This window comes from Pelophylax lessonae, assembly GCF_965119305.1.
Source record: "Pelophylax lessonae genome assembly, chromosome: 2".
NCBI lineage: Eukaryota > Metazoa > Chordata > Amphibia > Anura > Ranidae > Pelophylax > Pelophylax lessonae.
Window position 1 is genome coordinate 567,133,932 of NC_138769.1, and position 72,089 is coordinate 567,206,020.

At 43.5% G+C, this 72,089-nt stretch overlaps 1 protein-coding gene across 50 annotated transcripts; it reads right to left on the reverse strand.

The window, feature by feature from the left end:
• Positions 1–1,970: 1,970 nt before the first annotated feature.
• Positions 1,971–60,535, reverse strand: NACA (nascent polypeptide associated complex subunit alpha). Of its 50 annotated transcripts, none has more exons than XM_082244990.1 (33): positions 60,464–60,535; positions 56,587–56,658; positions 55,412–55,561; positions 54,436–54,495; positions 48,574–48,624; positions 48,219–48,269; positions 45,754–45,804; positions 45,578–45,628; positions 45,411–45,461; positions 45,145–45,195; positions 44,972–45,022; positions 44,806–44,856; positions 44,638–44,688; positions 42,714–42,764; positions 42,445–42,495; positions 42,270–42,320; positions 40,822–40,872; positions 36,366–36,416; positions 36,197–36,247; positions 35,094–35,159; positions 34,942–35,007; positions 33,297–33,353; positions 29,624–29,689; positions 24,552–24,617; positions 23,480–23,533; positions 18,494–18,529; positions 10,927–11,244; positions 8,306–8,388; positions 5,461–5,538; positions 4,893–5,039; positions 4,636–4,764; positions 2,879–3,001; positions 1,971–2,091 (listed from the first exon to the last, which is right to left on the reverse strand). In XM_082244990.1, the coding sequence occupies exons 2-33, from the start codon at positions 56,654–56,656 to the stop codon at positions 2,077–2,079; spliced, it is 2,349 nt and encodes a 782-aa protein (XP_082101116.1). In that variant the 5' UTR covers positions 56,657–56,658; positions 60,464–60,535; the 3' UTR covers positions 1,971–2,076. The 50 variants fall into 50 exon arrangements, with proteins under 50 accessions (XP_082101116.1, XP_082101127.1, XP_082101105.1 ...); XM_082245001.1 differs by lacking the exon at positions 42,714–42,764 and adding an exon at positions 44,307–44,354; XM_082244979.1 differs by lacking the exon at positions 42,714–42,764 and adding an exon at positions 44,307–44,357.
• Between the last annotated feature and the right edge of the window lie 11,554 nt (positions 60,536–72,089).

Consider the following 72,089-nt stretch of genomic DNA (forward strand, 5'->3'; position numbering starts at 1 on the left):
AATAGTAGTTTAAGTGCTGAACCAGCCACAGGGAACATATGGCGGGCCAGAGCCTACGCCCTCCTATCAGCTGGATCTGTAAAGGCCGGAGACTCTTCAACCGGAATGAAGGTAACTTTATTCAACCTGGAAATCGACGAGTCTGCTACAGGTGGGACCGTCCACCTTTTAAGCAGTTAATCCTCATAAGGATCCTGCAAGGCAAACAAGCTTAGGAACCACTGCGATTTGGACAACCCCACTGTTTTGTGACAATGTTGTCAAAGTAAGCGGAAAAGGGAACACCCTCGCCGCTTTGGAGGGCCTGTGGGTGCCGAAAGGGACCAGCGCCTCCGACGCATCAACCGCAACTTCCGTTTTTAAAATGTGATCCACTGACAAACAGTGCATCCACCAGCGCCTTTTCATGCGTAGCTAGAGGAGCAGAGGAATAATTTTTGCTATCTGAGCACTAAGGATGCGTGGATGCAGACCAAGGATGACTCCATAACAATTTCAGGATCTGTATCAATCAGGGGAGGGCCACCGACTGCGATCCCGCAAAAGCGGACGCCGATCAAGGACCACCTACTGGACTCTGCAAAAAGGGGACAAGTGGGGGGGTCGCCCTCTGAGCCCCGCAGAATAGTCAATAGCCCTCTTAAAAGGGGGCCACCCGCCGTGACGTGGAGGCAGGGTACCCTGATGGTCCCGCAGTGCTAAAAAGGGACAGGTGCCCCACACAATAATGGTGTCAAGAATCTCCATGAACCACCCCCACAGTGCCACCCCTTCCAAGGGACGCAGCAAGCTGACTGCATGGCCTAGCAGGCCACAAGCAGCGGCCCAAATTTTCGTGGAGGCCCAGCTGCAAAAATGCACTGATCCCATTCCAGCAGATGCCCAAAGGAAGAGTGGGGGCCTTCAGCCAAACTCACTGGGGCTGCCCTCCAACGGAGGGGCCCGGACTCGGCCGCATGGCCTAGTGGCCCGCAAGCTGCAGCCTAAATTTTTGTGGGGGCGCCCAGCCGCGAGCCCCAGCGAAGCTAACCACCCAGGGGCAAGGGAGGGGAGGGCCGATGCCCTAACAGGAGGCAGTGGCTTCAGCCACCCTCACAGGGGCCACTCCACAGTTTCCGACCAGTAGGCCGTGGCTTTGCAAGGGGGGCTGAAAAACCCACTGTGACCACCGAAAGTTTAGAGGGGCTGGGGGGAAGGAAAGGAAACCGGGGGTCCCGCCGTCCCAGGGAAGGGGCCCATGTCCACCCCAAAACCCTCCAGGAGTAGAAGAGGGACAGCTACTTACCATACCACGAACATAGTGGGCACCGCTCCGGACAGACCACCGCTCCGTCAGAATGTGGGCGGCTGTCGGCCAGGAGGAACGCTGCGACCGATGCCAGGTCGTATGCGCCCTCGCAAGATATTTAACTCGCACCCAGCCCCCGTCCAGTGGGGCTATGTTGTGGCCAAACTAGCGCGGAGCTGACGCCTGCGTGTGCTGGTTGGCCAGACTGGGGGGGACCCTCTGGATCTAGATTATCCAGTCCGTCACCCGGCAATTGATTGTAGATTTTCACAGGAACAAAATAACAAAGATAGAAAAAAATCCCATTTAAAAAAGGAAAAAATAAAATCAGCAGGACCAGAGATCCCAGCAAGGAACTAGGTTCTTACTTCTGACTAGGCGCAAAAAAAAAATAAAAAATAAATACAGTTAAGAGTGGGTGTATACACCCTGGGACTGCCCATAGGCGTAGGCAAGCTTTTTCCTGCCTAGTGTCCTACTCCTGTAGGGGCAGTATAACGCAATGTTTAAGAAGAATCAGGAGCTGTGTCCGTCAATGAATGAATTTAAAAACTATTGACATTTCACCATTTAAAGACAACTTCACACAATCACTGAAAGAAAATAAGTTGCTGTATCAATGGATTCTAGTAATCAAATAAAGGTTAATGCTTAATAATACAAAACACAATATTTCACGAAGTCACCAATAAGCCACAAGTTTATTAAATCAATAGAAATAGTATAAATCTCAATTCTAGCTGCACCGACCCAAGAGCAAGATGAAAGGAGATCAGTCTGAAGGATCCTCACATCGTCAATTCCTACAAAAGACAAGAGAAGCAGAGTTAAAGAATAATCTCTCTCAACAAACATGGTTTTCATAGCTGCAACTTACATTCATTGTCATTTTGGAGTTCAAGAGGTAGCTGTAAGGATTTATTTTGCATTTAAAGAAATAGCATAATTATTTTTGTTTATGTACTTCTGGTCCAGTATACAGATTAGTGGGCTGCTGTTTTTTACACTTTTTTTGGTTTTTAAAATTACATTTGAGCATATGGGTTGCAATAAAACATAGTAATCGTAATAGCTGCTTCATGTCTTAGCTGTGCTCAGAGCACACAAAGTAGCAATTTCAGGAATTACAAAGATACACACCACTGCCCAGCTATAACTACTCTACTACTTCCTGGGTCAACTATCTGGCAATAGAACAGAGGTGAAGATGGTGTAATTCCATAACTAGTGAGCAAGCCGGAGGCCAAGGCTGCAATTTGTACTGCTGAACCTGGATATAAAAAGTACCATCCACTTGACTTTGTTGCAAAGCTTTGTTCAATAGTTTAGATAGCAAAACATTGTTTTTAGGGATATGAATCACACCAAGCCCCCAGGGAAAAATAGTGCACAGCAAGGGTGGGCAATTCAGCAAGGCGTGCTTATGATTGAATGGCACTCTACACACATTATCAAACTGGTAGATTGTAGGAATGATTACACAGTAGGCTGACCAAACAAGCAAATGTTTTGTTAGTTAGGATGAAAGTTCTGAGTTACTGCTCTTGTAACAAGTTGCAATGTCCTGGAGTTTTTGGAATACATACGTACCATGATAGCATTTACTATGTCATTGCTGTTGTTCTTCAGAGCGCGCACAGCCTTCGCCCTAGACACGTTCGCCTGTGACATTACAAGCTCGATGTCCTTCACTTCTACTCCAGTCTCATCAACCTAAGATCAAAAAAGCAAAAGTTACATGTGTAGAAACAAAGCATCTAATCATCTAATCATGGAAAACAGAGGTCTCTTCAAATCAGTGTTCAGAGTGAAAGCATTCTGCTGAAGTAACTAATTCCGGTAATCATACAGACAAGGTTCCAAGCATTGAGCTGCAGTAGGTAAATTGTTTACTTTTCACAATAGTGCTCGTCAATGCATTCAAATCACAGCACTTAGGCTCGGTTCATATATATGTGGGACCGGTTTCTATTCAGTGGTTCAGGTGTAAAATTGACACTTAAAATTGCACCTGAACCTGACTGAAAAACACACAGGACCCTTTTCTAATTCGCACCATTACAGACCTGCATGTAAGTGAACTGGCTCCATTAATAGCCACCCTGTTTCATATTATGCGAATCAGATGCAGTTCAAAACGCATCCGATTCCCATATATGCAAACCGAGACTTACTTGCATTAATCCTATGCATATTAAAGGGGTTAGAGGAGTGTAACCCAGGGCTCAGTAAGGCTGGATTCGCACCTTTGCTATTTTGCCAGATGCAGTTTTAACGGAAATCAAAGAAAATACATTGGGACAAGTCATAAGTGTGTTATTGCACATTATGACAAACATCTACATGTGTTGATGTAGGATATAATGTGTTTTAAATGTGCAATGGGGAGCAACGTGTGCTCTGAAGAATTTCCTTCAATATTGAAGAAAAAACTATTAAGAAACAAAATTAAAAAAATAAAAAAAAAGTAAAATTAGAGGAAATTACAAGTTGCATGTGCACTTCTTGAGCTGCTTGTTATGTTTCCAGGAGCTTGTCCCCAGCTCTCTCAAGAGCAGGCTTCAATTCTGATAGTATAGCTCGAAAATGTTGAATTTGACCACCCCTTGAGCTACTACATTTAAGTTTCATTGTCATTTTTGCTCGAAATACACTACAATCGTTAGACTAGAACAGGACAAAAAAAACTTACAAAATGCCTACTAAATCTAAAAACAGTGTTGGAGGCATTTTAAAGGGAAGAGATGACAAAGTGCTGGGAGAATATGCAGAGATAAGGCAGAGCAGTGACAGGAAGGTAGTTGTCAAATTTTAGGTGAACAGATGTGATCAGCAGCATGTCAGCCATCAATCCCAACTATTTTTTTTATTCAGAGGAGTCTGCTGCAAGTTCATGGCCATGGGGGGAATGCAGCTTACATAAGGATTACTGACCTGGCCAGCTAGCAGTGGTGCTGTTCCCCCATTGTTCTTAACAGGGTGGCGGCAAAAGGGTGAAAAGCTAGTATATTTGAATTAATGCCTAACTCTGTATTACATTTTTCATTATATAGGCGTTACCCTTGACAACTAGACAATGAGAACCCATGAATAGCAACTAGAGTCCTTGTTTGATCTTTTAATTCTCAAACTTAGTTAATAATAAGCCTCACACCTTATTTCACTGTTAATAAATTAGCTTTTTTTTTTTTTTGAGTATTTTATGTATTACAGTCCTGCCATTATTAGGCAGTGTTCCAGAACAAAACTCCAAACGCCACGTATAGTCTTGATCAATGATCATCAACCAGGTTATACAAAAAGTAAAATAAACGGTTCATTGTCAGTAAACTTCAAAAAGATCTCACCTCTTCCTCTTCGCTCTCCTCTTGTACTGTGGGAGTCTGTGTGTTTTCCTGTATGTTTGATACTGCTTCTCCCTGTACTTTGAATTTTTCAGCAGCAGCAAGCTGGGCTTGTTGTGAGAGGTCTTCAATCTAGCAGTGTTGAAAAAAATAAATAATTGTGTGATTTAGCCCAATTAGACACATTGCAACAAAATGACATTCAATATATAGCAATAAATCCTGTTCCGACAACATTATAAAGCGATTGCAGTACACACCTTAGCCTCTCCGAAAACAATGTAAGTGTCAGATGCTGGGCTCTTGTATACATCTGGTTTTGTAATGACAAATAAGATGTTTTTGGATTTTCGGATAGTGACTCTTGTGACCCCAGTAACCTGGCGAAGCCCCAGCTTTGACATAGCCTAAGAAAGAAAGAAAAATAAAAAAATGTAGTACAGCAGGGCTTATTAAGCCAAAGAAAAAATAAATAAATAAAAAGTTAAAAAGTTTAAATTACACCAAATAGCAACAGTTCTCTACAAAATTTCTTAAACTACTTTTGGGAAGTGGCACTAATCGAGATAAACCAATAGAAAAACAAATGCCTGCAAACAAGTCAACCCACCAATGTCATGCAAGCTAAAAAGAAAAACATTACTGAATGGAGGTGAGCTTTTAAACCTAGGGAGGATTTCTAAGCCCTAGAATGCTCTTCTGCAACTAGGACATTTACCATTTTCAAAACTTTGACAATACCATTAACAAAGCTTAATGCTTTGTTTCAAATTAGAAGTAATATGTGGATTTGCAATGATTTAGACACGTATATATGGGACAGTTTACCTTCCTTGCTTTCTTTTCACTCCTGCTTTGTTTTGCTTTGCTGACAGGTTCCTCATCTATTTCCGCTGCTGCAGCAAGCTGCAAAAGATGTGTAAAGGGCGTTAGTATATGGTGAGCCTATATAAGCCTTATAAACATGTTCTGACTAGGACAGATTAACTTTTTTTTTTTTAAATGCGCAGGTTTGAAAATGCGGCATGTTAAAAAAAAAAAAAAAAAAAAAAAGCAGAGACACAAAGATTTGAGAAAAACCCAACTTCTGGTAAATTCTGATATTAAAGCGGAGTTCCACCCTGGTTATACATTTTTTAATAAAAATACCCCCGGGACAGTCAAGGCTAGCACATTCCACAATGGCTAGCCTCTGATCTGTCCTGGGTTGCACTTACCTTTTAGAAGAAATACTTACCTTGAAAATGTCTTGTCCAGCGCTGCCATCTCAGGTGTGGGCAGCTTGAAGCCAGCGCGATCCTCTTCTGTGTCCTCTTCCTCCTTCTTCGGTCCCACGATGCACTGCACCGGCCCCGACGTCACTTCCGGTGCGCGAGCGTCATCCCTCCACAGCTTCTGGGCATGCCCAGAAGCTGTTTAGAAGGGAATGACATGCGCGCCCCGGAACTGATGTCGGGGCCGGTGCAGGCGCAATGATTCCTGGGAGCGATGACGTTCAGCTCCCAGGAATCATTGCAAAGGCCAGGAAGTGACGAATCACCGTGGCCGCCGAGGGGAGGAAGAAGGAAGTAAGGTAAGTTTTTTTTTTTTTTTTACTTGCCTTGTAGAGAAAATATAAATTGCGATTATCCATTTGTTTTTCAGGTGACCCGGAGCGAGAAGATGGAAGCAAGTATAAATTTAGGGTGGAACTCCGCTTTAAGTACTTCAACGTTTTGTATTTTTTTTTTTTAATTATTCTAGGGGCATTAAAGGGTGGGGGTGGCCTATAATAAAATAAAAACATAATTGTAATGACAAACAAAAACGAGTCCATGAGTATAGAATTGCAGAGCTACCCAATCATGTTTTAAGTGAAGTATAGGGTACAAAAAAAAACACATTCAGTAGATGCCTGCAATACATGCATGTTTCCATATTAAAAACAATGCAAATGAAGAAAAAAAAAAAAAAGCTGCTGATCTGTTAGAATTTCATCAAGCTTCAAATTCCTATTTAGGCTGACAACACTGCCTTTACTGCACCAAATTATAAAAAGATAGGTTCTCCTTTTGAATAGGGTGCAACATGTAACATGTTCAAAGAGTCTCCCTCTCTCCCCTTAGTTCCCTGTTAACAGTGGGCAGCGGTTCTTCTCCCCACACCCGCTTTCACATTTCAAAATCTATGTGGTTGTGCAGGATTCATGCACAGTGAATGAAGAAACTACAAATCCCATCTGTCACCATGGCACCTCAAGGGCCCTTTTAAGCACCCTCGTAGTCCATTGACGCTTTTAAACAGAAAGCCTGCACAAAAGTTTAGGCTAAAAATCTGGCAGGTCTGCAGAAGCCTGACACTGTACCTGTGATCCACTGATTGTAGATGTAATGCTCTGCAGGCTCCTGTGAAAAAAATGCACTTCTTCCCTGCAAAAACATGTTCATTTATTATCTATATTTTTTTAAGGTCAACTTATGGTGCTTTTCCACTGCATGGAACTCAACGGTTTTGGTTTGCTTTTGTGCTTTTCCACTGCTGGTACCGCATAGTACGGTATATGAATGGTTCGGTACAGTGGCGCTTTTCCACTACATGGAAACGAACGGTGCGGCTTAAACAGTACCACCTCAGTTGTGGTTCCAACAGGGCCATACCGGTACCATATCCCACAATCCTTTGCATGCAGCCTTGACTGTTTGTCACTACTAGCCACTGATTGGTCAGAGAATCATTGTTATCCCACCCACTTTACTTTAGTGGAAAAGCAAACCATACCGAACCGTTCCAACAACGTACCATGCAGTGGAAAACCAACAGAGCCAAGCAGGGCCGAGCCGGTACTGGCAGTGGAAAAGTGCCATTAGCCTTTAAACAGTGTTTTCAGCACTGCCAGGTTCATAGTGAACTATGTAGCACTAACATAAATTGTGATTTTAGTGCATCAAAGGCAGAGTATACAGGTTACTTTATTTCTGGAAGGGACAGCAGGTATTTTTCTTTACTGCAACTGTAAAGGGATAAAGAACATGGAATTGTGTATGAAGAGTAAAGATTAAATGAAGGCTGCTTTTTTTTTTTTTTTTTTTTTTACACACAGACATGCACTTTAAGGGCTCTTTCACACTAGGAGTCCGTCAAACGGTCTCCGTTTATCTCAGCGGGGGATCGATCCGCCGATCCCCCGCTGAGCAGGACGATGACAGCTGTTCTCCGCGCTGTGTGCGAAAACACAGCTGTCAGGTCCCCATGCATATCTATGGGGGAATCGGATGGAAAAATAGGGTTTCCATCCGTCCAGATTTGATGGATTGGACATGTCTCCGCTGACATCCGATGCCCCATAGACATGCATGAGGTGACCGTTCAGATCAACCAAAAAAATGGACAGGCATATCTGTATGGTCCGCCTTTGTGAAAGGGGCCTAATGCTTGTATTTTGGACATCTAGGGTCTGTGGAGCAACTGCATTTAGAAGATAACATTGTAGAAAAAAATACCACTAGGAATATGCTTTTACACATCTAGCACACAACTGACTCAAGTCAGAAAACAAACCAGATGAGGTTTCTTTTTTTAAAAGATGTGAGTTTTCAGCCAAGACTAAAGCAATTTTGGAAATTAGTCACGTTGTAAAAAAAAAATAAAAATTCTCATCCTAATGAAGCTTTCACTAATTCCTTAAACATTTTACCTGCGCCTGCTGTGTGGATGTTTGTGTGGAGTCCTGTTCCAACTCTGGAGGAGAATCATCGCTGTCTGACTCTGTTCCTGAACCTGCAAAAAGTAAAATAACCAGAATTAGGCTTCTGTTATAACAGATGAGGAATTGGGACTCACATTACTGCAACAAACCTATAAACGAAGTAAAAGCTTAGTTTGAATAAACTGCCAAAACAATCTACAGCCTAAAAAAAAAAAAAAAAAAAAAAAAAAACCCACAAGCACAAAAACTAAAATTTATATATCCTGGATAGATGGCCTTTGTGGCATTTACCTGCACTTTTTAAAATTCCACAAATCCAACTTCACTGTTCAGATGTAAAATGTCCATAATCCATGCAAATAACACAAAACGAACAATAATCTTACACAAAAAAGACAAGACTGCTTCTGGTGCAACACCTGGATTACAATAAGAGAATACTAAAGAACCAAGTGTGTTTTACCAGTTTATCAAACTCCACAATTTAGTCTTTATAAATGTAGCAATAAATGTAGAAATCAAAGTTGATCTTAAAACACATTGGATACTTACTGATGCTAGGTTAGAGAATTTGGATGCTGAATTGAGAATTACAACTGAACTAGGCACAGTAGATTCTAAAATGACTATATTACCAGGAGAGGCCTAGGTTTGTTATAGCATTCCAAATGTAATCAAACATGATATGGCCATTGTGAAGTATGGTTTATTTGCACACCATCCACTAGACTGGACTAGACAAAAGAACAGGGTGACAAAAGAACACCAGGCCAAAGTAGACAAATCTAAACAGACAACATTTCTGGAGACTTCAGGCAAGAAGGCCTAGAACAGAGAACTCAATATAACATACACTTACATCTATTCATGGTAGTTATTTTTGGGCTGCTGTACAAAAAAAAGAGCTAAGAAATCATTGCCTCAGGTCAAATTTCAGTTACTGAGAAAAGAAACCATGAAGCTCACTGGCTGCTTGAGGAAATTAATTAAAATCTGCAGATTTCCTTGCTCTAGTTTTTATGCCGCAGCCCTTCCCTAAGTGTTCCAATAAATGTTAGCAACAGAAAATCATGCTACAACTGGGTGTTTTTCCTTCCAGGGCATACCAAGCCTAAACTAATGGCGAGGTTTCTTAGACTTAACTTGACACAAAATGGACCTCACTGCAATACTCAAGAGGACTTGTCATTAGAGCTACCTTAATAACAATTGTATTTCATAAATGTCTGCCACAATGCTCAATAGTGAATCCTGCATTGCCATAAAAGAGCTTAATACACTTTTGTTCAAACTTCTCTTTTTTAAATTTTAAAAATTACGTAACACTACATACATTTTGTAATTTAAAGAACAAGTAAACTTTAAAAGTACGAAATCACCATGCTGTGTCCTCTTTGTAGTTTGGCATTAAACAACATACCTCAGAAGCATCACTGTCCAGACTAAACAGGTCAAAAAGTCTTTAAAGTGTTACTAAACCCACAACAGTAAAATCAGTCTATATATGCATATAAAGCATGCTTGTTATACTCCCTGTTAACCCTAAGATGGTAATCCTCTGCACTGTGAAAAAAGGCTGTTTGATCCTGTCTTTTGTGATCCTCCCCTTCTTCCAAAGTCCCCACTATATCTCCTGATAGTAGTACAGGGCACTGCACATGCTAAGTTTGGAGTGTATTGCTAATGAGTTTTTTTATTTTGGAAGGGTGCATGTGATGTGCACAGGGCTAATCAGCACTGTCCTGACAGAGGGCCAGGAGTCATGCAGCCTCATAGGACAGTCAGAGGAAAATGAAAAAACTCCTACAAGCTTTAACCAGTGCTCGGCTGGACACTGATAGAAGTCACAAGACTGCTATAACTGCTGAGAAAAAGTATTTAGCAGTTTATATTTACTAAAATAACTGCTTTTTCATGTTCCATGTACTGTGGGAAATCAGCTATAGTGAATGCATGGTCCTGGGTTTATTAAGACTTTAAAGGACACAGCTTTTCCATATTCTGCAGTCCATGCAGTGAAACCAACACATGTCCCAACAGAGCATAGTGGTGATATTTCAAGCAAACTCTTAGAACTGCGACTATGGAAGAGTGTGCACACCGCAAAGAAGGCTGGACAACAATTAAGCATATGAAGTTTTATATCCACATATGAGGACAGAGTGCAGTGTTCCTGGAATTATACTAAAACATGCATTAAAAAAAAAATGTCCCTTTTTTAAAATCAGCAGCCAAATATGATATTATACAACTGCTAAACATTTTGCCACTTAGCCAGGTAGAAAATAACTGGAATTTGAGTATTAGTTTTAACAAAAAAAAGAAGGTGGTGGAACATTGACATGTATGTAACTGAGCTTAGGTTTTCAGTTTAAATAATTGGTATGGCTATTATCAGGAACTTAAAAATACAAGGATTGTAAGGGCCTTGAGAATTGGAAGAAAAACAAATATTTGTTACATCTACTTCATAACATCTTAAAATTTAAATGGAAAGAAAACCACCCATATTTCTAAAAAAAATTCACACTGTGTTAGTAATATTTTAATGGCCTTAAGCCCAACACCATGCACTGCAACAAGGTTCTAGAAAACACCAGGTAGAATACCCTTGTCATTCTTCAGCACGGGCTCCTTCAGAGGAGGGCCTACAGGAAGTTTGGGAGGAGCGATGTTTACCACAACAGGTTGGAAGACCGCCTCCTCAGCAGGAATCTCTGGAGGAATTAGGGGTGGCATTTCCTCATCTTCAGCAGGGGGTGCAGGTGGGACAGTTTTAGAGGCAAGAGGAGAAATAGAAATAGGAATAGGGGACACAGGCTCTAAAGAAGGCAAAGCAGCAGGAAGGGTTAGCTCTTTGGCAGGACTTGCCGTATCTAGCTCTGGAGTGGGCTGCGTAGGAGAGGAAACGCTCTCAGCTTTACTAGCTAGAAGAGGAGAAGACGACACATTAGAAGAAGGAGAAAATGAATGGTCAGTAGATAGGGTCAAATCATTGCTGATAACAGATGCAGCAGAAGCAGGCATTAGTAGAGAGGTGGTGCAAACCATGAGTAGGGAGTCAGACTTAGCTGTGTCATTAAGAGATTTCAGTGAAACATCAGCAGGCAGTGAAATACTGGAGTTGGCATGCTTTGGCTCAAAATGGTAAGTACTTGCATAGGGATCATCATGCGGGATTGAATCAGTGGTACGGAAGTGAATTAGTTCTTGTTCATTAGATATAGGAGCTGATTCTATCGGTAGAACCTTAGAGCTTGCTTTGAATATATCCATCACTTTATCAGCATCCACTGATGCCTCCTCGCTCTGCTCAGAGACTTTGTAGCCGGCGGCAAGAGGTTCCACAGTTGACTCGGCAGCCTCAGCCGCCTCCCCGGGGGCTTCAGGGTCGGCAGGCGCCTCCCCGGGGGCTTCAGGGTCGGCAGGCGCCTCCCCGGGGGCTTCAGGGTCGGCAGGCGCCTCCCCGGGGGCTTCAGGGTCGGCAGGCGCCTCCCCGGGGGCTTCAGGGTCGGCAGGCGCCTCCCCGGGGGCTTCAGGGTCGGCAGGCGCCTCCCCGGGGGCTTCAGGGTCGGCAGGCGCCTCCCCGGGGGCTTCAGGGTCGGCAGGCGCCTCCCCGGGGGCTTCAGGGTCGGCAGGCGCCTCCCCGGGGGCTTCAGGGTCGGCAGGCGCCTCCCCGGGGGCTTCAGGGTCGGCAGGCGGAGCCGCCTCCCCGGGGGCTTCAGGGTCGGCAGGCGGAGCCGCCTCCCCGGGGGCTTCAGGGTCGGCAGGCGGAGCCGCCTCCCCGGGGGCTTCAGGGTCGGCAGGCGGAGCCGCCTCCCCGGGGGCTTCAGGGTCGGCAGGCGGAGCCGCCTCCCCGGGGGCTTCAGGGTCGGCAGGCGGAGCCGCCTCCCCGGGGGCTTCAGGGTCGGCAGGCGGAGCCGCCTCCCCGGGGGCTTCAGGGTCGGCAGGCGGAGCCGCCTCCTCGGGGGCTTCAGGGTCGGCAGGCGGAGCCGCCTCCTCGGGGGCTTCAGGGTCGGCAGGCGGAGCCGCCTCCTCGGGGGCTTCAGGGTCGGCAGGCGGAGCCGCCTCCTCGGGGGCTTCAGGGTCGGCAGGCGGAGCCGCCTCCTCGGGGGCTTCAGGGTCGGCAGGCGGAGCCTCTTCCCCGGGGGCTTCAAAGTCTGTGGCCAGAGTGTCTTTCTCAGCAGCTTTAGAACTGAAGGAAAGATCTTCCTTCTGAATTGATGCAGTGGTTTTAAAGTCAGCAGCCAAGGCCACTTTTTCCTCAGTCAACAGGTCAGTGTTAGCAGCTAGAGCAGCCTCCTCTGCCGCTTCACAGTCAGGAGCTGGAGTCTCATTGGTTTGTGCAGACACTTTATAGCTACTGGTTAGAGACTCCTCAGTTAGTGAGACCGCTTTATAGTCAACAGCCAGGACATCTTCCTCAGTTAAAGCAGCAACAATAGCACCTTCCTTCATCAGGGTGCCAGCTACAAAGTCAGAAGCCAGAGCCTTATCAGTTTGTACAGCAGCCACAAATTCCTCTCTTGGGCATGTAGCAGGTTCAGGGTCATCAGCTGGAGCCTCCTCCTTGGCCACCACAGAAAAAACAGGGTTTGAAGCTGCCACACCGCTAGTCGGTTCTTTGGCTGCATAATCAGCAGCGAGTTTGTCTTTAGACACCACACTTAAAACCTTAATTTCAGAGTCAGCAGGCATGCCCTCTTCCCACATCAGTAGCGCCATCTCCTCTGCTGGTCTTGTGGATTCAGAATCCGCAACAGGCATCCCTTTTGCTGGCATTTCGTGAGAGAAAGATTCAGCATCGGGTTTTATATCAGAAGCTACAGGTAAGTCCTCTAAAATGAATGCACTAGTTTTACAGACAGCAGCAGGTATTTCAAACTCTGTTGGTAAAATGGTTTTAGCAGCTTGCAGCTCTTCAGTTGACACATGAGCTTTACAATGTTGAATGTGCATTTCTAAAAGTGAATTATCCAAGGTCACGGAGTTTACAACAAGCTCAGTTTCAGATGGTAACAGGTAATCAGACTTCAGTACTTCTCCCTCACATGGTATTGTTTCATTTAGAGGATTTTTTTCTTCCAGTGAGATTTTAGAATCTGCCATATGCACTTCTTCCAGTATCTTATATTCCACCACAAGATCTTTAGGCAGCATCTGTAAGGCTGCAGGCAACTTATCAGCTAACTGAGGAGCTACTTCAAACTTGGACTCGATAACACGTTCAGGAAGATAATCCAATCTGGCTTCCAGCATTACTTCTATAGGAGAAGCTCCTGAAGTGACAACAAATGTATTGACATCTTGCAGATGCGAAGTCTCAGTTGTCATGCCAAAGGCAGAACTGGGTGCATCGATGACATCAGGATTTCGGTTATCAATGCATGTATCTGATACATTAGAAAACAATTCATTCGTATTAATCCAATTATTTGTATCATCTTCAGCTACCTCATCCAAATTCTGACTGACTTCAGGGTTGACTTGAAAAACTGGATCTTCTAAAGGAGTTTTCATCTCTGGTGGCAAGCCCTGTTCAGTTATTAAAGCATTTTGAATTAAATGCTTGGCACGAGATCCTGGAATTGGGTTAGCTGATAAATTCCCAAGAGACTTATTTTCCAGAATCGTAATTACTTCAGTATCATCAGGACTGGCTTTGGCACTGTCATATTCCACTTTAACATCCAGAAAACCAGCTGCATCTGTAATATAAGGCTGTTCAAAGTCACTAGCCACATCTGCTGGCAGAATAACATCCGCCCCTGAGGTTTCTGTAGGTATAACTACAGTGTCTTCAGGAGAGCTAAAGGGAGCTACTACACATGCCACACACAAATCATCACATTCTTGATGGATGAGGTTAGAGGCAAGCAGTGCAGACAGACTTTCCACCTCAGGCTGGCCTATAGCACTATTAACTACATCAGCTTTAAAATCCAGTGGAAACAGAAGGCCACATTAATAAAGCGCAACATCAAATTTATAAGCAAAGAAAAAAATTGGGGGAGAAAAGTTATTTATGTCCATGCAAAACATGACAAAAACATATTACAGTTGCTTGGTTTTGTTTGAACTATACCTTCTAGGTAAATCACTACTGAAATAGGTGGCATCTTTGTAGCAAAGCCAAAGTTAAATACAAAAAAACTTGGGCAACTACATTTTTACATCATTTTTTAAAAAGACATTTCATTCCCACTGACAATTTAGAACACACAGCTAAACTGAAAGTGTTAGTTCACCTCTACAAAAAAATAGTACTTCTAAAAGTAAACCAACACTGGGCCCCCTCCCTGCAGTACTCCCCTCCACTGTCAGAGCTCTTGCAGCCAGCCCTGGAATTTGAAATCCCTATGTTCTCCCTCATCTCCGTCAGTGCTTCTAGTCCGAACCAGTTGGATTCTGATTGGTCGGCGCTGTTCATGCGCACCCCCCAGGGGGGTATGGCGTTCATTCACCTTTACATTTTTTCTATAAAAGGTGAACCCTTTAACAAATCTTAAGCAATTAACTCACATAAATCCTCTAAAAGGGGAAGGTTTGTTTTTTTACTGATATCCCCATGGATAAAGCAAAGTCAAAAGCAATATTTGCCAAAAAAAAAAAAAAAAGAAAAATTCTCTTTCGTTCAATAATGGACACAGCGCCCGATTCTTCTAAACCATTGGGTTATACTGTCCCCTACAGGAGTAAGACACTAGACAGGAAAAAGCTTGACTACTCCGCCTATGGACAGTTCCGGGGGTACACACACACACACACACTCGGCTATAGTCAGGATGTAAGGACCTAGTTCCTTGCTGGGATCTCTGGTCCTGGCAATTTTTTTTCCTTTTAAATGGATTTTTTCCTCGGTTATTTTGTTCTTGTAAGAATCTACTATCAACTGCCGGACTGGGCGACAAATGGAATAATCTAGACCCCGGGGGTCCCTCCAGTCTGGCAAGCAAGCGTGTGCAGGCCTCAGCTCCGCTCACCAATATGTGCTGGGGAGGGGGGGTACCTGGTGATCATCTTCTGCGAGCAGAGTCTGACTGCTCTGATGGACACCTTGAAAATCTACCATCGTATTTGGAAGACGTACGTTGCGGGGCGAGTCTTTTGGGGTTCTCCTTTGCTCCTTTTCGGTGGCTTGGATCTTGGCTTTCCTCCAATGGAGGGGTTGAGCAGCACCTGGCCTTGAGTACCATCAGGGGCCGGGTTTCGGCCTTGGTGGTTTTATTTCAACGTCGAAGGGCCACGCTTTTCTTGGTGGGTACCTTTATCCAGGGAGCTCGACACTTGGTTCCTCCAATGCAGTCTCCATTACCACCGTGGGTCCTCAAATTAGTATTGTCAGTTATCCAGGATCTCCCTCCGAAAATATTGGGAGGTTCCCCTGCTTACGTTGTCCCAGAAGGCAGACTTTTTTGGTGGCTATTACTTCTACGTGCAGGGTGTAGGAGCTGGCGGCGGCGTCATGTCATTCACCTTACCTGTTGGTTTACAGAGCTAAGGTGGTTCTTCCCTGTCCGTTGTTCCTTGCAAAGGTCGTCTCCGATTTCCATTTGAATGAAGACATTGTGTTGCATTCCCAATGTCCAAGGCCTAAACATCCTAAGGAAATTGCTCTGCATTCCCTGGATGTGGTTCAGGCAATCAGGGTGTACTTGGCAGCTATGGAGTCTTTTAGGAAGTCAGACTCCATATGTACTCACGGTTGGACCTCGAAAAGGATTGGGCGTTTACTACACTGCGGCGTCTATAGCCCCCCTATCACATCTGCATGACACTTCAGATGCCACGATCGATTTAGTAGATTCCCTCCAAAATACCGTCCGACGAACTTGCAGCCATACTTGACTCATTCCCTTCGTTTGTGGGACCCAGTCAAATTTTCAGCTAACCTTACTCTGCCCACCCATCTGCCACTGCTATTGCCCCATGTTTCAACCTGGTTATATAAACCCTCAGCAATTTTCTTGGTGGACTGATCATGGTGTCGTGGATATCCATTCGCTATTTACTCCTACTAAAAATACTCCCCTTTGAATCTTAGATCCTCCCATGAAATTCTCCTACGTGAACACTATAGATAACTTCAACTCTGACATTTCCTCCAACAACTTATCAAATCCTAGCCTTTACCCTATACATTAACGCCCTTTGAGAGCCTTAGCAGGGTAAGATCTCACTCGCCGGGGCTCATATCGCTTCTTTATGCCTCTATCATCTCTCGTGATAAACCTCCACTTCTGACTTATCATTCGCAGTGGGAAAAAGAATTGGGGAGGCAGTTGGATGGGGAAAATTGGCAACATATGACAGCTGCTCTGTTGAAATGCTCTCGTAATGTACCGATTTTGGAGAATGCATACAAGGTATTCTACAGATGCTATTACACCCCAGCTAGGTTGGCCAGGTTTATACCAACATATTCTCCCCTTATGCTTCCGGGGATGCTCCCAGGAGGGAACTATGGCTCATTTAGTGGACATGCCCCAAGGTGTGCAGACTGTGGATTAGGGTTTACGCCCCGCTTTGCACCATTTTTAACATTAATCTAAAAAGAGACCCCTATGAAGCCCTTTTATGCAAGCCAATAATTGAACTGTCTCGTCAACAACGCCAATTGGCTCAGCATCTGTTTACTGCTACAAAATGGACTATTGCTAAAGCTTGGAAAAACCCACTACTCAGCAGTCAAAAATCGTATGGATGACATTCTGACGAACGAAAAACTGACTGTTATAGTTACTGACTCATGATAAATTTCTTGAAGTGTGGCACCCATTGACGACGCATATCCCTCCATCCAGATTCAATGCCACTCTTCTCTCAATTTAGATGCTCCCGGGCGCTCGCCCCGCAGGACCAACACCAACCCTTCCGCTTTCCCTTGCCCCCTTTTTCCACCATCTCCTTCCATCTTCGTTCACTCTTCCTTTTTCTTGTGCCCCACCTGTGTTGACACGCCTCTGTGTTCTATATCAAATGAATATGCTTAACTACAGTATTCTCTCAATGGAACTCAGGAGTCAGTACTGTAGGTTTACAAGGCGGCCATCTGGTCGTCTGTGCACACTTTGTCAAAGTGGATGTGTTGGCATCTGCGGATGCTTCTTTTGGCCGAAAAGTTTTGCAGGCTGCTGTTTAGAGGACCTGGTCCTTTTTGAGGTTGTATTGTTTTCAGGTGAGCTCTAGTTGTTTTGGTTGAGCTCCATGTTACCTGGTTGGCTATGGTTAGCCTTGGGAATTTTTTTCTGCTGTTTTCCCACCCCTTATGTTTAACACTGCTGTGGGATGTCCCAATGGTTAAGAAGAATCAGGAGCTGTGTCCGTCAATGAATGAAAGAGAAAATGGGATTTTTGATTTACCGTAAAATCAATTTCTTTAATGTTCATTGACTGACAAAGCAAAGTTGGCTTTCTTCTGACACTGCTTGTAACAAAACGGAGTGCCTTTAGCTGAGTGTATACCCCCTGGGACTGCCCACAGGCATAGTCAAGCTTTTTCCTGCCTAGTGTCCTACTGTAGGGGGCAGTATAATCCAATGGTTATGAAGAATCAGGAGCTGTCCATCAATGATCATCAGAGAAATGGATTTTACAGAAAGTCAAAACCCCCATTGTTTATTGAATAGATGTCACAATACAATTACATATTCTGTGTGGAAACTTTACTATGCTCCATTTTTGATCAAGTAGATTGACTAAGGTTGTTAAAGGGGTACAAATAATAGTTTCCCAGAAATGAAAACAAAATCATTTGCACTTGATTCTGTGAAAAAGGTGAAGGAGAGGACAACTTTACTGTACATATGTAATAGATATTTCACGGATTAACTATGACCTTAAAGGACAAATACATTTTAGCCTGACAAGAGGGGGGGGGGGGGGGTAACGTGTTCCTGTTTAGATCAGTCACTCAGCCTTTCCTTCCTATTTAGCATACAATCACTGCAATAAGACAGGTTTGGTTATACAACTGCACATTATGCTGGAGAGCAGAGAACAGTGTAACTTGTCATATTAGTATTTACTATCTATACAACATGCAGATAACTAGAAATGCTATCAAAATCATTCAGGTGAGAAAGCATCTATGAACCAAGCTGAACAGAATGTGTGTTAGTGATTTAAATAAAAAATAAAAAAACACACACACACAGAACTATATGCAGATGATACCTGAAGTCTGCACATCAGAAACAGGGACCTTGGTTTCTGCAAGATCAACAAAATAAATGGAAAATGGACCTGAATGTGAGACAAGTTTTCATAAACACGGAGAAAAAAAAAAACCCCTCAGAATTTAAATTTTGGCAAAGATCAAAAGGAAGAGAGAAATTTCCCTTTCTAATGCATTACTATACAGTATTGTATACCAAACCCTATATCTGATTAAAGATACACATACGATAGCCAACCGGAAGAACATATATTTGATATCTCTGAACATGCTTTAGAGTTCTAATAGTTTATTACAATTTCTTCAGTTTTCAGCTGTGTTAGTAGACTTAGTAATGCAGCACTGTACCCATATTAATTTACTTTGCTGGTAATTAATAACTAACGTTTTTTTTCTTCTTTTGTGTATTAAAAAGGAAATTAAACATTTAAATTAGAGGGGCACCGATAATTTAGGCCGAAAATGTGACTATCCAATTTCGGCCGATAAGGGGTTAAGGATGCCGAAAATGTATGGCCGGTGATATCAGTAAAAAGTGAGCCCTTCACTTCCCTGTCATTTGCGGGTATCTCTGCTGACCGCTGCGATCCTAAGCCGGCGCTTCTTTGTGACCTACAGGGGTTGCTAGACAGCCAGCCGACTGGCGTCTAGCAACCAGTGACGTCTCGGGGGAGAGGGACCCAGGATGCACAGCGGACCCTCCTACGACCCTATTGCTGAATCGGTCCACCCACCTCCTCCCTTCATGTGCTGTTGGCTGCGGAGGAAGGCAAGGTGGATGTCTGCTTGTGTAAAAAAAGCTTGTCCCCTTTTCTCCTCCAAAAGCGTCAGTAGTTAGAACGGATGAAATGTATAATCACAGCCTAGTGCAGCTTGCCATTGGAGAGAGATCTCTGTCATTGCTTGCAGTTGTGCCTCCACGGTGTGTTTAGGTCCAGCAAGAACTCTTCAATGCTATTTCCCATTAAAGCGCTCTCTTTCTAAAAGGACGTGAATTGCATAATCCACGCAGCGGTATGTGACGCAAATCCCAAAAAGTTGATAATCAAATGAAATATAACAGAATTCCCATACTACACAATGCTCAAAAATGTGCAAATAATGCCAACAGTTCAGGAATACATTCCTAACCATAACGTGCACATTTGACAATAAGTGCTGAAAAATGGGTATCAAATTATACCCATTTTTCCAGCAATTGTCATATTTGCACATCTATTAAGAATTTATTCTTGATCTGTTGCATTATTTGCACATTTTTTAGAGCATCGTCTAATATGCGAATCATGCTGTTATATTTCATTTGAATATTGCTGTTCACATTTTATCACTATCTACTTCTTGGAATTTGCACCACACACCGCTGTGTGGAGTATGCGATTCACAGCATTTTCTGTTACAATAAATGTACAATTCAAGACTTGCGTGGGTGTAAGAAAATGTCCGCCGCTGCTACGTATTGTCACATTAGGAAACCTATTGCAATGCATTACGGCCATGTTGGAACACATGGCACATGCACAGTAAGTTTGTTTTTGGCCGAACGTCCCTTTAGGTTGCAGAATCTGATAGGTCTGTCCAACAGAAGTCAGACGAGCATGCTGGAAAACCAGCAGCCGACTGACTCCCAGTCAGTTCTCTTAGCCAACGGCGGAGATTGCTGATTGGAGTGTTCTGGTAGGGGCGGCGTCCCACTGTCACAATACAACAAACATTTTTGCAGCATTGCTCCAGCCATACAGGCATACACAATTCCTTCCCTGCAGGCTGCACAGGACGCCGTCATCTGAACTAGCTTGCCCACTATGTATGTGGAGCTACGGTATTAGATAAATGACAGGCAACTCATCACTGCTGATCTAATTTAAAATCATTAGGGGGGAAAAAAGTCATTTTCGGTTTTCGGCCAAGGGTATCCTGAATTTTCGGTTTCGGCCCAGAATTTTCATTTTGGTGCATCCCTAATTTAAATCCTTCCCTTTTGGTTATAGATCAAGTATAAATGCTAAGACATTACATGCACCCCCTAAATAAACCCTTTTTGAAAAGTGAAAAAGGGATCATTTTTGCCATGGTTTTTGGAAATGAATTAACATCCTGGTATTGAGGTGGTTAAGGTAGTTTTCTGGTAGATCATGAGCTTGATAGCGTGCAATGCCAAGCCGCGGTTTTCAAAGCAAGCAAAAACATGGCAGTCGTAATATTTTTTGGCACGCGGTTTTTCAAACGCAATTTTTTGGGGAAAAATACATTTCACTGCATTTAAAGAAAACAAATCCATAAAGTTAGCCCAATTTTTTTTGTATACTGTGAAAGATGTCATGCCGAGTAAATACCTAACATGTTATGGTTTAAAAATGCGCACTCTCAGGGAATAGCGACAAACTACGGTACGTAAAAATCTCCATAGGCAACGCTTTAAAAAATGTTAACGGTTACCAGTTTAGAGTTAGAGAAGGAGGTTGTTCTAGAATTATTGCTCTCGCTCTGGCGATCCCACATGTGATTGGAACACCGTTTTAATTTGCGGGCGCGACTCTTGTATGTGGTCTCTTTCGTGCGCGAGCTCAAGGCGACTGGGACATGCCAGCTGGTTGTTCGGGTCTCCCAGTGGGACGGGAGACCCGGGCAGAACCGCGGAAGGGTCTCGCTGGGATAACGGCCGAGTGTCTGCTGAGCCGCATCAGCTGTTATCTCCTGAAAGCCGGCCACGGGCTCTAAAAAAACGGTACTGGTTTGATGCCTGCAGCTGGTGCAACCACTTCTGCAAGCCAACGTACAGGTATGTAGGTTTGCGGGGAGTGGTTAAAGTCATTTCAGAGGACAAGGGGGCACTCTTTATGTCTAGAGGAAAAGAGATTTAGTCTCCAAATACGGAAAGGTTTCTTCACAGTAAGAGCTGTGAAAATGTGGAATAGACTAGCCCCAGAGGCGGTTCTGGCCAGCTCAATAGAATGCTTTAAAAAAAGGCGGCCTGGATTCTTTCTTAGGTGTACATAATAGAACTGGGTACTAATAGATGTAGGTAAAGTTGATCCAGGGAATATCCAATTGCATCTTGGGGGATCAGGAAAGAATGGTTTCCCCTGCTGTAGCAAAATGGATCATGCTTTGCTGGGGTTTTTCGCATTCCTCTGGATCAACTGTGGGTATAGGGTTGTTTATGTGGGATTGTATGGTTGCGTTTTAAAGTTTATTGGTTGATGGACTTGTCTTTTTCAACCAATGTACCCTAATGCTGCCACTGTATCCTCTTGCCCGGCTTTACCTTTAACTAAAAGTATCTTTGTACAACTTTAGGTACTATTAGGCAACTGCTGTCTTAACAAGATCTGAATTTTTAATATTGGATAAATGTGCTAAATTTATGTTTATACGCAAACGTCCCTGAGCTTAGGAACATATCCTTATAGCCTATGTAAAATATATATTTTTTACCATCTTCTGACTTCTTAAAATCGAGTGATCTGTTATCAAGGGTGGGACTTACGTTCCTGAGCCATTTTCCTTGCTACACCTCTGTTATGCTTACCTGCTTATCTTAGAACTCAAAATACAAATTTTGTAAAAAAAAAGTGTAGTTTTAGTCTAGTCTAATTAGCCATTTTTTTAAAAAAATGTTTTTCCCCTTTACTTATCAGTTTTAGTCTTTACACCCTACACCCCCCTCCCTTTCTTCCCAAACCTTATCTTTTCAAGATTTCTCATGTGCCCTATATGGGACATTGTTTTCTTCCTTCTGGATCACTTTTAACCACCTTTCTACACTGCGTTTATTAGATTTAACATTTTGCATGCAAAACTTGCCATAATTAAACCATAAAAGGATGAACACATCTCTTCCTCTACTTTATGTATTTTTAGGAGTACCTTCTTTGTTGCATTTACTATATTGAACTGGACGCTAGTCTGATTAAAGAGAACTATGGGTATTTTGTACTACATTTTGGATTGGATTATATGTTTTCAGATTATCAGTCATTTGTCTATAATGGATGCTATGTCGGCTTCTTTTTATATTGTGTACGCGAGTTTGAATAATTTATAAAGACAAAAAAAAAAAAAATTGTAAAAGTAACTCCTAGGTGGGCTTATAAATATTGGAAGTACCCAAAGTACAGTGAAGGCAGGCTGGTGTGAGTGATCTGTAGGCACCAGGATTATGGTCTTTTGAAATACAAGTTTTTTAGGCACCCAAACAGTAGGACCATGGCTTGATGTGGTATATGGACTCTAGATAATGGGTGAAATTAAATAGAATTACCTGGTTTATTATACCTGGCATTTGAGACAAAGTTAGCATGTACCATATAAAAAAAACGCATGCTTCAATGGGAGAAGCATGGATATTAAATATACCAATAGTTAATTTAGTTTTTGGCTCTTCCAATTGCCATTTCAAGGCTATCTGGGCCTATTATAGGCACCAGCAAATACAGCAACAATAGTCATGTCACGTGCAAAATGCCAATGGGCAAAATTATAAAAGCAGCAAATCTGACATTCACTGCATTTTTTTTTATAGATGCAAAAGCATCATAAAATAATAATTTCAAGAACTAGTTTAACTCCCTTGATCAATTATTGAGAAGTAGGTTACTGTATGATGATTTTGCAGTAAAATAGCTCACTGATGCTGATAGAGTTAATGACTTTTTTTTTTTTTAATTATTCAGAAAAGAACAACTGAATACAGCAACTAAGCTATAAAAAAAAATCAAAGCCACTGGAAAATAATGGAAAACTGTCATGTCAGCCATCAGCGTGGGAATTTGGCATATCTACTGTGACTAAAAATATTTATATATTTCTGCAAGTACAAGGCTTACTGACCGATCTCCAAGCTAAACAACACCCAGTGTAAAAGCAAAATAGGCATTGGTGGAGAAATAAACCTTAGGCCCCAGTGGAAAAGCAAAAATAGTCAAATACCATATAAATGTGAACACATCTACATTGCACGTATTAAGTTACGCAGTCAATACCTGCAGCTTTGATGTCAACAACAGGCACTTTAGTAGGTGGCTTCTTCTTTGAAGCTAAAGCAAAGACACATGATCACTAAGTAAACCAAACAACTAAATCGGAGCTGTATGGATGCACTGTAGACTTTTAAAACCTGAATCTATCAAGTATCTGCCTACAAGACACTTGTGCAATTACAACCTATGTACTTATGAAAATAATCGTTGTACTTAACCCTCCTCTTATGTTAGGGTCAGAACCGACCCGTTTTCATTTTTGAATGTCTATAAGTATCACATAAATTTGTTTATTGCATCAAGATTTTTTTACTTTGTCAGGAACCTCTATTTAAACAATGTAATAGAAAAATAATCCCTTTCACTAAATTATAAAATACTGTGGTGAAAATTAAGCCGTTTATGGTGTTAGGGTCAATTCTGACCCAGTTATAATATAGGATTTTAGGACACTAATAAGTGCCAAAACTAAAATCATAAACACTCTCTCTGCTTAGTAACAGTGACAGCCAATCACCTCTCAACCCTGTGAGCTGTAGTTAGGGAGGGGCCTATCTCTTTGCCTGCTTGTCTGCTTCTCTAAATAAAGTAAAAAAACATAGGACCAATACATTTCAGAGTTGCTGACTTTATTTTACCATTTTTTAAATTTGAAAATGAGAGGTATGCTATCAAAAGAAAGGTCTAAGGGGGTCACACGAAAAATATTAAAACCAATCTTTTCAAGGATAAAGAAGCCTAACAAGGTAACCAAGAGGTAAGAAACAAATTGGATGATAAAAAATTGTTCCGAGGGTATTTTATGGCTGATTTAAGAGACGGGTCAAACCGGACCAGTTATCATGGATAGTAACAGAAAGCTAACATAAGAGGAGGGTTAATGTACAACTCCTGTTTAGTACAAATTTCAGCACCGGCATATACCTGCAGTTTTAACTTCACTGGCTGTTTTCTTTAAAGCTGCAACAAAACAGAATCACAATCTAACTTCATTATCGGAACAGATAATTTCTATATATTGCACATGGGCATAGTATAAAATTGCCACTTCAAAGCCATGCAATATATAAAATACCTGGAGCTTTAGATTCATGAATGGGCTTCACGGTTGTCTCAGGGAAAGTAGGCACTTTCTTTGGAGCTAAAGAAAAACAGCTTTGCTAAATATGAGGGCAGAAGAGAAGCAAGCATACATAACTAGAAGCGGGTGCATATTTTGGCCAGTGCTTCATTCATATAGCAATGCCATAACTTAATGTGCATCCAATGCTTGAAACTAGATACTTTATTGAATATTTTCATACTGCAGAAATTCAAAACCAAAGGGGTATTTTTCTTAGAAAACAAGCACCACATAACCCCAAGGCCTTATGCACACAGAAGGAGAGTCTGAAAATATGCCCAGCATAAAATCCCAGCTGTTTTCCCAGGGCCGGGGCTGTACTCCGTCAGGATAGAAGAAAAATGGGGCCCAAATACCATTAATTTTTTGAGGAAAATCTGCTGCGCTCCACCAGAAAGAGGCCAATGGGAACATGGTTTACTCTCCAACATGACAAAGACCCAATGCAGACAACAAAAATGACCACATAATGGTTGAAGGAGAAAAAGGTGAACGTCCTTGCATGGCCTAGTCAGAGCCTAGACTTAAAGGATAAGTCCACCCTAACACTAAAATCCCTACATCTATAAACCTCCACAATCAAACGCTAACCCATCTAGCCATGTAAAGAAGAAATCAGTATACTTACCTTTTTTGAAGCTGCTCCAACTTGATCCCACACTGAGCTGTCAGCCACGGCTTCGCTGTGGAAGCGGGTGCAGAGAACATATCCAACAACGGAAGCCCCATAAGTGTATGGGTGATATGACTTCCCATTAATTTCACAACCGTTGCCGGCTGTGTCCTCTGCAGAGCTTCTGCCACTGGAGACTGGATCAGATTGACTTCAAAAAAGGTATTTATACTGATTTCTTCTTTACAGGGCTAGATGGGTTCGTGTTAGATCGTGGAGGTCTATAGATGCAGGGATTTTAGTTTTAGGGTGGACTTATCCTTTAAACCCCATTGAAAATCTGTGGAATGACTTGAAGACTGCAGACCACAGTCACCATCAAATATAACAACTTGAGCAGTTCTACAATGAAGAGTGGGCAAATATTGCAAAGTCTAGATGTGGAAAGTTAGTAGAGACATATCCCACCACACTAAAAGGCTGTGTGTGTGTGTGTGTGTGTGTGTGTGTGTGTGTGTGTATATATATATATATATACACACATACATACATACATACATACACACACACACACACACACACACACACATGCACACCTTTAACAAAATTACAAAAATGCAGCACTTTGTTTTTGCCCCCATTTTTTCATGAGCTGAACTCAAAGATCTAAGACTTTTCTATGTACACAAAAGGCCTATTTCTCTTCAATATCTGGTGTGACCATTATTTGCCTCAAGTAGTGCAACACATCTCCTTCGCATAGAGTTGATCAGGTTGTTGATTGTGGCCTGTGGAATGTTGGTCCACTCCTCTCCAATGGCTGTGCGAAGTTGCTGGATATTGGCAGGACCTAGAACATGCTGTCGTATACACATCCCAAATATGCTCAATGGGTGACATTTCCGGTGAGTATGGTGGCCATGCAAGAACTGGGATATTTTCAGCTTCCAGGTATTGTGTACAGATCCTTGCAGTACGGGGACGTGCATTATGCTGCAACATGATGTGATGGTCGTGGATGAATGGCACAATGGGCCTCAGGATCTCATCACGGTATCTCTGTGCATTCAAAATGCCATCAATAAAATGCAACTGTGTTCATTGTCCATAACATAGGCCTGCCGATACCATAACCCCAGTGCCACCATGGGCCACTCGATCCACAACGTTGACATCAGCAAACTGCTCACCCACATGATGCCATACACACTGTCTGCAATCTTCCCTGTACAATGAAAACTGGGATTCATCAAGTGAAGAGAACACCTCTCCAAAGTGCCAGACGCCATCGAATGGGCGCATTTGCCCACTCAAATCGGTTACGAAGACGAACTGCAGTCAAGTCGAGCCCCTGATGACCATGCAGATGAGCTTCCTTTAGATAGTTTCTGACAGTTTGTGCAGAAATTCTTTGGTTATGCAAACCCAATTGTTGCAGCAGTTGTCTGGGTGGCTGGTCTCAGCCGATCTTGGAGGTGAAGATGCTGGATGTGGAGGCCCTGGGCTGGTGTGGTTACACATGGTCTGCGGTTGTGATGTCAGTTGGATGTACTGCCAAATTATCTGAAACGCATTTGGAGACTGCTTTTGGTAGAGAAATGAACATTCAATTCACAGGCAACAGCTCTGATGGACATTCCTGCAGTCAGCATACCAATTGCACGCTCCCTCAACATTTGTGACATCTGTGGCATTGTGCTGTGTGATAAAACTGCCATTTTATTGTGGCCAGCCTAAAGCACACCTGTGTAATAATCATGCTGTGTAATTAGCATCTTGGTATGCCACACCTGTGAGGTGGATGGATTATCTTGGCAAAGGAGAAGTGCTCACTAACATTTAACAAGATTTGTGAACAATATTTGAGAGAAATAGGCCTTTTGTGTACATAGAAAAAGTCTTAGATCTTTGAGTTTAGCTCATGAAAAATGGGGGCAAAAACAAGTGTTGCGTTAAAAATTTTGCTTAGCCGCTTTACAACCGCCCGTCATAGTTATACTGCGGCAGGCAGTCGCTCCTGCACGAACCGCCATAACTATACATCGATCGCGCGCAGGAGGCTAGGGGCCGAGCAGGGAAGCCGATGCAGCGTGCAGGCAGCTTCGATTGCTGCCTCACACCTGTGAGTGTTCCCCGATGAGAGAGAAGAATGGTCAGCTGTTGTAAACACAGCTGACCGTCGTTCCTCCCTGGAATGATCATAGAGCCCCTGTGATCTGTCTATATAGGAACACAGGTCTCTATGGTCAATTCACAAGCCACGCCCCCCACATTTAGAATCACTCCCCTAGGCTCACATTTAACCCCTTGATCACCCACAATGTTAACCCCTTCCCTGCCAGTGTCATTATTACAGTAACCGTGCATATTTATAGCACTGATTACTTTAGTAATGTCACTGGTCCCCCCAAGTGTTAAAAATGTCAGCCAGGGGTCTAATCTGTCCGCCGCAATGTCTCAGTCCCGCAAAAAAAAAAAAAAAAAACAGATTGCCGCCATTACTAGTAAAAAAAATAAAAATGACAAATCTTTACCGTAGTTAGTTGACGCGATAACTTTTTTTTGGGAATGTCAAATAGCAGAATGTGAAAAAAAATTTTTTTTTCTCAGAAATGTCGCTCTTTGTTTAAAGGGCAAAAATAAAAAAAAAAATAAAAATTGCACAGGTGATCAAATACCCCCAAAAGAAAGCTCTATTTGTGAGGGAAAAGGAGAACATAAATTTTGTTTGGGTACAGCGTCGCACGACCACAAATCTTTTCATTAGTTAAAAAAAAAAAAATCTACGGCCAGCTTAAAGGATAAAGTTAATCTTTTGGGAAAAAATACATGCACGTATTTTTGCAGGCAAAAAAAAAATAGCTGCAGCTGCTGGAACATGTAACATGTTCTAATGGTGAATTTCTCCTATAAGGCCAGGTCCACTCGATCCATTTCCACTTTATGTCAATTTTGAATACACAGTGTGTTTTCATTGTTATGTTTGGAATCACTGAACATGAAAATGCACAGAAAACCAGACATGCCTCATAATACCAACACAGAACACAGATGTGAACTTCACTAGGTTCAACGATGAGGATGTATCAAAAATGAAGCAGGCAGAATCTGAAGCAGCTGTGCATGGAAACCAATCACCTTCTATCTTTAATTTTCAAAGTCGAACTGAAATAGCTGAAGACAGAAGCTAAATGGTTGCCATACACAGCTGCTTCAGAGTCTGTCTGCTCCAAGTTTGACAAACTGCACTCTAAAGGCCCGTACACACGTACCGATCGTCGGCATACAAATGTCGGTGGACGAAGTATCTGCCGATTGTACGCGTGTTAGTATGGTGCCTCCGACAGATGTCTGCGCACAATCCGCGGACAAAAGTCTTTCGTGCAAACATGAAAATATTTGTATGCCGACACCAGAACGGACGATTGTTCGCCTGTCAGTACACAATTCGGCCGACAGACCGCAGATTTGCAAGACTGGGCATGCTCAGAAAATAGAAAACACAGGGAAAGTTAACCATTACATGACATCACTTCTGCAGTCGGCGGACAAAATTCTTGTGCTGTCCTTGTGCTGTCTTTGCACTTTTCAGCAGACACCGACATCCCGGGGAGAAAAGAGGAACATTTGTAAGCCGACCATCGGTACGTGTGTACGGGGCTTAAGGCTTAATGTACACGGGACATTTTCAAAAGTCCTTTGAACGCTGGAATTGAACAGCTATATAAAAGGACGTTTAAAACGTCCGTTGTGTCGCGTTTGCATGCTGCGTTTAGGGCATTTGCGCTCAGATCCGTTTTTAGAGGTCAAAAAAATCATTCCCCTTTAACCAGTAAAAACGCAAGTGCTAAACGCGGGTGACCGCGTTTGGTCGCGTTTTGCTTTTGAAACGCCAGTAAACACACGTTCTGAACATCCTGAACGCAAATAATTGCTTTCCAAAAAACGACACTGAACTCAACTGCCTCTAAATGACTGTAAACGACCCTGTGTACATGGACAGATAAGATAACAGAGGAGGGTTCAGGGGCTGCTGAAAAAAACGCCCAACTGCTCCTAAACGTCCGTTTACAAGTAGCAGTGTACATGAGGCCTAAAAGCAATGTATGAATAAAAAACCAAGACTTCACACAGATATATGCGGTTCTCTTCAAAACTTTTTTTTTCCAGTTACGACTGCCGTTTACTCATATAGTCAGAATACAAATATCGGAACTGCCCATCGCTGACATTTGGAGGCAGGCATGGGCGAGTTACTTTTTTTTTCTTCCAGTTAGCTTTTAAAAGTTAAAACAATCCATAAAAGGCATGCTAGGAAATTTGCCTTGCAAACAAAATGTTAAGAGGATACATGAAGTGCAGTGCGATATGTTCTCCCTATGTTTAAAGATTAGTATTACAGACAGGATACCTGGAGCGCTGGGCTCAGAAGCAGTCGGGGGAGAGACTTCAGAAGGTTCAGCTTTTGTCTCTGGAGCTAAAATTTAAATTGAACTTTAATGAGAGCAAAACAATTTCTGCCCAGCTTACATATGGACTTTTACAGAATAAGCATTTCTAATCTAAGCTAGGCATTCAAATAAACTGGGTACTCTTGTACTCTCTGCCCCCCTAATATAGAAAAAACAAAAGCTGTGACACCCCTCGATTGGTATCTATAACATATGCTATGTGCATCGCATCACCACCTTGTTTTGTCATCTGCCACCTTACCAAGTCCACCTTTTTTCAGCACAGAGAAAGGAGTATGGTTCTTACACGAAAGTGGTTGTAACAGCACAAGCTTTTTTTACCTGCATGCATTCTATGCATGCAGGTAAAAAAAATCTATGTGCAGTAGCCCCCCTAATACTTAGCCAAGCCCCTTCTTAATCTAGCAATGTAAATGAGAGCCTTGCCTTTCCAAGGACTCGCACTCCCGATTGGCTTTTGGCAGCAGGAGCCATTGTGGTCAATCACAACTAGTGAGTCAATCAGGAGATGGAGGGGGCGGGGCTAAGCCACAGCTCCATGTGTGAATGTACACAGAGCCAATACTCGGGAGCACTCCTGCTTGGGTTCCCCCTGAGCAAGCTACTTGCTGTGGGGGGTCACCCAGCAGGATGAAGTAACCAGGACTCAGGCTGCTCTGTGCAAATACACTGTACAGAGCAGATAAGTATAACACGTTTGTTGTTTAAAAAAACAAAATAAGACTTTAATATCGCTTGAATCATAAGCCTTTTACATGAGCTGGGACCCTTAGTTGAAAAATTATAGTGGCTGCAAAAGGTCAAATTTGGGTACCCACATCACTTCCATAAAAATACATTTACAGTATCTCACAAGAGTACACCCCTCACATTTTTGTAAATATTTTATATCTTTTCATGTGACAACACTGAAGAAATGACACACTGCTACAATGTATATTAGCGAGCGTACAGCTTATATAACAGTGCCCTCAAAATAATTCAACACACAGCCATTAATGTCTAAACCAGCTGGCAACTAAAGTTAGTACACCCCTAAGTGGAAATGCCCAATTTGGGCCCAATTAGCCATTTTCCCTCTCCGGTGTCATGTGACTTATTAGGGTTACAACTTCTAGGGTGTGAATGGGGAGCAGGCGTTTTAAATTTGGTGTCATCGCTCTCACTCTCTCATACTGGTCACTGGAAGCTCAACATGGCACCTCATGGCAAAGAACTGAGAATCTGAAAAAAATAATTGTTGCTCTACATAAAGATGGCCTAGGCTATAAGAAGATAGCCAAGACCCTAAAACTGAGCAGCAGCACATTGGCCAAGACCATACAGCGGTTTAACAGGACAGGTTCCACTCAGAACAGGCCCCGCCATAGTCGACAAAAGAAGTTGAATGCAAGTGCTCAGCGTCATATCCAGAGGTTGTCTCTGGGGAATAGATGTAAGAGTGCTGCCAGCATTGCTGCAGAGGTTGAAGGGGTGGGGGGGTCAGCCTGTCAGTGCTCAGACCATACACTGCATCAAATTGGTGTGCATGGCTGTCGTCCCAGAAGGAAGCTTCTTCTAAAGATGATGCACAAGAAAGCCCACAGTTTGCCGAAGAAAAGCAGACTAAGGACAGATTTCTGGAACCATGTCCTGTGGCCTGATGAGACAAAAAAAAAAATAAAAAATTTGGTTCAGATGGTGCCAAGCATGTGTGGCGGCAACCAGGTGAGGAGTACAAAGACAAGTGTCTTGCCTACAGTCAAGCATGGAGGTGGGAGCGTCATGGTCTGAGGCTGCCGGCACTGGGTAGCTAAAGTTGAGGGAACCATGAAAGACAACATGTACTGTGACATACTGAAGCAGAGCATAATCCTCTCCCTTCAGAGACTGGGCCACAGGGCAGTATACCAAGATAACGAACCCAAACACACCGCCAAGACAACCACTGCCTTTCTAAAGAAGCTGAGGGTAAAGGTGATGGACTGGCCAAGCATGTCTCCAAACCTAAACCCTAATGAGCATCTGTGGGACACCCTCAAACGGAAGGTGGAGGAGCACAAGGTCTCCAACATCCACCAGCTCCGTGATGTCATCATTAAAGAGGAGTCCAGTGGCAACCTATGAAGCTCTGGTGAACTCCATGACCAAGAGGGTTAAGGCAGTACTGGAAAATAATGGTGGCCACACAAAATATTGACACACTGGGCCCGATTTGGGTATTTTTACTTCGAAGTGTACTTACTTTTGTTGCCAGCAGTTTAGACATTAATGGCTGTGTGTTGTTATTTTGAGGGGACCGCAAATTTACACTGTTATACAAGCAGTCCACTCACTACCTGACATTGTAGCAGTGTCACTTCAGTGTTGTCACATGAAAATAAAAAAACTTACAAAAATGTGAGGGGTGTACTCACTTTTGTGAGATACTGTAATTATGTAATCATTTGTGTCCTCTATATCTGCCTGCAGATCAATATGCTACAAGTACAGACAAATATCCTGCCATAGATCCAGTGAGCACCTAACTACCTTCACCCAGCTCTGTTGCAATGAAATCACAAGCAGTGTTATCAACCCTCTGGATTACAAATCATGCTTCTCCTACGTTAGGCTTTACTAAGGAATGAGCAGCTGCAGTTAAAATGAGCAGCCTAGTGTCACAAAACTGCTCCACCAGATACAGACGAGTGTTTGCACCCTGGGATAGAAAGGTTTACTGACAGTCACCAGGTGAAGGGAAAAAGTCTAAGGCCCCTTCCACACTGGCGGAGTCTGGCAGCTGGTACACCTGCTAATCAGGGGTTCTCTCCGCTGAGCAGGCAGATAACAGGTCTGTATCTGCTCCGCTGAGCAGGCAGATAACAGGTCTGTATCTGTTCCGATGCAGAGTGGACATGAACACACCTCCCTGTCCTCTATGGCAGTGGTCCTCAACCCTGGTCCTCAGGGCTCACTAACAGGCCAGGTTTGCAAGATAACTGAAATACATCCCAGGTGATATAATTTGTTGCTCAGTGATTGCAGTACTCCAGTCTGCATCTCCCGAAGGTAATACTTAAAATTTGGCCTGTTAGTGGGCCCTGAGGACCGGAGTTGAGGACCACTGCTCTATGGAGTCCGGATGGAATCAACCACCTGTCCACTTCCGTCCGACTGTTATCCAATCCACCAGGCGGGTGCGCAACAGATCCCCCATCTGGATGCCAGTGAATGTCAACGGACACATATCCGTTTACATCAGCCACTCCATAGAGGGCAATGGGTGGTCCAATCAGGTGCGCCTAAAAAGAACGGTCTGCCCATGTGAAAGCAGCCTAAAAAACAGAGAATTGGATTGCAGCCACCGCACCTAATGAATGGTAAGGTGTTCTTGTGTTTAGAAAGAAAAAAAAAAAAAAAAAAAACTGCAAAGTTGTCATGTGCATATGAAAATTAGCAAATACCAAATCAGCACCTTAAAATATTACAGAGACTATACCTGCAGGAGTTTTTGCTTCACTGGCTGGCGTTTTTGGTGCTGCACCAAAATAAAAGCACACCTGACTACCACAAACCAAATTCACTGGAAGAAAAAAATATTGCACACGGATGAACTAAGAAATTCCCACAGCACAACCATGCAGTAAATACCTGCAGCTTTAGATTCAGCAATAGGTTCTACAGATGCCTCTGTCGCAGTGTTTGGAACTAAAGAAAAACAGCTTTACTTAGGCAGGACAGAAGGGTGGACATAACTGCACAAAAACTGAAGCCAATATAGAATTTACAGTATAAAAACTGGCACAGCATTATCTGAGAAATACTTCACATTACGGAAACATTACAGGTACTTTGATTTTTGTAGCAAAGGGCCTTGCACACAAGCCTGTTCTTACTCAACAAATGAATATAGGCTGTCATACATAGGAACACTGTCCCAGCACACCACCTGCTCTCAAACAGAAAAACTTTGGTTAGCAGTTATACACCGCAAGATGAGCTTTGCTTGATCGCATGTTCTATGTGTTTAATAGGCTTTGTTTACCAGTAAATGTAGGTTGTAGCCAGAAGCATTGCTCTGTTAGTACTGGAACCGTATGAAATGCCTCTGCAGGAATACACCAAGCCCACCAGAGTGCAAAAGTGCTAAAGCTTCACCAGAAAGATGAGCATTGTGCAATACTTAGAGCTTCGGTAACAGGAATTTTGACAAAAAGTCCTTTTTTTTAGCACTAGACAAAATATTTATTTCACCACATCATTCAATGGCTTACGCTACATTAGATTTGAGCTTCCAAATCATTAACCAAGTAGGACTGTCATTGGTGTATGACACTCACTGCTACCATAATATTCACAGTAAGGTTTTCTCAAGTACTAAGCAATGGAGTTCTAAATTCACTGACCGGTTTCATTGTAGCTGTATTAGAATAAAAGCTAGCCTAAACGTATGGCTTGTAAAAGCTGTTCAGAAGTGTGAAAAGCCAAGCATTGGTAAAGGACCAGGCCACTAGTGGCACAGTATCATATAGCCATAATACAGCCATGCAGTAAAACTAAAAAAAAAAAAAAACAGCAGCTTTAAATTTAGTATTGAGCTTTGCAGTTGCCTTAGGCTAGGTTCACACTATGCCAGTTGCCCCAGAGTCTACTGCATCCCATTCAATTTGAATATGCTGCTGTACTTACTGAAAATGCTGGAAAACACACAAATCGCAGCTGCAAGGAAATCGCCTAGGGCTATGTGGTTCCCAGCACAGGAAAAACATGCTGCAGTTTCCAGTTTGTGGGGAAGTTAAGAATTAATGGCACCCCGCGCGTTTAATAACAGCGGCGCATTTTTGATGTGGGAAAGTGCGTGATTAGACGCAGTCCCGCACCTGTGTATAGCATGAACCTAGCCTAAATGTAAGGGGTTGCGGTCCTAGAAACTAAACAAAAACAGTTACACTTAATAAGCAAGATTTACAAAGAGCTGGGTAGTGAGATACCAGTACTACCCCATGCTGGGGTTTTTTCAACCAAAAAAAAAAACCCCTCAGAATGGGTTTTGTTTCATTTCACATTCGCTTCATAATTTTCACTCACTTTACAAGAAAAATCTTTTTTTTTTTTTCAGATTGGAACTCTGTAAATGTCTTCCAGTGTGCAGAAAAATAGTCAGACCACAAATGCACAAATATTATAGAAAGCAGGTTCAACATTTGCCAAGTTTGTGCATACTTGACTAATATCAGGTTGGCAAAACACTGCCACTACAATGAAGTTATGCGCAATGGTCAGGCAGCCACAATACCTGAGGCTTTGGTTTTGCGAACAAAAGGTTTAGCGCCATCCACGGGTGCAGGCTTCTTCTTTCTAGCTAAATAGGTACAGATGTTCATATTGATTCTCTCACATGACATTTGTTATATAGAACTGGAAAGTAACAGTTAATGTTCTCCATACCTTGAGCTTTGGAAGTAGCAACAGGAACTTTAGGGACGCTTGCAGCTGGCAATTTTGTTTTTGAATCTACATGAAAGAAATTTCCCTTCAATATAATACTTTAGGAATAGGTCTAACGTGCACACATCAGTCTTTCCACCACAGCGGGGCACATTTGTTCTCAGTCAATTCAGAGATAAACTACTGTAAACAAAAGCAAAGTGCACTTGACCTTTTCTAGGTGAAATAAGGCTCATGCAAACCATAATGCAACCAGAGCCTGCACCAAATCTTTCCTGGGACCTGTGCAGCTGCTGAGTAAAGCAACCCATTAACAGCAATTAGAAGATGCAGCTGTATGGGATGTGCTGGGGGTTTCCTAAAATATGCACATGGACGTACGCTAAGAACACAGACCATCTGTCCTTTACGCAACCCCCTGCCCAGTGCATAGAAGGATACAGCGGCATCTTCTAACTGCTGTCTATGGGCGGCTATTCGTAGCAGCTGCAAGTCCAAGGAATGCTTTTAACCTCTTGGCGCTGGTGTCTCATGGCCCTTTAAGAGGTTTAGGAAGCCAGGGTGGGGTTTATGATCATGTGACAACCCTGCTTGGAAAATAGCGATCAGGAACTTTCCATTAGCTGCTGGTAACTCTGTCGGGAGCGCACAGGGCGCGTGCTCTTAGCACAGCTATATTTACACAGATTCATGCAAATATGCGGCGGATTGGCGCCAAGGCCTACCCTGCCAAGAGGCCACATATTTGCGTGTGGCCAGCGTCAAGGGATTAAGGGGGCTCTGGACCATGTACAACCTCTGTGTACCCATATATAAGCTGCCACTGTTGATCTAACAATGGTAATGTACATACTTACACTAAGTCAGTGACTCAAACTAACCAAGCTAGATGGTCAGTATTAAAGCCAAGCAAACACCACTTACAGGACGAAAGATCCACAACAGGTTTCAATTAACAATGGAACATGCAAAAATCAGGTTTTAGACCAAGTCAAAATGTGCAGTTCACTGCATTTAAATTCATAAATAGAAAATGAAATGGAAATGCAGTCCAATAATCCGTGTGTACACAAACATATCTGAGATGACCATGCAATCAATACCTGGAGCTTCAGTAACTGCAACAAGGGTTGGCAGGGCCTCTGTCTTAGGAGCTAAACAAAAACAGACCACTAACTCTACTGCATTATACATTTATGCTTAACACAGAAAATTAGGATGAGGGCAGATTAGTTTGCTGAAACCAATGAAAGACAGCCATACAATTAATACCTGAATGTTCAGTAACTGCAGCATTGGTAGCTGGGGCCTCTTTCTTTGATGCTAAACAAAAATAAGACCACTTATTATACTGCATCGTACAATTATGTTCACATAACAGTGAAAACAAAATCAGTTTAGTTTGCTTAAACCAATGGGACACAACAATGCAATAACTAGAGCTTCAGTAACTGCAGCATTGATGGCTGGGGTCTTTGGTGCTACACAAAACAGGACCACTTATTCCACTGTGTAATGCAATCATGTCCAAACTATAGCGCACAACAGGGAAAACTGAAGGTACATTTATACCAGGTGTGGCAGGACTGTGTTGGGTGGCTATTCTAGCGCAGTCCTACCAGATGCCCCACTTCAAAACAAGGCAAAATGCCTGGTCTCTGGGGTGGTTGCGTCACAAAACTGCAGTGATTTTTTCCAGCGCAGTGCAGTCACTGCACACCGATCCATTGAACTTTACGATTGTCACTGTGTGACATTTCAATAAAGTGCATAAAAAAAAAAAAAAAACACAAACACAAAAGTGCGATGTGTCAGGATTGGCACATCAGCACTACCTGCTTTGCAACAACCACCAGCCATTATATTTACGACTGATGTGAAGGGACCCTAAACAAGATCAGGCTTCATGTGTACTAGCAGCTCCTAAACTCCAGTTTAGGAGCTTTTGGCTTTTTTTTTTTTTTTTTGCCAAAGCTCCTAAACTCAAACTCTTTAAAAGCCTATGCATCAATGTACAAATAGGCTTTAGGAGTTTAGGAGCTGCTGCGGTTAGGTGAGGGATAGGAACTTTTTTACTACCAGCCGTGGGAAAACGTGATTTAAATAAAGCTTTAGTCTGCTGAAACCAGTGGCAGAGAGCCATGCATTTAATACCTGGAGCTTCAGTAACTGCAGCATTGGTGACTGGGGCCTCTTTCTTTGGCACTAAACAAAAACGCAACAGCTCAGCGGGGGAGATCGATGTTATAACATCAGATTGTTAGTGAAGTGATTCAGACTGGAGCTGTCAGTTTGTTTTTTTCGTTCAACCCAGCGGAAAGAGAAAAAACTATTAGTGTGCACCAGGCTTTACTCTAAGGCAGGGATTGACAAATGTGCTTGAAATCTAGAAGCCAGCTAAAAAAGTTAGGAGCCATTTTTTTTGTGCATGCCGAATGGCCAGCTTCTGTCAGACCGGATGCCATACACACGGGCAGAATGGCGGCCAGTATTTAATGAACTGCCTGATGTTGCCCGGCATTCGGCCTGTGTGTACTTGGCTTGATGGTGTTATGGGCAGAGGCGAACAAGGGAAGGAAAGTGCAGCAAGGTGGAGGCGATAGTAGATCCAGTAACTCGTGCCACCTTAGGCCCCTTTCACACGTGGTGCACCTTCGCGAAGCAGAATCTGCTTGCTCAGCGGGGATTTCCCTGCTAATCCCCGCTAAGGCGGCGAAGGACAGGTTGTCCGCTTCAATATGCAGAGTGAACATGGACACAGTCCAGCTCTCCTCTATGGGGCAGTCGAATGGAAATGGACTGCCTGTCCATTTCAATCCAATGCCATCCGATTCAATCCGTCGGATGGAAAGTAGGACCACCATCCGTCTGTTTTTGACCAACAGAATTGGATGGCGGTGGTTGTCAGCAGACATATGCCATTCCATAGAGGAGACTGGAGGGTGCGATCAGGTCCACCTGGAAAACTGACAGGCGGACCTGATCAGACAGCCTGTGTGAAAGGGGCCTTCAGCTGTGTTGACAGGGAGAGAATAAAAAATACATTTTTAATGGAGGAAAAAAAAAAAATGGATAAACTGCTTCCATCTTTGTTGGGGTGTAAATGGAACTGAGGCTGTTCCAACTAGCTGTGAGGAAAGGGGAGGTAATATGGCGCTGTCAGGCTAATAAATAGGAAAAAATAAATAAATATGTCTTAAAGTGCACTGGTGATAGGTGAATAAAAATCAAAATATATAAAACTTCATATGGTGAATCCTTAAAAAGTGTAAATAAGTTTGAAGAATTTGGTAAAAAAAAAAATGTGTATCTATATAATGATAAATAGATAGGAAAATTAAAATATAAGTGATAAATTATTAAAAATCAATGTGTAATCTTAAAAATATATGTATGACTAAATAAAAGAATTATAAAGTGGTGTTATAAATATCCTCCATATATACTTAAAGTGCTAATAAATCAGATATATATTGTGTTAGTGGGCCAAACAATAAATAGCTTTGTATAAATCTGTGCACATACAAATCATAAATAGTGTCCCAACAGTTTAAATAGCATAAATAAATAAAAAACTATAAAGCGAGTATATAGGAAAAATTGTCCATATAAATAGCCAAATATTAAATGATGCTACAAATGTAATTGAGTCCCAAGAAGGGTGATGAAGCAGGGATTTGACAGGAAAAATGGATTACAGGACTTCCAGACTGATGGGGGTGCTCAATACAGGAATCAGTGCTCCCCTCCTATTATTCCCGCACTCACCAGATGGTGGTACCCCCACAGGGGTAATCAGCGTTTGGGGTGACTCTCAGAGGTCCCTCCGAAGGTTGGCTAGCAATCCACTTAATCCTGACTTCGTATCTTACTCCAGGGGAAATTGATGAAAAAATCCCTCCTCTTAGAATACTCCAAAAATGTTTGAGAGATCCGGATGAGGAAAGAAAGAAGGGCTCCAATAGTGAAGTATTGCAAAAGATAGGTGCTTTATTCATATAAAATTACAATACTCACATTTAATAGAAAAAACAGTGCATGTATGTCCTAGGGACCGCAACACCCTCGTGTGGCGGTAGTTCCGGGACGCGGTGCGTTCCACCGGCCGGATGTGCGTCTCAGTCAACAGGAAGCGGAACTGACGTAACCACGCTCTGAGCGTGAGCGTGGTTACGTCAGTTCCGCTTCCTGTTGACTGAGACGCACATCCGGCCGGTGGAACGCACCGCGTCCCGGAACTACCGCCACACGAGGGTGTTGCGGTCCCTAGGACATACATGCACTGTTTTTTCTATTAAATGTGAGTATTGTAATTTTATATGAATAAAGCACCTATCTTTTGCAATACTTCACTATTGGAGCCCTTCTTTCTTTCCTCATCCGGATCTCTCAAACATTTTTGGAGTATTCTAAGAGGAGGGATTTTTTCATCAATTTCCCCTGGAGTAAGATACGAAGTCAGGATTAAGTGGATTGCTAGCCAACCTTCGGAGGGACCTCTGAGAGTCACCCCAAACGCTGATTACCCCTGTGGGGGTACCACCATCTGGTGAGTGCGGGAATAATAGGAGGGGAGCACTGATTCCTGTATTGAGCACCCCCATCAGTCTGGAAGTCCTGTAATCCATTTTTCCTGTCAAATCCCTGCTTCATCACCCTTCTTGGGACTCAATTACATTTGTAGCATCATTTAATATTTGGCTATTTATATGGACAATTTTTCCTATATACTCGCTTTATAGTTTTTTATTTATTTATGCTATTTAAACTGTTGGGACACTATTTATGATTTGTATGTGCACAGATTTATACAAAGCTATTTATTGTTTGGCCCACTAACACAATATATATCTGATTTATTAGCACTTTAAGTATATATGGAGGATATTTATAACACCACTTTATAATTCTTTTATTTAGTCATACATATATTTTTAAGATTACACATTGATTTTTAATAATTTATCACTTATATTTTAATTTTCCTATCTATTTATCATTATATAGATACACATTTTTTTTTTACCAAATTCTTCAAACTTATTTACACTTTTTAAGGATTCACCATATGAAGTTTTATATATTTTGATTTTTATTCACCTATCACCAGTGCACTTTAAGACATATTTATTTATTTTTTCCTATTTATTAGCCTGACAGCGCCATATTACCTCCCCTTTCCTCACATTTACCAAATATAGTTATCTATATTTTTGAGGTAGGCTGCAGTCATTTATTTACTTAATTTCCTCCAATAGCGCGGAAACTTTCCCCCTATGTTCCAACTAGCTGCCCCACGGACAGGCACTCCCTGTCCACTCACCAATAAGGACAGGGCACTAGATCAAGCCCTCAACATCTTCCCCAAACAGTGAGAACAGGAAGGGGATACCCTTAGCGCCGCCAGGGACTGCTTGTTGCAGCCACAGCCACAAGAGGGCACCAGTTCCCCAATGTAAGGGTCTCCCAACAGCAGGCCAAAAAGCTGCGGCTTCAATTACCGTCCAGCGCGGCATCTTAGTCCGCGCACCCATGGGCGGGAGCCGCATGGAGACAAGACACGTGCCGCAGTATAGCCCAGGTGCCAGGGTGCTAATTCTAGTCGCCAATGCAACCTGGGGTTTGTCGAGCCCTGCTCTACGGCATCATAAAACTGTTTGCAATACAGCAGATAACAGTGAAAATCAGATTAGTTAGTTGAAACCAATGAGAGCCAACCATACAATACCTGGAGGTTCGGTGACTGTAGCATTGGTGGCTGGGGTCTCTTTCTTTGGTGCTAAATAAAAAGGAAGACCACTTACTGCACTGCATTATATAATTATGTCAATATTTTAAGACCAGGTAAAAGCCAACTCCGATTAGTTTGCCAAGATTGATAGCCCAACCATGCAACCAATGCCTGGAGTTTCAGTAACTGCAACACCGGGGGCTGGGCCCATTTCTTTGGTGTCAAGCAAAAATCAAGCAAAAAAGTGGATCTAAAAAAGGTAGAAAGATTATCTTAATGCATTCAGTCTCCTTAATACTTACCTGAGCCCCATCTGGATCCATTGATGTGCAAGAGTCTTGGCTGTCCAGGACTCTCCTTCCTCATTGGCTGAGCCAGCAGCGAGGGGCCATTGGCTCCCGCTGATGTCAAAGTCAGCGAGCCAAGGAGGAGAGAGGGGTGGGACCAAGCCACAGCTCTGTGTATAAATAGACATAGAGCAGCAGCTTGACTTAGGTGCCCCCATAGCAGGCTGCTTGCTGTGGGAGTACTTGGCAAAAAGGGAGGGGCCAGGAGTACATGCGTTCTTGCTGCGTTTTCAATGCATTTCAACAGGGAGGTGCATTTTTTTGTGGGTTTAACTCACCAAAAATGCAGCAAGCAGAATTTTTAACACAACAGAAGCACAAACAGACCAGCGTGAATACATATATAGAATTTTGATAGAAAGTGATACATTGTTCTCAAGCCTTTCTTGTGCTAAAAGGTGCCAATAATGGCCGACAAATTCACTCATTTAAATTGATATTAACTAAAAAGTCAAATTCTATATGAAAATATAAATATCTTTTAAAAAATGAATTTTCGGCCAAATGCATCCTGCATTTTCATTTTTGGTACCAAAATTTCCATTCTGTGCACCTCTAGCAGGTAAATATAAAATTTTAAAGAAAACAAACCAGACTTTAAAATATCACTTTAAGAACACTTAGGCACACGGGCTTTTCGATCAGGTCCGCCTGTCAGTTTTTCAGGCGGACCTGATCGGATGCTCCATTCGCCCCTATGGAGCAGCGGATGTCAGCGCTGACATGTCCGCTGACACCCGCTGCTATCAGATCCGTGAAATTCAGACAGATGGAAACAGTATTTTCCATCCGTCTGGAGGATCGGATGAAAGCGGACAAGGGGTCCGTTTTCATCCAATCTCCCATAGAAGGAAGCGGGGATCTGACAGGTCTGTCTCAGCACAGAGAGCGGAGACAGACCCGTCATCGACATGCTCAGCGGGGTTTGGCGAAACGTTCCCCCGCTGAGCAAAACGTAGTCTGCCGGGTGGAAAGCCCGTGTGAAAAGACCATTATTCTACTGCATCAAAACAATGTTTACAGTATAGCACATAGAAAAAAAAAAAAAAAAAAAAAAAGTTTCCTGAAACCAATGGAAAACATCCATGCAATCAATACCTGGAGCTTTAGTAACTGCTACATTGCTGGCTGGGGACTCTTTCTTTGGCGCTAAACAAAAAAGGAGACCACTTACTCCACTGCATTATATAATTATATCAATATTTTAACACGGGTGAAATTCAACTCTTATTAGTCTACCTAAACTTGGAAAAAACAACTATGCAATCAATACCTGGAGCTTCAGTAACTGCAACATTGGTTGCTGGGGCCTCGGTCTTTGGAACTTATCAAAAGAAAAAGCATTGTTTCATTGATGCATACAATACGGTCTACATTTCAACACATTAAGGTTAAGTTCACACTATGTTGGTTTCCTGGAGGCTGCGTTTTTATGGGTGGAAATACAGGAAAAAAGTCCCTGCACCTTTTCTAAAATCGCAGCCGCAAGAAAACTGCCTAGTGCTAGGCCTAAAAAAAAAAACACAACCATGCAATCAATACCTGGAGCTTCAATAACTGCAACATTGGCAGGAGGGGCCTCGTTCTTTGGTTCTAAACAAAAAATAAGACCACTTATTCCGCTGCTTCAGACAATTATGTCTACACTATGGCACAAAATGGTGAAAGCCAAGTCAGATTGATTTGCTGAAACCAGTGAGAGCCCACACGCAATACCTGGAGACTTAGTAACTGCAAAACTGGTGCCTGTCTTTGGAGCTTAAATTAGTGCAAACGCTTTTTTTTACGTTAATGCATTCTCTGCATACGGGTTAGAAAAAAAAAAAAAAATCACCTTTAGGTGGAGATCCACCCTCACCCCCCCCCCCCCAAATACTTACTTGTGCCTGATCTTGGTTCAGTGGTGTGCGAGAACAGCAATACTGCTGTCCCTCTCTGGCTTCACTGGACTGCCTTCAAATCCAGTAACAAGGGCAAAGGGCCAAGCTGCACTGTGTCAAGAGATGCACACAGTGCAGCTCAGGATCGAGCCTGCATGAGTTTGAGCGTTTTCAAAAGATGGGAGGAGCCAGGTTCACCAGCAGGGGACCCGGGGAGGATCAGGGCTGCTCTATACAAAACCATTGCACAGGGCAGGTAAATTACTTTTTTTTTTCTTCTAAAATAAACCTAACATTTAGTATCACTTTTAAGAGGACCGCCTAGCATTTAAAGAGAAATTAAAAGTCTGCAGCTACAAATATTGTGGGAAGATAAGAGCTAACCCAAATTAGTTAGCGGAGACCTGACAATACAATTGTGCAAACAATGCCTAGAGCCTTCAAAAACCGCAATGTTGGCAGGAGGGGCTGCTTTCTTTGGAGCTAAAGAAAATTAAGACCACTAATGCCTCGTTTCTACTGAGCGGTAAGGTTCGGTATGCAATTTTTGCCGTTTCCATTGTCAAAAGTTGTGAATGGTACCCTAATTCCTAACTGTACCGTACAACTTTTTTGGGACCCTTTCGTTGGGGTACCAAGCACCTTAGTACCGTACCAACAGGGTGGAGCTACACTGTTGATGTACTGTTGAGCTAAGGTACTGTTGGCGGTGGAAACGCAAGCCTGATAAAGGTGTAACGTACCGAACTGTACCGCTCAGTGGAAACAAGGCATTAGGCTGCTTTCACACAAGTGGTCCAACTGGGTCCATCTGTCTGTTCTTTTAGGCAGACCTGGTCAGACCCTCCATTCTCTTCTATGGAGTGGAAGATGAAAAAGTACTTCTATCCATTTACACCTACCCCACCTTCAATCCATTCTGGCAAAAACAAATGGAGGGGTATCTGTTCCCTTCCGTCTGGCCGGATTGGAGGGCAGTCTGGTATAGATAGCTGGTTCGTTTATACCTGACTACCCATAGAGTAGAGCAGGCTGTACCCACTCTGCATAAGCCCTTTCATCCGCCTGCTCCACTCAGCACAGCAGGGGCTCAGTGGACAGATTCCCTGCTGAGAAAAATGCAATCTGCTTCGTGTGAAAGGGGCTCTACTACATTGCTTCATACAATTATGTCCACACTACAGCACAAAAAGGTGAAAGCCAACTCGAGATTAATTTGCTGAAACCAGTTGTAGCCCAAACATGCAATCGATACCTGGAGCTTCAATAACTGCAATGTTGGCAGGAGGGGTTGCTTTCTTTGCTGCTAAAACAAAAATAAACTCATCACTTACTTCACTGCTTCATACAATTAGGTCTACACTACAGCAAAAAATGGTGAAAGCCAATTCAGATTCATTTGCGAAGTTAGATAGCCCAACCATGCAATCAATGCCTGGAGCTTCAGCAACTTTATTTTGTGCCAAGCAAAAATTAAGAACACTTACTCTACTGCATTAAAAATTATGTCTAAAGTACAGCACAGAACCGAAGAAAAAAAAAAAACAAACAGTTTTCTGAAACCAGTAGGAATATCCATGCAATACCTGCATCTTTAGTAACCGCTACATTGCTGACTGGGCCCTCTTTCTTTTGTGCTAAACAAAAAGGAGACCACTTATTACACTGCATTATATAATCTGAATTTATTTAATCAAGAGTAAAAGCCAACTTAGATTGCCTAAACTTGTGAAAAATAACCATGTAATCAATACCTGGAGCTTCATTAACTGCAACATTGGCAGAAGGAGACTCTTTCTTTGGTGCTAAACAAAAATAAGACCACCTATTATTCCACTGCTTCATACAATTAGGTCTACACTATGGTGCAAAATGGTGAAAAGTCAAATTAATTTGCTGAAACCAACATGCAATCAATACCTGGAGCTTTAGCAACTGCAACGCTGGTAGCTGGAGCCTCTTTCTTTGGCGCTGAACAAAAATGAAAATACTTACTGCACTGCTTTATAAAAGCATCTCAATCTTAACACAGGGTGAAAGCCAACTCAGATTAGTTTGCCTAAACAGGTGAAAAACAACCATGCAATCAATACCTGAGGTTTCAGTAGCTGAAACATTGGTTGCTGGGGCCTCAGTCTTTGGAGCTTAGCAAAAGAAAGAGCACTTTCATTAAAGCATGCAATACTGTCTACATTTTAACACATTAAGGCTACATTCACACTAGGTCAGTTTCCTGTAGGCTGTGTCTGCATGGGCGGAAACACAGGGAAAATGTCCCTACACCTTTTCTAGAATTGCAGCAGCAGGAAACCTACCTAGTGCTATGTCTAAAAAAAAAGCACAACCATGCAATCAATACCCAGAGCTTCAATAACTGCAATGCTGGCAAGAGGGGCCTCTTTCTTTGGTGCTAAACAAAAAATAAGTTTGCGGTTTCATACAATTAGGTCTACACTATGGCACAAAATGGTGAAAGTAAAGTCAGATTAATTTGCTGAAACCAGTGAACAAACATGCAATCAATACCTGGAGCTTTAGCAACTGCTAACTTGCTGGCTGGAGCCTCTTTCTTTGGCACTAAACAAAAATAAGGCCACTTACTCCACTGCATTAAATAATTACGTCAATATTTTAACATAGGGTAAAAAGCCAATGCTGATTAGTTTGCCTAAATCTGTGAAAAACAACCATGCAATCAATACCTGCAGCTTCATTAACTGCAACATTGGCAGGAGAGGCCTCTTTCTTTGGCACTAAACAAAAATAAGACCACTTATTCTGCTGCTTCATACAATTATATCTAGACTATGTCACAAAATAGTGAAAGCCAAGTCAGAATAATTTTCTGAAACCAACATCCAATCTATACCTGGAGCTTTAGCAACTGCAATACCGGTGGCTGGGGCCGTTTTCTTTGGTGCTAAACAAAAATGAGAATACTTACTGCACTATATCTGTATGTCAATCTTTTTTTTTTTTTTTTTTTTTTTTAACAGTGAGGTTTATTAAAGATTTCAAGACATAACAACAAAGAAACAAAGACTGTGCAAGTACAGTAATAGTGCGTGTACGTGAGACAGTGCAGGATCAACAAGCAGTACATGAATTGCAGCATTACGACATCAGCAAAAAAGAAAATTACCAGGCGCAGAATATACAACCCTTACTGAGTACACGTATCTGGACATTGAAGCCATTTAACCCAAATTTTGTTGAATTTAGTGGGGCAACCCCTATGTTTATACAAAAGTCGATGATACGGGAGCACATCTTTAACCCCTTTCACCCACATACTGAAATCGGGAGGGCGGTCCCTCATCCATTTTTAAGCAACTAGTTTCAGTGCCATAAACAGCGTCTCCTGTAAAAAGATCTTAAGGAACTTATCCATATCTTCGTCTGGGTATATCCCCAGGAGACACTGCTTAGGGTCCAATTGCAGGGCAGACCCCATTTTATCATGGAGTAAAGACACAAATTGTTGCCAGTATCGTTGAACCATAGGGCACTGCCAAATCAAGTGGAATGTACCAGGGGCTGAGCGGCACATCGTGCACTCCTGAGTAGTACCAGGCTGGTACCGTGCCAGCCTGAGAGGGGTAAGATAAGAGCGGTGGACTATAAATAACTGGGTGAGGCGATCAGATAGTTTAGAGGACACCTTTTGACAGGATTCCAGGGCCTCATCCCACTCCTCATCCTCCAAACATCCGAGTCCCAGCGAGCCTTGATGGTATAAGCAATTATGGTGGAGGAGGGTGTGTGCAGTTCAGTGTAGAACATAGATATTAGGTGTTAGTGCCCCTGACCATTTCCAGTATAGGGAGAGATTCTATCTGGGGCAGGGCAGAGGGGAATTGAGCCCGAAAGGCATGTTTGACCTGGTAATATCTGAATAGCATGTGACTAGGCAGGGAGAAGGACTCCCTCAGGGCATCAAGGGAACCAATAGTGTTTCCCACCAGGAGATGGGGCAGATAGTAGACACCTCTAGTACTCCACATTGTAGTCTGGTAGGGAGCAAAATTCCTTGAGGGTCGTGATATGAAACAATGGGGTATGAGTGTGTATAGGGGAGTATTTCATTCTGTCCATCACTACCTCCCAGATTCGGCTATAGTGATAGAGTAAAGAACCCGGGTCACTCCTAGCCTCCGATCCACCCACACCTCGCAAGATAACAGTCAGAGGGTCAGCAGTCGGAAGGGACCATTTAGGGCACAACAAGGTAAGAATAGAAAGCGAGTACTATCCGTTTTATCAATGTGGAACAATTGGGACAGCTGGGCTGCCAGGTAGTATAGGTTAAAGTCCACTCCTCCCAGATTTGTGGGGTTTAAGTCTTCGCCACAAAATTTTATGCCTGCTACATCCCCAAATAAATGCTTTAAGGAGAGATTCCATATATGTCAATCTTTTAAGACAGGGTGAAAGCCAACTAAGATTAGTTTACCTAAATTTGTGAAAAACCATGCAATCAATACCTGGAGCTTCGGCAACTGCAACATTGGTGGGAGGGACCTCTTTCTTAGGTGCTAATAAAAAAATAAGTCCACTTATTTTTTTGTTTCATACAAAATCGCTGTACACAACGCCACAAAAATGGCAAAAGCCAACTCAGATAAATTTGCTAAAACCAATGGAAGCCAACATGCAATCAATACCTGGAGCTTCAGCACCTGCAACACTGGTCGCTGGTGTCTCCATCTTTTGAGCTTAACAAAAGAAAGAACACTGCAGCATGCAAAACGGTCTACATTTCAATACATTAATAATGCAAACTCAAATTAGTTTAAAACCTGAAAATACAACTGTGCAATCAATACCTGGAACTTCAATAACTGCAACATCGGCGAGAGGGGTCGCTTTCTTTGGTGCTAAACAAAAAGATCATCACTTACTCCACTGCTGCATATAATTAGGTCTACACCACAGCACAAAATGGTGAAAGTCAACTCCAATTCATCTGCTGAGTTTGATTGCCCAACCATGCAATCAATGCCTGGAGCTTTAATAACTGCAATATTGGTGGCTGGGGCCGATTTCTTTTGTGCCAAGCAAAAATTAAAAACACACTATTGTATTCTACAATTATGTTTCCAGTACAGCACATAACAGAACAAATCCAGTTTCCTAAAACCAACAGAAACATCCATGCAATCAATACCTGGAGCCTTAGTAACTGCTACATTGCTGGCTGTGGCCTTTTTCTTTGGCGCTAAACAAAAATAAGACCACTTACTCTGCTGCTTCATACAGTTAGGTCTACACTATGGCACACAATGGTGAAAGACAACTCAGAATAATTTTCTGAAACCAGTGAGAGACATGCAATCAAATACCTGGAGCTTTAGCAACTGCAACACTGGTCGCTGGGGACTCTTTCTTTGGCGCTAAACAAAAATAAGAGCACTTACTCCACTGCATTATATAATTAGATCAATGTTTTAACAAGGGGTGAAAGCCAACTCTTATTATTAGTCTGCCTAAACTTGGGGGGGGGGGGAACATGCAATCAATACCTGGAGCTTTATTAACGGCCACGTTGGTGGGAGGGGCCTCTTTCTTTGGTGCTAAACAAAAATAAGACAACCTTACAACAGCAGCACAAAATGGCAAAAGCCAACTCAGATTATAGTGCTGAATCCACTGGGAGCCAACATGCAATCAATACCTGGAGGTTCCGTAACTGCAACACTGATGGATGGGGCCTCTTTCTTTGGCGCTAAAGAAAAATTAGGAACACTTTTATTCTACTGTGTCATACAATTAGGTCCACAGGACAGCATACAACAGAGAAAACCCACATTGGTTTGCTGAGAACAATGGGAGACATCCATGCAATAATACCTGAAGCTTTAGTTACTGCAACATACTGTACATACTCAACTGCATTATGTAATCTCTACAGTAGGGGGGGAAGTCATTTGATCCCCTGCAGATTTCGTAAGTTTGTCCACTTACAAAGAAATGAAGGGTCCATAATTTGACATAGGTGTATTTTAATGTGGTTGTAAATCCCATTCATGAAATCTGACCTGGGCACAAATCTGTAATGTTTACTTATGTCTCTCCAAAGCTCTGAGTGCCCTGTCTGTTCATCTGTTATCAGCACGATAACTTCTCCTACAAACCAGATAAAAGCAGCTGGAAATTTGTGGTCGGGGGAAGGAACGTAGAGATTGATAACCAGAAATCTTTTTCAGACTGCAGCTCTGCAAGTTTGCTAGTATGCCGCTTGGCATCTAGCTACCAGTGATGTCACGTGACGTCAGCATCGTCACATGACAGCAGGAGAGCGAGGGCAATGGTCACATTCCTCCTCCGCTCCCAAATTTACTCCACCCACCACTGGCCACCTCCCTCTTCTACAGGCGGCAGCGCGGGCTCAGCGTAGAGCCAAGGGAGGTCCTGAAGCGACAGGTCAGTCAGACTCATCAGTGTAAATATTTTGCGTTCTGTGCTTCCCATCTCAAGTAATTACAAATACTCTTTCAGAAAGAGTATTTGCAATTACTAAGTTGAGACAGGGAAGCACAGAAAGCAAAAAATTATAGGCTAGCCTGCACCTTTTTTATCTTATATTCACAGTTTACAGAGGCTCCCAATACCCTCACTGAAGAAGTGCTGCAGGCCTGCAGCCGTTTATACAGTGGAATTTTTAAATAACATTTCCGCAGACATTGACATTTTGGCAAATATGGGCTACACATCCACTTTGTTTGCGCTAAAGGTTATTTCTCCTTTCCATTGTCATGCCCTGCAAATCGCACTAGTGTGAACAGGGGAAGTCAACTTTAATATTTCAGCTCCTTTAACCACTTCAGCCCTGGAAGGTTTTACCCCCTTAATGACCAGGCCATTTTTTCAATTCGTTACTGCATTAAATAAAGGTTCCCAACCCCTGAAATATAGTGTATGGCTCTCACGGAATTACATTTGAAAATATGTGGTGTTCGTGGCTCTCAGCCAAAAAGGTTCCTGACCCCTGGTTTAACCTCTTAAAAACCCAGCCTTTTTCTTACACTTGCTGATTTTAACTTGTAAGCAACATTTATTGCTAGAAAGTTACTTAGAACCCCCAAACACATACACACATTTTTTTTTAGCAGAGACCCTAGAGAAAAAAAAATGGTAAATCGTTGCAATATTTTATGTCACACTATTTGCACTTAAAAAAACAAAAAACTAAACATTAAAAAGCCCAATTTATTTTTGTATAATGTAAAAGATGAGGTTGCACCGAGAATGGTGATCTTTATTCTAAGCAAAAAAATTGTGATTCTCATTTTATCCAGAATCGTGCAGCTCTAGTGGGGGTGTGTGCCTCCAATCAGCTCTCACACAATGTATGCCTAGACTCCACACCCACCCCTATGTGCTACTTATTTTACTCACTAAACTGCAACTCACTTTTTTTAAACATTTGTATCTTTTTCTGGATTTTTGGTTGATATTCTATCATTTAAAAATTATAGACCCTTCTTTGTAAGTGGGCAAACTTACAAAATCTGCAGGGGATCAATTAAAAATTTCCCCCACTGTACATTACAACACGGGGCTGAAAGCCATGTCAGATTAGGTTGCTGAAACCAGTGGGAGACAATCATACAATACCTGGAGATTTAGTAACTGCCGAATTGGTAGAAGGGGCTGCATGCTTTGGTGCTAAACAAAAGAACTAACTCTTTCTATTGCAGCATCCAATACGGTCTACAGTGCCTTGAAAAAGCATTCATACCCCTTGAAATTGTCCACATTTTGTTATGTTACAATCAAAAACGTAAATGTATTTTATTGGGATTTTATGTGATAGACCAACACAAAGTGGCACATAATTGTGAAATAGAAGGAAAATGATAAAATGGTTTTCAAAATATATTTTACAATATCAATACTTTGTAGAACCACCATTCGCTGCAAATCTAATTGGGTATGTCTCTACCAGATTTGCACATCTAGGAGTGACATTTTTGCCCATTCTTCTTAGCAAAATAGCTCAAGCTCTGTCAGACTGGATGGAGAGCGACTGTAAACAACAGTTTTCAAGTCTTGCCTCAGATTCCCGATTGGATTTAGGTCCTGACATGGACTGGGCCATTCTAACACATAAATATGCTTTGGTCTAAATCAGTTTCCAACCTTTTTTCAGTCATGGCACCCTTTAAAGTTATGGACAAATCTCAAGGCACCCTCCAAATATATAGACAGTCTTGAGGCACCCCATTCTAAAATGTCAAAACTATTCTGATAGTTTTACATAATGCAGCAACATCAACACATGTGGGACACCCAACGTTAAAGGGGATTTATCCTTCCAAAGCAAAGAAAGTTAAAAAGTAAAAAAAAAATAACACAATCAATGGAAACATAGCATAAAGTATAAAAACAAAGTTTAACCCATAACATAGGATCCCCAAATAAACTTGAGGGTACCGCCCTATACACATCAATCAGAGCAGCCAAGTAGCCAGTGATGCAGAGGTCGGGACTCCTGCCCAATGCGTTTCGCCTTGTGGCTTCTTCAGGGGTGTTTTTATGGGGGGGGGGGGGGGGTTCTGGTGGGTTACTACAAGCATAAAGGAAAGATTCATCAATATCAAATAGATATAGCATTCTAACAACTATCTCGTATGACCATACATTTTACAGGAACTTACAGGTAAATAGGTAATATTGCAGTTTGCTAGAGGAAATCACAAAGTCTTGCAAAGATCTAACAGGATAGACACTTGTAGCCAGAAATTCAAAGGGGTAGGGCGATCCCCCAACCTAAAGGCAAAGGAGGGGGCCCCATCTTCTAGACATCCACAACACAGTAGAGGGCGATACTTACCTCTAAGGTTTTACGATACTTACCTTAAAAAGAAAGATTGCGACCTTCTCTTTGCCCTCTACCACAATCCACAACGCGGATTACCTATTTACCTGTAAGTTCTTGTAAAATGTATAGTCATATGAGATTTGTTAGGATGCTATATACACATTTGATATTAGTTGATGAATCTTTCCTTTATGCTTGTCGTAACCCACCAGAACCTCCCCCAAACACCCCTGACTACTCGGCAGCTCCGATGTGTATAGGGCCGGTACCCTCAAGTCTGTTCGGGGATCCAATGTTATGCGTTATACAACGCTATACTTTGTTTCCATTGGGGTTTTTTTTAAACAAATATGTGTCATTTTAGTACTGGGGGGGGGGGGGGGGGGGTTCAAGGCACTGTACATTTCAACACATTAAGATGAAAGCTAACTGAAACCTAAACAAAAAACAACCATGCATTCAATACCTGGAGCTTCAATAAGTGCAATGCTGATGGCAGGGGTCTCTTTTTTTGGTGCTAAACAAAAACAAGACCATTAACTCAACTGCATCATACAATTAGGTGCAATTTGCCAAAACCAGTGGAAGTCAAACATGCAATCAACACCGGAAGCTTCAGTTACTGCAACAGTGGGGGGTATGGCCGCTTTTTTCAATGCTTAACAAAAACCAAACACCACTGAATGATTCCACTGTATTATACAACGTCATCTACATTTTCAACACATTATGGTAAACTCTAACCCACATTAGTTTGCCAAAATGTTAGAAAGACATATGCAATCAATACCTGGAGCTTCAGTAACTGCATCATTAATGACTTGGGCCTTGTCTATACCACAGGAAAAAAATGTGAAAGCTAGCTTTAGTTTGCTTAAACTAGTTGTAGAACCATGCAATCAATTCCTAAAATTCAGTACATGCAACACTGGTAGACATGGCCTTGTTCTTTAGAGCTAAAAAGGTAAGCCCATTTCACAGCATATAGAAAAGTATACACATCTCACAGTACATACAATGTATATATGCACCTACTGTTAAGCCATACACCAATTGATTTTTTTCAAAAGAAGTTAGCAGATACCTCTATTTAAACTACATAGTATAGACGGAAGATTCATGTTTGCTAAAATATCGTATTCTTTACCTGGATGCAGCCACTGTTCAGCAAACATTTTCCCACCCAGATCCTTTAATTCTTTGAATGGAAAGATGTCTGTTTGGGGAGGGTGGATAGCCAACAGGGCCACCCACTAAGGGAAAGACTAGCATTGAACGGTCAGCTATATGCCACTGTGTCACAGAATTGCAATGCATTAGGGTAAAAATTATCCTGCTAAGTTTTTTCCTGTTCATTTTTACTTGGTAATCTTGCAAATAACATATCCTGCCATAGGATGGCTACATTTACTCCACTGTATCTGTCATTCAAGCTGGACTTTAACCACTTACCCACTAGAGCCATTTTTCATGTTAAAAATGCAAGGCCTGAAGATTAGTTAATACTTTAAAATAATTTAAAACCTGATTTTGAAAAAGATGGACAAGCAAAAGAGCCAGTGTTAGGTTAGGGAGTCAACTTTCTCATCTTGCAGCTGGCCCCTTGATGACATGCCGTGGAGCATGCTTGTTTTCCCATTGCCGGCTGCTAGAATCAGTACAAGACAGGTCTTTATGACATAAGATGACCAAGTGTGCAGTAGATTACTGCAGAATGCTGGGTTAGTGGATTTTCCCAGCAAAAAATGTAAGGGGATTAAAAAAAAAAAAAAATTATAAATTATAGTAGGAGGTGAAGCAGCCAGATCTGTGGCCTGCTACTATATTCTCTGGTTGCCTCAAAGCTATTTTGGAGGTGATAGCATTTGCTAAGAAAAAAAACAAACTGTTCTTTGTAAAATTTTACTTTTTTGAAAGTTTTATGTTTATAATCCAATTATGCCACTTCATTAAAAAAAAAAATATATCAAAACATTAAAACATTTAAAGAGGTGCGATTTCACTGCACAGTGCTTGAAAAGCATGCTGGGCTTTCAAAACTGCTGACTTGCAGATGGTTTTGAATTGATCGTTTTACTGCGAACTAGACAGGGGGGGGGGGGGGGGGGGTGCGACACGAGACCCTTTTCCGACTCACTAAGCTGTGCATGTTGCGATAACAAACTGAACATGGTACATAGTATGGGACTGCAGTCAGTATTAAATGGAGCTCCACTGGCTAATAATTCTAAACTTTTTTTCTTTTAGACAAGAATAAAATGTTTAATTTATACTCCTGAAACACACATTTCTAGAAAATAATGTAACCTAAGTTGGAGAATTTATGCAATCTTTTATACACTACGATCAATGCATCATTAATGACGAGCTTTACTGGTAACTAGGCACCATCAAGCAAAACTGTAGGTCTTTTTTTTACCCCACCTTGACATACAAAAAGTCATCAAGTGCTAGGATGCATTCAGCAGTATTAAAAGCCAAATCTACTTCCTACAGTAGGTTAGAGCTGAAATGCACACCACACACAGTTAGTGATGCAGGTATAGCGCAGTCTTCATACCTGCAGGGAGAGTTTCCGGAGCTGGTGAGACATCAGAGGGAGGGGGGATAGCCTCTGGAGCTGAACAGTAATATAGCATATAAGGTGAACTTAATTTGCCACATGAACTGAGAAAACAGTCATATCATGGAACAAGACTTTTCTTTTTTTTCTATTGTAAACATACATAACAAACTTGAGACCACTGTACAAATGTTTGTGTTTAGAAATGACTGACATGCTAGTGAGAATAGAAAAGTTTTTTAGTGATTTTCATTCGTGACTGAACCTGTTTGGACTACAATTATTTGACATATGAAAATGGAAAATGCCACAGAGTGTAAAACCAGTCACTAAAGTGTACTCAGCAGACCGTGCACTGAAGAAGCTACTTCAATTGAAATACTGTCTCAGCACTTTTCCACACCATAGATTAGCAGGCATGGGTGGAGTCCGTGACAGTTTTCATGACGACAATTGACATAAGATTTTATATGTATATAGCCCATGAAGAAAATAAGTTTATGACAAAATACACTGCACTGTATTGTGATGCTGCAGATTTCAATTAAAATTCCTAGGTAAGTTTTTTTCAGGAAAAAAAAAACAAAGAACACTATCAGCACCCAGATTTAAAGAATCCAGCTTTACAGCCTTAGGCCTCTTCCACACTTTTTTATTTTTTAGATGCATTAGCGAGTATTTACGATCGTGCAATTTTGTGCAATAACATTCTCGTGATCTTGCTCTGCACAATATGTAAATGGGCATTTGCTGCATGAGGCGTACATTACTGACCAAAAAAGCTGATTTTCTTTTACTGAAGAATACATCACACTTGTTTACGCACCTGTGTGCATAGTTACATTACAATTAATGGGCTGTATTTTAGCTCAGTAAAAATAAACAGCTGTACTGAGCTTTTTTTAAGCTGCAGTGTGCAAGAAGCCTTACAAGTGTCCAAAAATGCTTTTGTCCTGAGTGATTTGAAACCTACCTGAAGATTCCACAGCTGCTTCAACCTGTGCTGCCGCTGTCTGAGAAGCCTCGCTAGCCATCTCGGGATTCTGGGCGACAATCTCCTTAGCTGCTACTGCCACTTCTTTGGATGCAGCAGTCTCCTCCCCAGAAGTTGAGGGAGAAGTTGCTGTAATAGCAGCAGCATGTGAATAAAATGAGTTTAAAATACCATATAACTCCCATAACCACATGCTTTTAAACAGACACACACAAGCCCTTAAGGTTAAGTGAGAACTAAGACGCAAGCATAAAAGTGTGAGCTTAAAGAAGTACTAACACTCAAGTTAATGAACAGGTGAGCATTAGCTGTTTCATGGTTTGAGATTCCTTTCAGAATGGCTTGTGAATTTATAAAAGTGGTCCACAAAGTATGTATTTATATATGTAGAGGAAAAAAAAATGCCAAAACATAACAATACTGTTTACTGGAACTTTCCCAACTCTGTGTGGTTTTTACCGATAAGGCTTTCATTAGGAGCTTGTGCCATTCAAGGATAATATTCAAATTCCTTTAGCTCTTCATCTCCATTGTTACCACATTACAGCCCAACATGGAAACCAGCAGGCCTACCTAGCCTACTAGTAGGAAGGCCATCGAAAATAGAGGCAAAAAGTTGGCACTATTACATGCAATCTAATTTGTATCCAAACCCAGCAACTTTGTTAAGTTAGTAGAATCCTCAACGGTATTATAGAAGACAAATAGTCCCTGTGTTATTTGTTAGCACTAACAGGTGGCAATAATACTACTCCTTCCAAGCTCCAGAAGCCAGGGATAGTATGCTCACTAGGCACCTACTGAGCGTACAGTACACCAAAGAGAAAAGTCAAGTAATCCAGTGAGAGTGCAACAACCAAAATGTCAGAAACCAAAAAACAAAAACCAGTGCGAGTGAAGCATTACAGTGTTAAAGCTTTCAGTGGACTCAAGCCACAAACTCAGCAATTTCCCGTCATTCCTCACCACCACTCCATTTCCTTTATTCCATTTGTATGGACACTAACAATATCACTCTCTTGGAAATTAAAAGATTTTGGTCTTCTTGCTGAATGCAAGTGAGGATAGCATTGTAGTCTGGTTTGAGGAGTGGATTATTGAAGAATGAGCACAGGGAAATGTCAAAAGGACTTGACGTACACTCAGGAGCTTACCCGTCTCAGCTTGTGGCTGGTGGAGTTCTTGTTCTGCAACTGGGACAGTTTCTGTGGCTTCACCAGGCATTTCTAAAAAGAAACAAAAAAATATATATATTAGCTCCTCTGTAAAAAACCTGGAATCCAAAAAGTTACCATTTCCAATAGATTATCAATGTATAAATACAAAAAGGTCTAATATATGTGCCAGCAACTTTGTGCTTCTTTTAAATGGGAATACATGTTTTTAAGCGCCAATGTTTCTTGTGTCTACTTTGACTTACATTAAGGGGTGAGCCAATCAATAATATTTCACAATTTTAGTAACTTCAATGGCAAGATCTCTGCACACCTACTTTATCCATTACAAGCGACTTCAGCTACCCCACTGCAACAACCCTACCGTATAAAATAAAAAATCCAACAAGATTGGTTAATACTAAGGTGGGTAGAACACAGCCACCATGGAAACTGGTAGTATAATATAAATCAGCATCAATCCACCTGCCAGACATCAGGGACAGACTGTTGCAAAAAAAAAAACAACATCAAATGCTTCCTTGCCACTTCAGACAGCCAGGTTCTTGATAAGCTATGTATTAATATGTGGTGGCTGCATTTGTTTTTTTCCCCTTTATATTCAATTGGTGAACTTGCCAGTAACACCTCCTGTCCTATGGCGACAATGTTCACTCACTGTATCAATGAAAGAGAATGCTTGAGGTAAGGAATTCAGTAGTCTACAGCAGGGGTCTCCAGACTTTCTAAATAATGGGCCAAGTTTACTGTTCTTTGGACTTAAGAGTGGTCAGTGGTGGCAGAAAATGTCCCAGTGTCAGTAAACAATGTCCATGGCTTAGGGGGTTAGTGTGAAGAATAATAGTTGCACCAACATTGGTATCAGTGGGAGGAATAGTGCCCCAAGGGCCAGATTATAGCTAGCAGCAAAGGGCCACATCTAGCCCGCAGGCCACAGTTCATAGACCACTGGTCTACAGCAGCCTTTCAACTTTTTTGTTTACCCCAGAGGGACCATTGAAATCGTTTTCAGGTCTTAGGGGACCCTCTGCTAAGTTTAATTTATTGGGGATCAATGGGAAGACCGTCCCATACATTGGAAGGGGCAGCTGATGGGAAGAAGGTCCCATACATCGGAAGGGACAGCTAATGGGAAGACGGTCCCTTTCATTGGAAGGGGTGGGGGTTAATGGGAAGAAGGTCCCTTACATTGGAAAAGGGGATGGTCAGTAGAAAGTCTCTTACATTTGGGGTGGGGGGGAGAAGGATGTCCCTTACGTTGGAACAGGAGGGGGGTCTATGGGAAGGTGGTCCCCCCCTTACTGACAGTTGACATGCTGCTGGCTTTACTGAGTGGGGGGATCAGGGACCATCAGATGGGAGGTCAATCAGACAGAGCTCAAGGAACTCCCAGCAACCTGTTTAAGAACCCTGGTCTACAGGAAGAATTAAAAATACTGATAACTCCCTGAAGACTTAGAGCAAAACATTTTTTTTTTTTTTTACAGGAATCTTTTTATACATAAACAGATATATAACAAACCAAATCCAATGGTATGTTTAACAGACCAAAGAGGAGCAAATCAGTTAATAGTTAAGTTACATCCACCATAAGACCTTCTGAATTTACGTACACACGTATTTTCAGGTACCCCAGATTCTCACCTCTCCTCAAAAAAACATAGCTGTAGGTTAAGCGACCTGTGACTACACAGGCACTAAAGAGCATGAGCGCGCTTGTATGATGTTAGGGGAACTTAAGTGAAGTTTACACGGGGGGGGGGGACAGGACACACTGACATAAACGCATGAGCTAGGAAGGTGGTCCATGGCTGCTGAGGGTACACACCGCAGCTAGAAAGGTGGTCCATGTCCGGTGAGGGTACACACCGCAGCTAGGAAGGTGGTCTATGCCCGGTGAGGGTACACACCGCAGCTAGAAAGGTGGTCCATGTCCGGTGAGGGTACACACACCGCAGCTAGAAAGGTGGTCCATGTCCGGTGAGGGTACACACACCGCAGCTAGAAAGGTGGTCCATGTCTGGTGAGGATACACACACCGCAGCTAGAAAGGTGGTCCATGTCCGGTGAGGGTACACACACCGCAGCTAGAAAGGTGGTCCATGTCCGGTGAGGGTACACACACCGCAGCTAGAAAGGTGGTCCATGCCCGGTGAGGGTACACACACCGCAGCTAGGAAGCTGGCCCATGCCTGGTGAGGGTACACACACCGCAGCTAGGAAGGCGGTCCATGCCCAGTGAGAGTACACACACCCCACAGCTAGGAAGCTGGTCCATGCCTGGTGAGGGTACACACACCGCAGCTAGGAAGCTGGTCCATGCCTGGTGAGGGTACACACCCCACAGCTAGGAAGCTGGTCCATGCCCGGTGAGGGTACACACACCGCAGCTAGGAAGCTGGTCCATGCCCGGTGAGGGTACACACACCGCAGCTAGGAAGGCGGTCCATGCCTGGTGAGGGTACACACACCGCAGCTAGGAAGGCGGTCCATGCCCGGTGAGGGTACACACACCGCAGCTAGGAAGGTGGTCCATGCCCGGTGAGGGTACACACACCCCAGCTAGGAAGGTGGTCCATGTCCGGTGAGGGTACACACACCGCAGCTAGGAAGGTGGTCTATGCCCGGTGAGGGTACACACACCGCAGCTAGGAAGGCGGTCCATGCCCGGTGAAGGTACACACACCGCAGCTAGGAAGGCGGTCCATGCCTGGTGAGGGTACACACACCGCAGCTAGGAAGGCGGTCCATGCCTGGTGAGGGTACACACACCGCAGCTAGGAAGGTGGTCCATGCCCGGTGAGGGTACACACACCGCAGCTAGGAAGGTGGTCCATGTCCGGTGAGGGTACACACACCGCAGCTAGGAAGGTGGTCCATGCCCGGTGAGGGTACACACACCGCAGCTAGGAAGGTGGTCCATGTCCGGTGAGGGTACACACACCGCAGCTAGGAAGGTGGTCCATGCCCGGTGAGGGTACACACACCGCAGCTAGGAAGGCGGTCCATGCCTGGTGAGGGTACACACACCGCAGCTAGGAAGGCGGTCCATGCCTGGTGAGGGTACACACACCGCAGCTAGGAAGGTGGTCCATGCCCGGTGAGGGTACACACACCCCAGCTAGGAAGGTGGTCCATGTCCGGTGAGGGTACACACACCGCAGCTAGGAAGGTGGTCTATGCCCGGTGAGGGTACACACACCGCAGCTAGGAAGGTGGTCTATGCCCGGTGAGGGTACACACACCGCAGCTAGGAAGGTGGTCTATGCCCGGTGAGGGTACACACACCGCAGCTAGGAAGGTGGTCTATGCCCGGTGAGGGTACACACACCGCAGCTAGGAAGGTGGTCCATGCCTGGTGAGGGTACACACACCGCAGCTAGGAAGGTGGTCTATGCCCGGTGAGGGTACACACACCGCAGCTAGGAAGGTGGTCTATGCCCGGTGAGGGTACACACACCCCAGCTAGGAAGGTGGTTCAGGCCATACAAGGTAGGCACACGCACCTGGCACATCACCAGAGCTCCGAGGGACATGCTGGAGTCCGAGCTCCTGTCCCGGCCTCTTAGAGAACATAACAGCCAGGGGTTACTGGCACCACTGCCGCCCCGGGTCACCTTCAGTACGGCGTCCTCACACGGAGCAGGCCCGCACCACACAGCACCCTCCGCTCCACCTCTCCATAAACTTCCCGGCACCGGCCTCGTCCCCCTTTCTCCCCCAACAAGAGGCCGCACCACACACATACGACCACCATCCCACACCTCGCTCCCTCCTCTAGCCCCGCATGCCCCCTCGGAGAATATTTACTTTATCAGCACTCAGGATGAGAACGGATACAAAAAGAGACACTTACTGTGTGAGGAGTTCAGGTCCAAGATGGCTGAAGAAAGAACGCTCAGCCCCGACTGCTTCCGGGATGTGCGGTGTAGCGGGGGGAATCCTTCCGGGTCAGACGCTGCTGGAGGTTCCACCTGTTGCTGGAACATGTGCTGAACTCTATATTTGGAAGTAGTTGCTGCAGCTGTCTTCGTCCTTTACTGTGGATGGCTATGGCTACAGGCATGAACACTCCGCAGCGCTTATGTCCGTCTGGCCTAGGATAGGAATATGTCATCATTGAACACATACTTTATACATGTTTGTTTAGTTCAGGTTCATAGCTCTGCAGGTGGGGGACGAGTGTAAAATTACATAAGTTCCCAACCCACAGAGAAAAGTGCCGCAGACACAGGGTGCCATTTATTTGTAATGTAAAAATAAATATTGATGTAGCACAATTAATATCAAAGCGAAGAACACATAAGGCTCAGTTCACAGTGGAGCGGCCTTAAAGCGGATTTCTGCCTCCCCCTCGAAAAATTTAAAGTCAGCAGATACACATACTGTAGCTGCTGACTTTTAATATTAGGAGACTTACCTGTCCTGGAGTCCAGAGATGTCGGCACCACAGCTGATGTTTCCATCGGCTGTCGGGTGCTGCCACCGCCATTGCTGGTAAGGGAACCCGGCAGTGAAGCGGGTCCCTACTGTGCCGCGCATTCCTACTGGCTCGGCAGCGGAGGAGGGGGCTGAATTTCTGAGGGGCGGCGCTGTATCCCGAAAGTGGGGAAGGGTACCTGTCAAAAACAGGTACCCTTCCGCCCCTCCCCCCTGAAAGGTGCCAAATGTGGCACCGGAGGGGAGGGGGGGAGGAAACAAAAGAGCAGAAGTTCCACTTTTGGGTGGAACTCCGCTTTAACCACATCAATACAGGGCACTTTCACCCCCTTCCTGCCCAGGCTAATTTCCAGCTTTTAGCGCTGTCACGCTTTGAATGATAATTGCGCCGCTTGCACGGTCATGCAACGCTGTACCCAAACAAAATTTTTATAATTTTTCCCCCTTCATCTTCCAGGACAGCTATTTGAGAGATGATTGGCCCCGCCCCCTACAGGAAACACAAATCAGACATAAATTAAAATCCCTTTCCTCTGACCCTCAGTTTTGTTTTGTGTTTCCAGACCCTCCAGAAGTACACACCATAATTTTTTTTGTTTTGGTCTGGAAACTGTGGTTGGCAGAACCCCCTTTTTTTTTTTTTTTAAGGCATAAGGTGGTGATAATCAGCAGTTGTGCACAACTCTCCCATACAAACAAAGACATGGACCAACAATCACATAGAAAATTGTATAAAAACACCAATGAAAATATTGGAAAAAATAAATGTGAATACATACAACATAAAAAAAATAAAGAGAAAAGACCATAATGAATGTAAAAACATCTATCTGGTATACGCACATATGTGCATGCAGGTATACATTTCACATGCATATACAAAAGACATATACATAAAATCATTATTTCCTCCATGGAATAGACTATTCCCACCTTAAGGATGCATAAACAAATGTATCCATGTATACATCTTGAAAAAACCATCTCCATTATAACGTCTGTATGGACACACGTGTTTCAATAAAATTGTAAAAAATGTGTGGTAAATTACTGTGAATCATGTATACAGGTACCCACACGACATAGTGTCCGTTTTTAGCCAACGTGTCCACACAGGAGTACCAGGAGATATTATAAATATAATAAATCGATGTAACATCTTTGATCATATAAAAATCCACAGCAGAGGAGGAACCAATGCAGCACATAATCAGATCATATTGTATATTGTCCATATATAGACATGCATAAAGATGAAACATACATGTGTGTGTATATATATATATATATATATATATATATATATACATACAGTGCCTTGCGAAAGTATTTGGCCCCCTTGAACTTTGCGACCTTTTGCCACATTTCAGGCTTCAAACATAAAGATATAAAACTGTAATTTTTTGTGAAGAATCAACAACAAGTGGGACACAATCATGAAGTGGCACGAAATTTATTGGATATTTCAAACTTTTTTAATAAATAAAAAACTGAAAACTTGGGCGTGCAAAATTATTCAGCCCCCTTAAGTTAATACTTTGTAGCGCCACCTTTTGCTGCGATTACAGCTGTAAGTCGCTTGGGGTATGTCTCTATCAGTTTTGCACATCGAGAGACTGAAATTTTTGCCCATTCCTCCTTGCAAAACAGCTCAAGCTCAGTGAGGTTGGATGGAGAGCGTTTGTGAACAGCAGTTTTCAGTTCTTTCCACAGATTCTCGATTGGATTCAGGTCTGGACTTTGACTTGGCCATTCTAACACCTGGATATGATTGTAGATTGTAGATCTTGCTTTATGTTTTGGATCATTGTCTTGTTGGAAGACAAATCTCTGTCCCAGTCTCAGGTCTTTTGCAGACTCCATCAGGTTTTCTTCCAGAATGGTCCTGTATTTGGCTCCATCCACCTTCCCATCAATTTTAACCATCTTCCCTGTCCCTGCTGAAGAAAAGCAGGCCCAAATCATGATGCTGCCACCACCCTGTTTGACAGTGGGGATGGTGTGTTCAGGGTGATGAGCTGTGTTGCTTTTACGCCAAACATAACGTTTTGCATTGTTGCCAAAAAGTTTGATTTTGGTTTCATCTGACCAGAGCACCTTCTTCCACATGCTTGGTGCAGGGGCGTAACTACAGGGGTTGCAGGGGTTGCAATCGCTACCGGGCCCCATGCTCCAGGGGGCCCGGTAGCAAACCAGTGGGTGAACTTTCAGGATCGCAAAGGTCACACTTGCGACCGGACCCTGGCATTGCACCACTGTGGGGAAGCCCCAAGATTGTAGGAAGTGGGCCCACAAGATTGCAGGAAGGGGGCCCACGGCAGAACTTGTGAAAGAATCCTGCTGCGGGACCGTAATAAAAGGCCATGCAACGAGTGTAAAGAGCCCCAGGATTAGTGGGAAGAGCCCTGGGCTTGAAGGTAAGGGCCCCGGCCAGGGGTCTGGGGGGCCCTTCATGGTTTCTTGCATCAGGGCCCTGAAGGTTCTAGTTACGCCTCTGGCTTGGTGTGTCTCCCAGATGGCTTGTTGCAAACTTTAAACGACACTTTTTATGGATATCTTTAAGAAATGGCTTTCTTCTTGCCACTCTTCCATAAAGGTCAGGTCTTCGTTGATTTGCAGTGGTCTGATACTCCTTCCATTTCAATATTATCACTTGCACAGTGCTCCTTGGGATGTTTAAAGCTTGGGAAATCTTTTTGTATCCAAATCCGGCTTTAAACTTCTCCACAACAGTATCTCGGACCTGCCTGGTGTGTTCCTTGTTCTTCATGATGCTCTCTGCGCTTTAAACGGACCTCTGAGACTATCACAGTGCAGGGGCATTTATACGGAGACTTGATTACACACAGGTGGATTCTATTTATCATCATTAGTCATTTAGGTCAACATTGGATCATTCAGAGATCCTCACTGAACTTCTGGAGAGAGTTTGCTTCACTGAAAGTAAAGGGGCTGAATGATTTTGCACGCCCAATTTTTCAGTTTTTTATCTGTTAACAAAGTTTGAAATATGCAATAAATTTCGTTCCACTTCATGATTGTGTCCCACTTGTTTTTGATTCCTCACAAAAAATTACAGTTTTATATCTTTATGTTTGAAGCCTGAAATGTGGCAAAAGGCTGCAAAGTTCAAGGGGGCCGAATGCTTTTGCAAGGCACTGTATATATAAGGCATCCATGCCAATGTATGGAGGGGGTCCCAGTGGGGCTCATTCATAAAAATGACTGACATCCAATTCGAAGTTGAGCTGAGTGGGATGCGACTCTGCAGATGGAAGATCCAGAATACTTCCCTCAGACATAGGGATCGGAACGCATCACCCCCCCCCCCCCCACCTTGGCACCCTGACCTTTTCAATAACCTGGACCCGCATAGCTGTTTTGTCCCCATTGTGGCACCCGTTAAAATGTTTGGCCATTAGTAGACAGATTCTTCTCTATTACTGTAAATATGTTGCTGGAACCGATCCCTAAGACGTCTCGTGGTTCTTCCTACATACTGCATTTTACAAATAGCACATGTAATTAAATAAATTATATAACTAATGTTGCAGTTAAAGAAGAACCCGATATCATACACTTTATGATTAACGGTGGACCTAAATGTAGTGCAATCCTGAATGTGGCTGCAACAGGAACATCCCACTGCCCCACATCTGTAGTTACATTTGCAATGTAGCCATGTGACCGATCGAGGAGCTTTAGTGTGAAAGAAGCTAGGAGCCAAAGAACCCCCCAAGGAGGGGGCTCTACGTGAAACAATATTGACCCCTCCATTCAAAATCTCTGAACAAATATCATCTGAGAAGAGAATGGGCAGATGCCTATTAACCGGTTGCCGACTATATACTGCGGCGGTCAGCCCCGGCCAGGCAGAGTGACGTGCCGGTACGTCACTTGCCTGTCACTTCCTTGTGAGCCAATAGCGGGCGAGTGCGCGCCCGCGGAAGCGCGCGCCCGCCCGCCGCGGCTCGTTCACAGGGAAGTTAGTGCGTGTGACCGGCGGACCCGATGTCACTCGCCGATCGTCGGTACAGAGGGAGAAAGTCAGGCGGCTGATGTAAACAAGCCGCCTGTCATTCTCCCCTGTGTAGAAACAGTGATCAGACGGTTCTGCTATGTAGGACCGTTGATCACTGTTCCTACACTAGTAGCCACAGCCAATCACAGTAGAAAGCACGCCCCTAGGGACACACTTAACCCCTCCCTCCCCAATAAAGTTAACCCCTTCCCTGCCAGTGTCATTTTACAGTAACAGTGCATATGTATAGCACCCATTACTGCAGTAATGTCACTGGTAACCCCAAAAGTGTCAAAAATGTCAGTCAAGGGTCCGATCTGTCCGCTGCAATGTCGCAGTACCGCAAAAATAAACCGCAGATCGCCGCCATTAGGCGTTAAAAAAAAAACACCAAAAATGACAGAAATATTTCCCTTAGTTAGTAAACGCAATAACTTTGGCGCAAACCAATCAAAATACGCTTTTTGCGATTTTTTTTACCAAACATATGCAGCAGAAAACAAATTGGCCAAAAATGTTAAAGAATTTTGATTTTTACATTTTTTTGGGGGGGAATTTCATAAAAAAAAATGTGAAAAATATTGTTATTTTTGCAAAATTTACGCTCTTTTTTTGTTTATAGTGCAAAAAGTAAAAATCGCACAGGTGATCAAATACCACCAAAAGAAAGCTCTGTTTGTGGGAAAAAAAGGACGTAAAATTCGTTTAGGTACAGTGTCGCACGACCGCGCAATTGTCCGTTAAAGTCATGCAGTAAAAAATCGCAAAAAAAACCCTGGTCAGGAAGGGGGTAAAATCTTCCGGGGCTTAAGTGGTTAAAAATCTGTTTAATCGTGTTAAATTCACTGCTGAAGGGAGTAGATAGTGTGAGCTGGTTACATTTATTAGTCTTCTGTCGAGTACCCTTCTTTATTAACCACTTTAGCCCCGGAGGATTTGGCTGCTCAAAGACCAGGCCCCTTTTTTCAACTTGGCACTGCGTGACTGTAACTGACAATTGCACGGTCATGCAATGCTGTACCCAAACAAAATTTATGTCCTTTTTTTCCCACAAACAGAGCTTTCTTTTGGTGGTATTTCATTACCTCTGCGCTTTTTATTTTTTGCGATATTAATAAAAAAAGAGTGAAAATTTTGAGGAAAAAATGACACTTTCAACTTTGTCTTATAAAAAATATCCAATATAACGGAAAATTTATATCAAATACTTACCGTAATTTTCCTTTCCTGATGGACTCCATGGCAGCATACGTATCGGGTTTGGCCCCGCCTCCAAACCTACCCATAGGACCTCACTCCCATAAATCTTTGCTCCTGTTCAGCACACGTGTTCTGTAACTATCCTCCACAGAAATCCGGGAGGGAACTCCTGCTGCCATGGAGTCCATCAGGAAAGGAAAATTACGGTAAGTATTTGATATAAATTTTCCGTTTTCCTGACAGACTCCATGGCAGCATACGTATCGGGAAATAACTCGCCGTACACACAGGGTGGGCAGGTGCTGAACAGAAAAGTTTTAATGCATTTTGTCAAACAGACAGGACTTGCAAACCAAAATTCACAGAAGAAAGAGCCGCTGGCTCAACACAGTAATGGGATAAGAAAGTGTTAATAGAGGACCACGATGCTGCTCTGCAAATGACTTCAGGAGCCACATGTCTGGATACTGCCCAGGAGGTAGAGATGCTCCGCGTCGAATGAGCTGTAACTACTGCTGGAGGGGTCAAGCCCTTAGCCCTATAAGCCCACTGGATGGTCTGGATGATCCAAGAGGAAATGGATCTCGTCGAGGCTCTTGAACCTTTGTTTTTTCCATAAAAGGTAACGAAAAGATGTTCTGATTTTCTGAAAGAGGAAGTGGCATTTAAATATTTCTTAATACACTCTCCAACATCCAGTGGATGAACCGAAGAATCTTCCTCTTCCTGTCTAAAGGTTGGTAATACTGTTTCTATGTTTTCATGGAAGACAGAGGTCCTTTTTGGTCTCGCATCCAGCATGGGAATGAGCACCACTCTGTCAGGAAAAAAGGTTAAGAAAGGCTCTTGTGTCCCAAAGGACCCAATTTCCGACACTCTTTTTGCTGAGGTTATAGCCACCAGAAACACTGTTATCAGTGTAAGTTCTCTTATGGTCAAAGAATCAAACATGTCTTGAATTTGACTCGCCAGGAAATCCAGAACTAGTGGCAGATCCCACTTGGGAAACCTGGGTTTTCTCTGAGGTCTGATTCTCACTGCCCCTTGGAAGAACTGACGAATTAGGGCATGAGTGGCCCAGGAGATCCCTGTAAAAGCAGAAATAGCCGAGACCTGGACTCTGAGCGAACTCACTGATAGAGGCAAATCCAGTCCTGATTGGAGAAAGCTCAATACATCCTGGATCTTAATTGAAGATTGAGGATCAGGCCTTGTATTCAGTTGTGCAGAAAATTTTTCCCAGATTCTCTGATACACCCTGTTCGTTGAGCTTCTTCTAGCACTAAGTAATGTCGAGATTGCCGTTTCTGGACAGCCTAAAGCCTGTAACCTCCTCCTCTCAACATCCAGACCTTGAGATGTAAACGGTCTGGGCACGGATGGAGTACAGACCCCTGGGACAACAGGTCCGGTCTGAAGGGTAGCGGGATTGGATCTTGGACACTGAGTAGCGTCAGAAGGGGAAACCATGGCCTGTTCGGCCAGAAGGGAATCACCGCCACTACCTCCACTGGCTCCGACCTGAGTCTCCGAAGGAACTGCAACACAATCGGAATTGGTGGGAAGGCGTATGCCCTGTGGAATCTCCACTGATCCGAGAGTGCATCTATCCCTGATGCTTGTGGATCTCTGAATCTTGAGTAGTACTTCGGCAGTTTGTGATTGCAGGGGGAGGCGAAGAGATCTACCTCTGGAGAAAACCCCAATGTTAGGATCCAGTCGAACGTTTCCTTGTGAAGGGACCACTCGTTGTTGTCCAGATCCACTCTGGACAAGAAGTCTGCTTTGACATTCTGGACTCCTGGAACATAAACCGCTGAAAGATTCGAGAGATTTTTCTGTGCCCAGGACATAATCGGCTCCACTTCCCTCAATAGGGACCAGCTGCGTGTACCCCCTTGTTTCCTGATGTATGCCACTGCTGAGGTGTTGTCCAGGCGCAGCATGACAGGTTGGTCTTTTGTCAGGTGAGCAAATGCTCGAAGAGCTTGGAATGCTGCTCGGAGTTCTAGTATGTTGGATACTATTCCTCGAGTGGAAAACTCCCACCTGCCCTGTGCCACCTCCGACAGACAGTGGGCACCCCAGCCTATGTTGCTGGCGTCCGAGGTAACCACTACCCACGGAGCTGGTTTCAGAGAGTGGCAGTTCAGCAGGTGGTCTCTGCATAGCCACCAAGGAAGACTCGCTCTCATTGAAGGGGTTAGGAAGATGCGTTGATCCAGATGCCACGTATCCCATTGCTGAAGGAATCCCTTCTGAAAGGGTCTCATCCTCCACAGGGCCCACTTCACCATGGGGACTACTGCGACCATAGTCCCGATCACCTTCAGACATTGACGTGCCTGAAGATGAGAGGATGAGAGGGCAAAGCGAATCCTGTCTCGGAGAGTCCCTATCTTTTCCTCTGGAAGAGAGATAGTCGCCTTCTCTGTGTCGAACAGAGCGCCCAAGTAGATCAGGGACTGAGTTGGAATCAGGTGACTCTTCTCCTTGTTGAGTAACCAACCAAACTTCTGGAGAGTGGACACGACCTGCTCCAGATGAACTAATAGTTGGTCTCTGTCTTGGGACAACAGGAGTAGATCGTCCAAATAGTGGTGAAGACGGATACCTTTCAATCTCAGTAGGGCTACCACGGCCAATAAGATTTTTGAAAAGGTCCGTGGAGATGTTGAGAGCCCGAATGGGAGACAGATAAACTGAAGATGTAATCCTCCCACTTCGAACCGGAGAAACCTTTGAAAATCTTCGTCCACCGGGACATGAAAGTAGGCGTCTTTCAAGTCGATGGACACCATCCAATCTGCCGGCTGGACTGACTGCTGTATGGACAACAGGGTCTCCATTTTGAACCTTTCTTTTTTTATGAATTTGTTCAAGAAGGTCAAATCTATTACTGGTCTCCATGATCCGTTCTTCTTTTGGACCAGAAAGAGCGGAGAATATATTCCTTGGCCTCGCTCTGACTCTGGAACGGAGATGACAGCCCCTTGAGCAATGAGAGCTTCGACGTAAGAAAACAAAATCTGACGCCTTTCTTCTAGACATGGTATGGCAGTAGGCAGGAACCTTGAGCCTGGCCTCTCCTTGAAGACCCACTTGTGGCCTGAAGACACCGTCCTGACGGCCCAGGGGTCCTGAATCGAAGCCGCCCAGACATGTCGGAAGGAGCGTAGACGTGCACCCACCCGACATGTCTGAGCGGGCCCACCTTCAAAAGGACTTAGTGGGCTCGCGGTCCCCAGAGGAGACGTTCTTTGTCGTCTTCCTGGAAGACTGTCTGGATCTCCAGTTCCGGTTGAACTCCCGACCAGGTCTATAAGAACGAGCTTCCCTGGCCCGGTCAGGCACAAATTTTCTGGTAGGCTGTCCTTTCTTGACGTTGAACTGGCGCCGATCCTGGGGAAGAAACCCAGACTTACCGCCTGTAGCCCGGGTTATGGCCTCGTCCAGTTTATTCCCGAAAAGGGAGGACCCCTCAAAGGGAATACGGCACCAAACTTGCTTTGATGCCGGATCCGCCACCCAAGGGCGGAGCCAAAGAGCTCTCTTAGCTGTGACCGAGGACAGCATAACTCTTGCCAATAGACGGATCAAGTCTATGGAAGCCTCCCCAAGGAACGACGCGCCCAGCCTAAGCTCCTGGATTGGAGCGCTTCTGGCCACCTCCTCCGAAACCGATCTGACCGATTCGTCTACCACATCAGCCCAAGACTCCATGGCTTTGGATAGAGCAGCCAAAGCCAGGACTGGCTTACAGGCCATACCTGCTGTAAGGTAGATTCTCTTCAAATCAGAGTCCATCCTTCGGTCCAACGGGTCTTTAAATGAGACCGTATCCTCTAAGGGAAGGGTCACGTGCTTGACCAGTCTCATGACTGCTGCGTCAACTAGGGGAGGGGACTCAAGATGTTTCACATCATCCTCTTTGAAGGGGTAAAGTTTAGCCATCTTGGATACTAAGGAATTCTTTCGTTCCACCTTTTTCCACTCCTCCAAGATGATTTCACCCAACTCTCCCAGGAAGGGAAAATTAACACGCTCCTTATTGAGCTGTTTAAAGTACTTCTTCTGCTTGGGAGGGGGAACAGCTGACTCCTCCCAATTTAAGGTCTCTCTGACCGCTTTAACCAGGGAAGGCACCAAGGTATATTCAAAACCCAAGCAGGGATCCTCATCTTCAGAGTCGCTACCTGACAAGAGCATCGACTGATGGCTTGTGTGGGCTGACTCGAAATCTTCCTGTACCTGTAGTGCTACAGGGGAGGGGCTTGGGGAAGCCGTTGCAGTGTCTTGAGAACGACTGACACCCAACTCTGCCAAAGAGTCCTTAACCACTCTCTTGACCAAAGCCTCAATGCGCTGATCGGAAGTATCCCTTTCTCCCGCAGCCTGGGAGAAACATCTATCACAGAAAAGCTTCCTCTCCGGGACACTAGCGCCACAGCCTCTGCAACCTGCTTTGTCAGGTCTCCGTGCGTGGCTGGCTGAAGTAGATGATTTTTGATGATGTGAGCCCGAACGGGACTTTCCTGTAGAGTGCCGGTGGCGAGAGCTTGAGCGTCTTTCACTTCTTTGAGAAGAGTGCCTAGTCTCTGAACGAGGAGGGCTGTGAACAAGAGAAAAAACAGAAAAAACAGACAGGAAGCTAGGAACACTTGAGTTCCTACCCCCACCCCCTATAACCCACAGCCCCACTAAGAAGCCCCAAATACCTGTTAGGGGCGGGCTGACCACCGGAGGGCAAAGTAGCTTCCATTCTGATGCTGACCTACAAGAATGAGCCGGACAGCAATGTCAGAAAACCAGCAAAAGAGGAGGGGGGGGAGGGGGGGGGGGGCTCCCAAACTGGGGCCAGTACTCACCAAGAACCAGAGGTTAGCAGGCAGAGCGGCAGCGAACAGCAGGCGTCCAAAAACCGATCAGATGCGGAGTATGGAACACCCAGTATCAGCAGTGTGTATAAACACAACACTGCTGACAGTTCTGGGGTTTAAATATGGCGCCTGGTGACGTCATCAGCGCTCACCGCCGACGCCAACTCACTGCGCATGCGCCGCGCTCTTACTGCGCACGCGCGAGAGCCAAGCCTCGTTCTGGAGGCGCCGCACATGCGCAGTAGCGCACCGCACCGGCGGCCGGTCAGGAAGTGAACCGCTGACCGGCCCCGGACCACTAGCCACCAGGGAAGGCAGGAAAGACCAGGTAAGAGAAAACATATAAACAAAGGCAATATAAGCATATAAAATAGCTGCCATGGAGTGTACTCACGAACCGCAGACCACCAGGGATGGATGCACACCGGACTTATCTCTTTCAAGGGTACCGGCCACCCGCAGCAGCTGGGCTTTTTGGCCAAGGCTGCTACATCTTCGCCCCTCCTCCATACCCCGCAGCAGCTGGGGCTTATTGGAGAGCTCCATACCCGACAGGTAGAGCCATCCATCACCCGGAATCCATCTTCAGGTAGGATATCAGGTAATCCTTTGGAGGACAAAAAAAGAACACGTGTGCTGAACAGGAGCAAAGATTTATGGGAGTGAGGTCCTATGGGTAGGTTTGGAGGCGGGGCCAAACCCGATACGTATGCTGCCATGGAGTCTGTCAGGAAACTCAATTTATGTCATATATTTTGACCAAAATGTATTTAACTACATGTCTTTGACAAAAAAATCTCAATGAGCGTATTTTTATTGGTTAGCGCAAAAGTTATAGCGTCTACAAACTATGGTGTAAATACTGGAATTTATGCAGCTGTTACTTTCTGACTGCCTATCTCATTTCATGAAGTGCTAAAATGGCAGGGCAGTACAAAACT

What these genes read in the sequence shown, in the direction of transcription:
- NACA (XM_082244990.1), bottom strand. Translation starts at nt 56,656, where the DNA reads ATGCCTGGTGAAGCCACAGAAACTGTCCCAGTTGCAGAACAAGAACTC. An exon ending in TACAGTCACCGAACCTCCAG is followed by an intron (nt 36,417 to 40,821) that starts GTATTGTATGGT and finishes ATTTTTGTTTAG; the next exon opens with CATCAAAGAAAGAGGCCCCA. An exon ending in TGCTACTTCCAAAGCTCAAG is followed by an intron (nt 35,008 to 35,093) that starts GTATGGAGAACA and finishes GTACCTATTTAG; the next exon opens with CTAGAAAGAAGAAGCCTGCA.